Raw genomic sequence first — 71150 nt, forward strand, 5'->3', positions numbered from 1 at the left:
ATGAGTATAATAAAATGGTTATTTTTCACCACTAAGTTTTGGGATGATTTGTTACACTGCAATAGGAACCGGAGCAGTAACAAAAGGGGAAGAGCCACAGAAGAGGCTCTGGGTGCTGTGCTATTCTAGTTCTTGATGTGAGTGCCGGCTACACACGTGTGTTCAATTTGTAAAAATGTGTCCAGCTATACACTTACAATTTGTACATTTTTCTGTATGTATGTCATTTTTTAAAGCTTAGATTAAAAAAACCTGGGCATCTATAATATAAAGACAACTATCTACTATGTTTTCAGCAATGTTTAAAATCATGTGATTTCTGGCCAGGCATGGTGGCTTAGGCCTGTAATCCTAGCAGTCTGGGAGGCCGAGGCAGGTGGATCGCTCGAGGTCAGGAGTTCAAGACCAGCCTGAGCAAGATCGAGACCCCATCTCTACTAAAAATAGAAAGAAATTATCTGGCCAACTAAAAATATATATAGAAAAAATTAGTTGGGCATGGTGGTGCATGCCTGTAGTCCCAGCTACTCGGGAGGCTGAGGCAGGAGGAGTGCTTGAGCCCAGGAGTTTGAGGTTGCTGTGAGCTAGGCTGACGCCATGGCACTCACTCTAGCCCGGGCAACAGAGTGAGACTCTGTCTAAAAAAAAAAAAAAAAAAAAAAACAAAAACTCACGTGATTTCTGTTCTACTATTTTCCCCTTCTCACTACTGCACTTGACTAGTCTAAAAAAATAATAATAAAAAAATAAAATCACGTGATTTTCAAAATAGTACTTTATTAGATCTCACTGAACATAAAAGATACATGTTAAGAAGCTTCATTTGGCTGGGCATGGTGGCTCACGCCTGTAATCCTAGCACTCTGGGAGGCCGAGGCGGGTGGATCGCTTGAGGTCAGGAGTTAGAGACAAGCCTGAGTAAGAGCAAGACCCCGTCTCTACTAAAAATAGAAAAATTAGCCGGGCATGGTAGTGTGCTCCTTCCTGTAGTCCCAGCTACTCAGGAGCTTGAGGCAGGAGAATCGCTTGAGCCCAGGAGTTTGAGATTGCTGTGAGTTAGGCTGATGCCATGACACTCTAGCCCAGGTGACAGAGAGAGACTCCATCTCCAAAAAAAAAAGAAAAGAAAAGAAGCTTCATTTGAAAGTTTCTTATTTGATAACAAAAAACACAAGTTCACTGAACCCTTTGGGGAAACACTTGTTTTTCCTATCATGGTAAAAATGGTCAAAACAATCCCTATGAAACATTATGGTGACCAACTAAAATGTGTTCCTTTGTCAGCAAATACTGTTGGAAGGCATCTAGAAAGTGTTGCTGAAAATTTGAACAAACAATATTAGAATAAATGATGTAGTATAGGAAGTTTTCTGTGTAATTGGATAAAACATTTCTGAAATTTTCAGCTTTGTATTTGCTAGATTCTTTTGCAACAATGAAATCCACAAAGAACTACGTTTTTGTGGGCTACTAAAGGAAAGCTGTAAAGGAGAAGATATGAACAAAAATGACTGGTTTTAAAAAATATACCTTATAGAAAAACTGGAAATACAGATTTTTACACTATAAAGTGCTGCTCTGATAGGAAATTTTTCAAAAGTGGGGGTAGATTTCAAGATAAGTTTACTGAGAAAGTTGGCGAGCTATGATAGCAAAGTATTGAATCCTGAAATGTGCAAAGTGCTATAGGGGGCCGGGTGTGGTGGCTCACGCCTGTAATCCTAGCAGTCTGGGAGGCCGAGGTGGGTGGATCGCTCGAGGTCAGGAGTTCGAGACCAGCCTGAGCAAGAGTGAGACCCCGTCTCTACTAAAACTAGAAAGAAATTAGCTGGACAACTAAAAATAAAAAAAAAAAATTAGCCAGGCATGGTGGTGCGTGCCTGTAGTCCCAGCTACCTGGGAGGCTGAGGCAGGAGGATAGCTTGAACCCAGGAGCTTGAGGTTGCTGTGAGCAAGGCTGACGCCACGGCACTCTAGCCCAGGCAACAGAGTGAGACTCTGTCTCAAAAAAAAAAAAAGTGCCATAGGATTCATCAATCTGGTTAACGGTATAAAATCAAAACTTCTGATATACAGTAAAATCTTCACAATATTCCATTTTGTACCTCCTTGAAAGAGTTTTCAAACGAAAACATGCACTTTCCTTTCACATACAGTATGCGTTTCAAATTTACTGACCTTCTTGGGGTGTCCTGTGGTAGTCAGGGGACTTTAAAAAAATTATAATAAACACACCTAGCCCAGCTCTTCAAGATAAAGCTGATATTTTAACAATGAGTGAGAAAATAACTGCTTTGGAAAGAAACAGGGAGAAAACATTTGGAAAATGAATGTTTGTGTTTTCATTGTTATGTCATTCTGTGGCACAAAATGATGCAAATAGCATACCTAAAAAAACCTCTCCTATCTGCATGCTTAAAGACTTGGGAATGAAAATTCCTAACCTCTTTTAACATCTTTCAAATGGAGAGTTTTTGTGGGTTTTGAATACATTTGTTAAAAATACAAAAGTACAACTGCTGATTGCTTTGCAAGAACAAATGATTGCCATCAGCAAAGGTAAATGTTTACCAGAGGAATTCCATCAGAAAGCTTTGCATAACTGGCGGGTGGAATTGAAAAATGGGAATCATGACCTCAGTAAGCCCAGCCAATGAATTTTTTTTTTCCATTTGGAACTGCGTATCTTTGTAAGACATCTTCCTCATCTACGACAGACACTGAAACCTAGTGCTGCAATAAATTAAACTTAGGACCACACCTTCGCAGAGCTGTATTACGGTGTTGACCCAAGATTTTAAAAAAATGAAACACATGCAATCACATTCTCTTGTGTAAAAATTAATAATAACGTTTTAAAGAATATCCAAATAGTTTTTGTACTATAAGCATTATAAAAATATAAATTAGTTTAAAATATTTTTATTGATTTTTTTCTCATCGTTTAAAAATTTCATTTTTGTGTATGCTTTATAATACACATAGTCTATTGGTAGAGTAATATACACATGTCATTTTGAAATTACAAAATACTCAAATATTGAGAATACCTGCTGAAAACATTTATTATAGGAGTGTGAAATAAAAAAAGGCGCGAGATCATTGCTATAATAGTATCTACTATTTTTTTCTTTTTAGAGATGGGGTCTTGTTCTGTCACCCAGGCTGGAGTGCAGTGGTGGGATCACAGCGCACTATAACCTTGAACTCCTGGGTTCAAGGGATCCTCCTGCCTCAACCTCCCCAGGAGCTAGGAGTACAGTCATGCGCCATGCCCAGCTAATTGCTTTTATTTTTTGTAGAGACGGCATCTCGTCATGTTACCCAGGCTGGTCTTGAATTCCTGGGCTCAAGCAATCCTCCTGCCTCGGCCTCCCAAACTGCTGGGATTACAGGTGTGAGCCACAGCGTCTGGCCTGTTTTTAAGCATCATGAGTGTAATGCACTTAGCACAGTGCTTGGCACATAATAAGTCTTCAGTGAGTGTTGCTTTTACAATATCTTCTCTATATATGATATATATATAAACATCTCTATACACACACATACATACAAATAGATATAGATGTATTAGAGGCAGTGTAACATGATGGTTAAAAGCATGAACCTTGGAATAAGGCCAAGTTGGTTGGGTTCCCTGCCACTTACTAGCTGAGAGAACATGACCAATCAACTTCACTGGGCCTCAGTTTCTCATTAGTCTCCTCGAGTTGTTATAAAGCTTAAGGGAGACAATGCACCTTTTTGGCAATAGCTTTATTGAGATATAATTCCCATACCATATAATTCACCATTTGAGAGTGTACACTTCAGTGGTTTTTAGTATATTCACAAGGTTCTGCAACCATCACCACTAATTCCAGAACATTTTCAACACCCCCAAAGAAACCTGTCCCCATTGGCAAGAACTCTCCATTCTCCCCACCTCCCCCACACTCTTGCCTTGACAGCCACTAACCTACTTTCTGTCTTTAAGGTTCTTCTTCTGAGCATCTCACAAATGAAATCAGAAGAGACTTTTGTGTCTGGCTTCCCTCACTTAGCATAACGTTTCCCAGGTTCATCCCTGTTGTAGCAGGTGTTAGTATTTCATTCCTTTTTATGGCCACAGGATATTCCACTGTCTGATATACTATATTTTGTTTATCTGTTCATCCGTTGATAGACATTGCGGCTGTTTCCACCTTTAGGCTATTGTGCATAGTGTTGCTATGACCATTCACATACGATAGTGCGTACTTCATGTCTGGCACAAGGCCTGCCAGTTACCTGAGTGCTCAGTGAGCAGTAGGTAGCTGTTATCATTAGTACCACAGAGTGCTACATTGGATGGTTTGGGGCACAGGACGCCTGGATGTCACAAATGGAAGGCTGAAGGCACCAAGGACGACATTCACTTACCGCACAATTTCGCAGAGAGCTGTCCTCGCCCACTGTACCCAAATGTACAGTAAGGAGCATGACACCAAGGCAGGAGCACAGACCCTGCTCTGCCACTTTCAAGCCGTGTGACTCTGGCAGTTCCCTTAACCTCCCTCATCCTTGTGTGTGAATTGGATATAAATCCTGTCTTCTCTACGTACCTCACAGGCTTGCTGCCTGGGTCAAAGAGTTACTGAAAGATAAAAAAGCATTCTGAAAACCGCTAAGAGATCATGATTCCAACCCTTACGTATTACAGAAGCCAAATTCTCTTGAATAAAGGAACCACTTTGTCCTGCTCACTGTCCTCCCTCTCTCCCCAGATTGTTCACATTCTCTTCAAGATGACAGCGGGGCTTTCTCACCGCAGCCCCTGGTGCTAGCATCTCCTTCCTTGAAGCTCCTTAAGGGCCAAAGGTGAGCAGCCTGTTCCAGGGCAGAAGCCTGAATTCACATCAACAAAGGGCCTAGGATGCCTCTTTCCCCCCAGGTTGAAACCTGCGCGGCCTCTCTGTGTTTCTCATTCGCTAGTTGGTTAGAGCGCCCTCATGTGTCTCTACATGATAATACGTTAGGTCTTTTCCAGGATGTGGCATTCTCTTAATCGCAGGATCAATAAAGTGTGTAATGGAAATTTTTATCTCGTCACACTTCAGGGCCCATATTTGACCGCTGGACTCCATTTAAGTCGTTCCAGCTCGAGTCTTACGCACGTTTCCTGCTTCTACTCAGGCCTAAAGATTTCTTCCTGCTCCCTGCCCACCCCCTTTCTCCTCAGTCATTTTGAGAGGCCCTAATCTCGTGGCTCACAAATGTGTCAACTTGCTCCTACCAGCTTCTACTATTCTAAGCTTACTTAGCTATCAAAATAAGATTGTAACTTTTTTTTCTAATTGGGTACATCATGTTTTACTAAAGGCTTGGGGGGGGGGGCAAGTAATTCCAAAGCACCAGGATAAAAGTGTTTACTAAACATGACTTGTTCCACAGTCTAAGTAAAAGGTGTCCCGAATGAGGTCTCCTCCTGTAAAGCCTTGAATTTGGAAAGGGGAATATGGCAACCAGAGACAGTGATGTCCGGCAGTACACACACACACACACACACACACATCCCCCCCACACTCAAACACACTCTCTTGCACACACATTCACAGTCAGAGAGAAAGCAGCTTTCTCTCTCATTGAGAATCATGTGATGATACAAGCACAGGCCTTTGGAGGAAAGGAAACTTACATTCTATATCTGGAACCTCAAGAATGTTCCCTATTCTCTCAATGACCGAGGGTTAGGGAAGTCTGATGGACTTTACTTCCCATATTCCACATGTCTCCCTCTTGCCTGTTTTGTATCCATGGATTCTTCTGAATCCATAAGCCCCCCTGGCAAACTCCACTGAGAGCGGCGAAGGCTTTGGTTTCACCTGATAAGGAAAACCCCCATCTATTACTTGACACCGCAGCCACCTGAGACCCCCCACCCCTCAGGGAAGACCCACATCAGCATAATACTAACCTAACACCTGGCCCATCAGCTAATCTATTACCTGGCGCATCAACATAATACTAACCTATTATCTGACACATAAACTAACCTATTACCTGGCTGGCATTAGTCACCTGAGGCACCCCCCTCCCCCACCTTGGACCACCCCAACTTAATAAAAGTGGGAAAAATTGAGTAGAGAGGGCTTAGAATTTGGTGGCAAGACCCCTCTGAGCCTGCCGGCAAATAAACCTTGATAATCCGACTCTCCGTGTGCAGCTCGGTTTGTCCTCGGGACCACTCGTAACACTCGCTGTAACAACCCAAGGGGCATGTTCCCAGGACGGTGCATGTCAATTAAATTTTTGCAGATCAATTATGATTCCCAACTGACTTCCAGTAAGATTTCTGAGCTGCTCTCTCTGCATCCAGATTGATTTTTGACGTACACCTAACACTTCAGCTTTAAGTGTCTCTGCCTCGTGCCACCCTCTCCGTCAGTTAGTTAAACCTCATCTGGAAAATAAAGACCAATGAAACATTAAGATCTCTTCTAGTTCTAATAGTCCAGACTCTAGTATATTTACCGGTAAACAAACCTGTAAATATATTAGAGAGGCTGCTATTTGGAAAAGACACCAGGTATCACCATTTGCAATGCAAATACCCACCCTACATTCAGCTTCTTGGGAGGTCATTTCCAAGGGCTTCAGGGGTTTTTGCCCCACTCCCTTGGAGGGGTAGCAGATGTTTCAGGTGACTGGAATTTTAGTTTTAGGTGGTTTCTATTATCCTTTCTGCTCCCCAGTTCCTCTGCCCCACTCCCTGGTATCAAATTCCAGAGACCCTCTCTACTGAAGTAGAGATTGGTGCTGTGGTTCTGGGGACTAGTGTATGTAGCTGGTGACCTAGGGTAGAAAGCACTTGCAAAGTAAAGATGAAATGAGTTGCTACGGAGGCACCATGGCTTTGGTCTCTGGCAACAGAGTTAAGCAAGGGCACGTGCATCATGGGTCTGTGGCACTGGTCAGGCAGCTGCCTTTACAGTCTTTGAACCGGAACCAGAGATATTATTAATGCTGATAGGGAAGAAAATTGCCTGCTTAGTGGTGAGGAAAATTAAGAGTCCAAGCATTCCTCCATCCTGCATTCTGATTTAAAAAAAATACTGCTGTAGCTGTTTGCATATTCTGCAAGTATGCGTGTATGTGTGTGATTTGGTGTTTACAGATTTGGGGCTGCAAAGGGGAGTTTCCAGACAACGGAAGTAGCTGCTTGTCACTCAGGGTTCATTTTGAAAATGAAAGCCTGAAAGCTTGGGGCCCACTCTGGGCCTGGGTTTGGTGTCTGAGGAATCAGCAAAGGCCAGGAGGTGGCTTTGGCTAGGTGGCTCAGTGAGGAAACCACTTAATCACTATTTTCTTTTTTTCATGAATTAACCAAATCTATGAGTTGCTTTTGGCGTCCTGCAGACTCAGTCTGAAGCAGGGATGCACCCTCCCCCCAACAGACACATACACAATCACATTTTCTCAGGCTGCCAAACGAGAACAGGGTAACAAATATTAATATTAATATTAATATTTCTTGGGTACCTACTAGGCACACAAAGATTGTATGACATGGTTGTCTAAGAGTTTATAGTTTAACTGGCATGTCAGAGAAAGGGGAGAGAAATGTGACAAAAGACAGTCTATCCTGAGTGCCAAAGGAGACATAGAAACAGAAGAAACAGAAGGAAGGAGAGGGGTTGCTCTGGGCTGGGGCAATCAGAGGAGGCTTGCTAGACAAGGTGGCAACTGAAGCCAACCTTGACAGACAGGGAGGACTTCAGGTGCTGTGAGGGGCATTCCATGTAGAGGAGGGCAAGTTATAGATGTGCTCAGGTTATGACTAGTCCATCCATTTGGCTGGAACTTGGGGCCTGTGTGAGTGATTTGCACTTGATAAGCCTGGTTGAATGCCAGTCCCCTGTGCCAGAACAAAGACTACGGTGTCACACAGACCTGCTCTGCCACTTCCTGCTGAATGACCTTGAGCAAGTGGCCTAATCTCTCTGCAAACTGAGGATAGTAATGACACTTAGCTCCTAAGGTCATTGGGAGGATTAAAAGAGTTAACATATGTAAAACATCAAACACAGCATCTGGCACATAGTAAATGTTCAAAAATGAATCACAAATGCATAAGCTGTCATGAAGAAAAGCTCAAGATATTTAGGGCTGGTCCCAAATATGTGAGGGCCAAGGAGGAAAAGCCTCTGACACTTTCCATCACTGGTGTCACAGGTGGGCCCAGGGGAGTGGGCTGGCTTGGCCTGAACCCGCATCCCCCTTGGCCTAGACTGCTGGAACAGTCTCCTGGCTTCCTGTCTCTGCCTCTTCCTGAATCATCGTCCTAACACAACCTTAATCATGGCTGTGACCCTCCCTGGCTCAAGAACCTTCTATGGCTCCCTGTTGCCCACTGACTGAACTTCTTAACATGGTAGGGGGCAGGGGCAAGAACTAGCATTTACTGAGGGAAGGGAGGAGCAAAAAGGATAATGGTGTTAGGAGTAAAAAAGATATAATATCCTCCTTTTTAAAAAAGCCCCTAAGCTCTGAATTTGTAGATAGCAGGGCCCTCGGGGAGAGGGCAGGGATGCATATATGAAGAGGGCAGGGCGTTCCCGCTCTGGCTCAGGTTTAGAATCACCTGTAAGCTGTTACTTCAACCTGGGAAAGTTAACAAGGAGGGGAGAAGAGAGCGGAGAGCGGAATCGGGAGCCGGGGCAGCAGGGGAATACCCTTTCTCAGTTCCCTGGAATCCCGGGCAGCCCCGGGCACTGCGTGGAGGGTCAAGGCTGCACAAAGGGCAGGGCAGACAAGCCAGAGTCACATGGGGCGACCAAGCCGCCTCCGTGAATACTAGGCGCGGGACAAAGGCGGCTCCGGGACAAAGTGCAGGGAGACTCCTGAATAGATAAGAGGAAAGGACGAAGGAAGGGGGCGGGGAACCAGGGCCCTGGAGCTCAAGAATCGCGCTCTCGGTGGCCGGGGCTGGGAGCCCAGCTCAGCCCGCCGGGGAGGGGGCGCCCTAGAGCCTCTCCACCCCAGCAGCTGCTGGGATGCTGAGGACAACCCCGGCTTCAAGAGCAGCAGGCCGGCTCCCAGCCCGTCCCCGCGCCCGCCCCTCCGCTGCACTCGCGGTGCCGGAGGCGGGGCTGCCGGGCTCACCTGGCCGTTTGGGGCGGGGCCGCCCGCGACCTGGGGGAGCTGCGCTGGCCGCGATACCCCAGGTGCTGGAGCAGGGCTTGCCCTGGGGACTTGGCCGGGGCTCCCACCCTTCCACGCCCCCCGCCACTGCCCGCGCGGGGGCCCTCCCCTAGTTCTCTCTCTTCCTCCCTCCCTCCTCCTCCTCCTCTTCTCCTTTGCTCCCTCCCTCCGAACCCAATTGCTCAAGCCGCTTCCTTCCCCAACGCCAGCGCCAGTTCCTCTCCCGGTGGGGCCCGGGAAGGGCTGTGAACGCCAGACAGTAGCACGGCCGCGGCGCCAGCTGCAAGACCATGGCCCAGCCCCGAGGGGCCGCGAACCCGGCGCCCAAGACCTTGTCCCCGCCGACCGAGCAGAGCCTGCGGGGCGCCCCGCAGCCCCGCCCCTCGAGAGCGGACTCCGGCAGCCTGGGCAGGTACCGGGGCAACGCCGCCGCCGCCGCCTCCCGGGAGCCCTCCTTCCACGGCACGCTGATGCTCTCCGGAGCGGGCTCGGGGCGCCGGCGGGGAGCGCTGCGGGAGCTGCTGGGGCTGCAAGGGGCGGCTCCTGCCGGGTGGCTGTCGGGGGAGCGCGCCGAGGAGCAGTCCCCGGGCGGGCCCGGCGGGCCGAGCGGACCGGGCGGCAACGGGCTGTGCCTGGAGCCGCGGGAGCACGCGTGGATTCTGGCGGCCGCCGAGGGCCGCCTCGAGGTGCTGCAGGAGTTGCTGGAGGCTGATCCGGGGCTGCTGCTGCGGTGCGACCCGATCACCGGCTACACAGTGCTCCACTGGCTGGCCAAGCACGGGCGCCACGAAGAGCTCATTCGGGTACACGACTTCGCCCAGCGCCGGGGGCTGCGGCTCGACGTGAGCGTCCCAGGCAGCGGCGGCCTCACGCCCCTCCACCTGGCGGCTCTGCAGGGCCACGACATGGTCATCAAGGTGCTGGTGGGCGCCCTGGGTGCTGACCCCACGCGCCGCGACCACAGTGGCAACCGGCCCTGCCACTACCTGCCACCCGACGCGCCTCAGAGTCTGCGGGAGCTGTCGGGGGCCGAGGACTGGGAGACGGCGGGCGACAGCGAGCGCGAAAATGCCAACAACAACAGCAGCGGCGGCACCACGTGGACGCTCAGGCGGACCCCGAGCGCAGTGGGCGCGACGGCCGTGGGAACAAACACGCGAGCGGCGACGCTGTCTGCCAGGGAGAAGGACGCCGCGGGCAGCCGCGTGGTGCAAATTAAAGGCCTTTTCCGCCAGCTGTTCCCCTTCTTCCAGAACCGTTGAGGGCAACGGAGACTGGAGAGCTCGGAGGGGCCGCGATGCTGCGGCGAGGCCTCGGCTCTCGGTTATCCCGGGTTCCACCGAGGAGAGGCACCTCGGATGCAGCTTGGGCCTGCAAGGAGCGACCACGTCGGGGCCCGACTCAGGTACCTGTCCCAGGTCTCCTGCAACCACCGGCCACAAGGACTTGGGGACTAGAGAGCTCCACGGACCTAGCCGGCCTGGCGCCATTCCCAGAGCTGCTACAGGACTAAGGATTTAGGCGCAGGGAGCCTGGTCCTGCTTGGGAGATTGCAAGTTAAGCTTCCAGTAGCCATTCCTGGGCAGGCGGAAGCGCTGGGTTTATTAGGAAACATTCGCTGGAAGAATGACTAAACCAAGGATGCAGAGGAAACTCGTAAAACTCTGCCGGCCTCACTCGGCCATTGGCGGGTCTTGCAGGGCAGGTAGAGTCAGCCCCTGGCAGCCTGCTCCTGAGACTACCAGGCCTTACCGGTACCTTTTCTAATGTAGCACGGATGACTTCTTAAGTTTATTAAAGTGGAATATGTTTTCCATTCACGTGACAAAGTTGACCTTTTAGTGCCTTTTTGTTAATTAACCACAGAGGAAGAAGCTGCATATGTTTGCAGGGAAGAGGTCACCAACCCATGGCCATGAGCTAGGGATCCAGGGCAGGCTCTGGGCCTCATTCTGGTGCGCTTCTTTTTTTTTTTTTTTTTTTTTTTTTGAGACAGAGTCTCGCTTTCTTGCCTGGGCTAGAGTGAGTGCCCTGCTGTCAGCCTAGCTCACAGCAACCTCAAACTCCTGGGCTTAAGCGATCCTACTGCCTCAGCCTCCCAAGTAGCTGGGACTACAGGCATGTGCCACCATGCCCGGCTAATTTTTTCTATATATATTTTTTAGTTGGCCAGATAATTTCTTTCTATTTTTAGTAGAGACGGGGTCTCGTTCTTGCTCAGGCTGGTGTGGGCCTCATTCTGGAAGCAAATGGCCAGAGCTGTGCACTGAAGGAGCTACTGCCACCTTGGCTCTGAGGAGAGATACACAGCTCACCTGTCTCCAGAGCTCTTTGGCAGTTAGGTCTGGCCTTAGGCACCAGTCTCATCCTAGAGGAGTTGTCATGTGTCTGTGTGGGGGGGGGGGGGCCCAGGGATGGTAAAAGGGGAAAATCTCCAAATTTACATTTCTGATATTTCTTGGTGAATCATGTAACTTACCTTGACCTGTGCCCTCCAATAAGACACACCTGCTGACACTTTTTTCCAAGCTAGGGCTTTCCTCATCAGCATTTTTAAAATTAAGTTTAATACATAAGTTGTAGTTTGGAAAATTGCCCCCATTCAGAAATTGCATGAGTTAAGTAGAATACAGGAGGTTGACTCAGCCTGAAAGGAGGAAAAAGCTGTCGGTGGCTGGAGACCCATGCTGCCTTGGAGAACAGTGAGGGAACAGCACTGTATCCCTGGAGGCTTGGGTAGCCCTTGCAATGGACTGTATTCCCCAGCCCTCTCATCTCAATCCTTGTTATTTTTATTTATTTATTTATTTTGAGACAGTCTCACTCTGTTGCCTGGGCTAGAGTGCCGTGGCATCAGCCTAGCTCACAGCAACCTCCAACTCCTGGGCTCAAGCAATCCTCCTGCCTCAGCCTCCCGAGTAGCTGGGACTACAAGCATGTGCCACACACTCAGCTAATTTTTTCTATTTTTACTAAATATAGGGGTCTTGCTCTTTCTCAGGCTGGTCTCGAATTCCTTTTTTTTTTTTTTTTTTGAGACAAAAGTCTCACTCTGTTGCCCCAGGCTACAGTGCTGTGGCGTCAGCCTAGCTCACAGCAACCTCTAACTCCTGGGCTCAAGCTATGCTACTGCCTCAGCCTCCGAAGTAGCTGGGACTACAGGCATGCACCACCATGCCCAGCTAATTTTTCTATACATTTTTAGTTGTCCAGCTAATTTCTTTCTATTTTTTTTAGTAGAGCCTGGGTCTTGCTCTTGCTCAGGCTGGTCTCAAACTGCTGAGCTCAAACGATCCTCCTGCCTTGGCCTCCCAGACTGCTAGGATTATAGGTATGAGCCACCCGGTGCCCCGCCCTCATCTCAATCCTTGAATGCCAAGGAGAAAGAGTCATCACAGAATAGCCCAGAAATGCCACCCTGAGCCCCATCCATTAAGGTTTTCATCCCTGCCTGGTGGGCCTGTTTGTCCCCTCTGTGCTCAAAACTTTCCTACCTTCCCTTAATAACCCATTAGGGTCTTCTCATCCATGAAATGATCCAAACCCTGTTGCTGTTCTCAGCCTGTCCCATGTCTCTAGGAACTACACCTTAAACATATTTACACAGTGTAATATAGCACTTCCTTTCTCCCCTAAATGAACTTTTCTTTGATAATTGAAGAGGGGAGGGTAAGCAGTTTCCACATACTGGCATTAGGTATTGGCATCTGGCATTAACACCCCCCCACCCTTGTGCCCATTTTATAGATGCAAACTGGCTAACTGATGCAGGACCGTGGTTTCTGCTCCGCAACCTCCCCCCTGACGGCTGCCAAGGTGGGTTGGGCTTGGTGAAGGCTGTCAGGGAAGGGCCTTCCTGCCACATGGCTGAGTCTGCAGGCTTCTGGCTTGGAGAGAAGATTGGTGTGTGTTGAGCATTCAAAGGACACTTATAACAGTAGTCCCCTCTTTATAGGAAAAGTTTGAACCTAAGCATCTTAACTATGAGCAGATTTGGGGACCTGAGACAAGCATCCACCCTGCTCTTTCCAAAATGAAAACCAAGTCAGCTGGAAGATTTGAAAGCAGCTTTCTATAGTTTTTCCTGTAGTCAGCTATTCCTCCTCACAGATTTTTCGCATCATGTGATACTGCCTAGCCTACCTCCTCCATGTAAAATTGAGGTTTGGCTCCAGGGGACAAACTCCCATACTGAAAACTCTCCATGCCTAACATCAAGCCCTTGGCATTTCTGGTATGCTTTACAAGGCAAGACTGGTATGCTTACCCCAACAGAAAGAGCAAATTCCCTGAGAAATCTCTTTCCACGGGAGCAAAGCTGAGTTGAGCAGATGATGCAAAACTGCATTGTAGCGAGGGGGTCTGAGCAAGAAGAGGAGAGAGAAGCAGGGCTGTAACAGGTAAGCATGGGGGTGGAGGAAGGGCACTGAGGGCGCACAGAAGGCAGAGCCTGACCACAGGCGGAGAGGTGCAGGAAAGGTTTTGGGGCAGAAGGTAAGGCCTGATCTGAGGCTTGAGGGGTGAGTGAGAGTTGGCCAGTGGATGTAGCAAGTGCCAGGAACTGTAAGTCAGCCGGTTTGACAGGAGGGTAGGAGCTGGGAGTGGTTAATGACAAGACTAAAGATGTGGCTGGGGGGTCCAGATCACTAAGGGTCTCGCAGGCCATACTAAAAGGAACAGATTTTAGCCAAAAGGTAGTTGGAAAACATGGGAGGTTTCTAAGCTGAGGAGTAACATGATGAGATTTTGGAAAACCACTCTGGCATTCACATGGAGGATGGACGTGTCAGGGGAGAACACTGGAGGCAAATGCACCACGTAAGCAAAGCAGTTCTGGAGCAACGCTTCAAGAAAAGCCAGGCTTCAGACCAAGAGGTTCAGGGCTCCCTGCGAGGGCAGTGCCTTTCAAACTTTGCTTCTCTTCCAAAGCCTTTGTTCATGAAGCTTACCTAGAAGCCCCAAGTGTAAATCTGACAAATGTGGAGCTTCCCAGGTTGAAGCTGGGTTGAGACCTTCCCTCCCCACTCCTTACCTCTATTCCAGGCAGACAGTTGTACACAGTGGCCCTTGGAGCAAAATTCAAAACCACTGTTGGAGTGGAAAGTGTTCAGCCTGACCTGAGTTCAAATCCTGACTCCCGATTAGTGACCTTGGAGCAACTTGCTGGCTTCTGTGAGTTGCAGTTTCCCCATTAAATTTATTTATTCATTTACTATTCCCAGTTAAATGGGAACAATATAATCCCCCTTGTTGGGTTGTTCTGAAGATTCGAGATAATGTATGTGCAACATCGTGACACATCAGGAATAGGAAATAATAGCTGTTTGAAAGAATTGAAAGGGGTGCAGCAGGCTCTTGTGGTGAAACTGTATTATATGCCAAGGTAGTCCGGGAGGGATCTGGTGGTTTTACCTGCATTATGTCAGGTTTAAATGTGTTCACGTTTATTGAAAGTTATTTTCCATCTGTGCCAGAGGAGTGGCTGTTCCTCAAAGGAGATGTTGGCTCCTCTGCTGATGTTCTTGATGACCTATGTATTTTACTTTAGGCATAATGGGAACGAGCTAACTTACTTGTTCTCCACCCACTAAAAGCAACTTAGTGCCCAACAAATATGAAATATGTTAGATAGTGTTTCCAGATAAAGTCATAAACTGGAGTCAGAGCTAAACCTGAAATCCTCTGAAGAGAATAAAAGTATGCAAGCTCTTCATCTCCTAACCCTATTCATCTATAGAAATGCCCCATGCCGACCCCAGCCAACATGCCAGATACTCCACACCCAGTTCCCCGTCTTCCCTCCTTCCCTTCGTTGTAAGAGAGGAGCATGCCTGACCAAGCAAATCTTCCAAGATTTCACTCATGCTTTCAACCCCCTCTCCTCCCAGGGTCTACTGCCATCAACTGTCCCTCTCCTGTATCTTCAACAGTTCAGTGCAACAGACAATAAATTTATTGAGTCACTACTAGGAGTGTCACTTTGGGTGACAAGCAAGCTCAAGCCTCCCCCAGCCTTCTGGCCCAAGCTTGTGGGTCTCTCTCTTCTCTTCCATAGTCAAGCCCTTCCAAAGAGAGGGCCCCTCCCCTCACTGTCCCCATTTCCTTACCCCTTATTCACTCCTCAACTTTTTGCATTCTGGCTTCTGCCTCCATCATGCCAGAGCAATTGCTTCTAGGAAGTTCCCCATGATGTCTTCTTGTCTTAGTGCATTCCTGCTGCTACAACAAAATACCTTAGACTGGGTAATTTATAAAGAGCAGAAATTTATTCCTCACTGTTCTGGAGGCGTGGAAGTCTAAGAGCAAGGCACCAGCAGATTCAGTGTCTGGCAAGAGCCCATTCCTCATTTATGGCACCTTCTCTGTGTCCTCACATGATGGAAGAAATGGAGGAGCCAGGCAGCTCTCTGAAGCCTCTTTTATAAGGGCATTAATCCCATTCCTTAATCACTAAGTGAATTAATCACTTCCTAGAAGGCCCCACCTCTTAATACCATCACCGTGGGGCTAAGTTCCAACATATGAATTTTGGAGGCCTACATACATTCACACCTTAGTACCTCCCATCTGCCAAATCCAATTTGTTATTTTAGGTCACTTCTTGGCAGCACTGGACAATGTTGGCTACTTCCTTATGCATGAAACTGTCTTCTCTAGTCCCATGACCTACAGCTTTAATTGCCGGTATTTACCAGGATGAAATTTTGTAAACTTTTCACTCTACATTCTCTCCCAAAGTCCTTCCATCTCTCCCCACTCACCCTCCCTCACTCTGCTCTAGCTGCTCAGTCCTCCTTGCTGATCCTTCCAAGAGTCATGTTCTTCTGAACTCTGGGATTCCTGCATGCTATTCCCTGTCAAGAAACATTCTTCCCTCTCTTCCTTGCCCCACCCTTTCACGTGGCCCACTCCCACTCATCCTGCAGATGTCAGATTAAATGTTACCTCCATGGGGAAGTCTTCCCTGCCCCTCAGGCTAAGTTAGCATCCACCCACTCTACTCATTCATCTTCTTTATTGTCCAAATCACAATTGATAAGTTATTCATGCCGTTACTAGATTAATATCTCCCCTGCCCCTACTAGACTCAAATTCCATGAGGACGGGGACCAAGGCTGTCTTATTCACCATGAAATCCCTAGTTCTTGGTACATGGAAAATGCTCAGTAGTTGTTGATTGGCAATGGAATCTTAGATTTGACACCAAAAGCACAAGAAATGAAGAAATAGGTAAGTTGGACTTTGGCCAAGTGCAGTGGCTCACACCTGTAATCCTAGCACTCTGGAAGGCCGAGGTGGGAGGATCACTTGAAGGCAGGAGTTCGAGACCAGCCTGAGCAAAAGTGAGAGCAAAAGTGAGACCCTGTCTCTACTAAAAATAGAAATAGAAAAACTTAGCCAGACAACTAAAAAACAGAAAAAAATTAGCCAGGCATGGTGGCGCATGCCTGTAGTCCCAGCTACTCTGGAGGCTGAAGCAGGAGGATCGCTTCAGCTCAAGAGTTTGAGGTTGCTGTGAGCTAGGCTGATGCCACGGCACTCTAGCCTGGGCAACAGAGTGAGACTCTGTCTCAAAAAAAAAAAAAAAAAAAGAAAAGAAAAGAAAAAGATACTATCAGGAAAGTGAAAAGACAGCCCACAGAATGGACAAAGATACTTGCAAACATATATTAATATCTAATAACGGCCTGGTATCCAGAACATATAAAGAACTCCTGGCAGGGTGCAGTGTCTCACACCTGTAATTCCAGCACTTGGGGGTGGTGCAAAGCAGGAGGATTGCTTGAGGCCAGGAATTTGAGACCAGCCTGGGCAACATAGTGAGACCCCTCCTCTACAAAATGTTTTTAAAAATTAGCCAGGCCTGGTGGCGCATGTCTGTAGTCTTAGCTACTTGAAAGGCTAAGGCAGGAGGATCACTTGTGCCCAAGAGTTCAAGATTGCAGTGATCTATGATCACACCACTGCACTCTAGCCTGGGTGACAGAGCAAGACCCCATCTCTAAAAAATTATTTATTTATTTATTTATTTATTGAGACAGAATCTCACTCTGTTGCCCAGGCTAGAGTGCCATGGCGTCAGCCTAGCTCACAGCAACCTCAAACTCCTGGGCTCAAGCGATCCTCCTGCCTCAGCCTCCCGAGTAGCTGGGACTACAGGCATGTGCCACCATGGCCAGCTGATTTTTTCTACATATGTTTTTAGTTGGCCAGATAATTTCTTTCTATTTTTAGTAGAGACGGGGGTCTCACTCTTGCTCAGGCTGGTCTCAAACTCCTGAGCTCAAACAGTCCACCCACCTCGGCCTTCCAGAGTGCTAGGGTTACAGGCGTGAGCCGCCCCCAGATTTTTTTAATTTAAAAAATTTAAAAAGAAATCCTACAACTCATCAACAAAAATATAAACAACCAGATTTTAAAATGGACAAAGGACTTGAATAAACATTTCTCCAGGGAAGATATGCAAATGACCAATAAGCATACAAAAAGGTGCTGTTCAATCTCATTAGTCATTCAGGAAATGCAAATCAAAACCAGCATGAGGCCCGGGGTGGTGGCTCAGGCCTGTAATCCTAGCACTCTGGGAGGCCAAGGCGGGAGTTTGAAAACAGCCTGAGCAAGAGCCAGATCCCGTCTCTACTAAAAATAGAAAGAAATTAGCTGGACAACTAAAAATATATAGAAAAAATTAGCCAGGCATGGTGGCACATGCCTGTAGTCCCAGCTACTCAGGAGGCTGAGGCAGTAGGATCGCTTGAGCCCAGGAGCTTGAAGTTGCTATGAGCTAGACTGACGCCATGGCACTCACTCTAGCCTGGGCAACAAAGCAAGACTCTGTCTCAAAAATAAATAAATAAAAACAGAACAAGAGGTAAATGCCTCTTATACTCAAAAGCAGTGAGACCACACACAGTTATTGAGTTAATTAATGAAAGAAAAAATGTATCAGCTCATTTTCCTTGCACCGCCAGTACCCAGGACAAAAATATGAGCATTCATTTTGTGTACCATTTTTGGTCAGCCTATTTCATATTTAACAGTTGGCTCAGCCTCAAGGACAGAAAGAGACCTATATGACAGAGGTTTCTTCCCACAGCATTTTGTGTCCACTTCTCTTACAGCTCTAGTTACCCACCAAAGTTAGTTGTACATAGTGTGTAGGAGAGTCAGGCTGATGGCAGTGAGGAGTGGCAGCCTTCAGAAAGGGAAGGAAGCTGGAGGAAGTACATAAACAGACTGACAGTTGACAGAGGAACTAAAAGGACTAGAGAAATTAGGCCCCCTGGTGTGGAGGTAAGGAGTCTTCCAGGCGTTGGAGGCCCTGAGACATCCCTGTTAACTCAATGTGATAAAGAATGTTTACATTGGGGACCCGGGATCATTACAAACGGATTCAAGTATTTAGTATTGCAGTGGAAGAAGGCAGAGTAGTTTGTGATACATTCTAAAGAGTTAACAGTCTAAAAGCTTTGGTTCATAAGGGGAACTCTTCAGTAATCCAGAAACATACATTTTATGGAACATGGTCAATAAATGAGGTGCTCCTGGATTTAGAACACTTTAAAGACATGATTGTAATAGTTTTGTTTTTTTATAGGGAGTCTTCCGGTGAGGACCAGAAAACCTGCTAGACAAATTCTAAAAGAGCTGCAACACTTGTGATAGTCTTTTGATATGTCGGCTTGGCTAGGGTCTAGGTCCCAGTTATTCAGGCAAACACTAATCTAGGTGTTGTGCTCAAGGTATGTTGTAGATGTAATTGAAGCCCATAATTAGTTTACTCTAAGTAAGGAAGATTATCCTAGATAACCGGGGTTGGCCTAATTCGATTAGCTGAAAAACCTTAAAAGCAGGATTGAGCTTCCCTAGGAAAAGAAATTCCACCTGTGAACAGCAGCCTCAGGCTGTGCACAGCCCATGCCTGTGAAGTCCAGTCTACCTTTCCTATGGCCTGCCCTAGAAATTTCCAATATGCCTAGTCAGGACTCACAATCACAGAAGCCAGTTCCTTGCAATACATCTCTTCATATATATATTTCCTATGGGATCTGCTTATCTGGTTGAATCTAGACTGATTTAAAAAAAGCAACCATGTTACACCCCAATACAAGAGGCTTGCGATCAGATTCAAATGAATTCAAATAGAGCACACCTAGCACCCAGATCTTGGTTTCTAATACCATTCTCTTTGGTTCATTGCAAAAACAGATGAGTCTAGATCTGGGGCAATACTGGATTATAACACAAAGTATAAAATAAATATCCATAAGTTCATATTAATATAAAGAAATGATTGAATAAATAAATAAATAAATGGGAGAGAAGAGACAAACCTCCCATGCAGAAAAATTACAGATAATCGGGCGGGCATGGTGGCTCACGCCTGTAATCCTAATACCCTGGGAGCTTGAGGTGGGAGGATTGCTTGAGGCCAGGATTTGGAGACCAGCCTGAGCAGGAGCGAGACCCCATCGCTAAAAATAAAAATAAAAATAATGTTTACAAAATTACAAATAATTTATGTAAATAGTCATCTCTCAAAGAGGGACAGCATAAATCCCTCGATGATTTCTTAAACCCAAACCTGATAGGCCACTGCCCAATTTTGAATCTTTCATGTTTCTCTTGGCCTCAGGATAGAATTCCACATCTCTCCCAAGACCTAGGGGCTCCTTGTGATCTGGCCCCCGCTTACCTCTCCAGCCTCTCCCCTCATCACTACTTCCTTTCCTCTCAGCATCCTCTCCCCCACCCCTAATGCAGTAAGTCCCCTTTCTACACTCCTGCCACACAGTGACTTTCAGTTCCTCCCAGCTTTATCTTGACGGCGCCACTGTTTCCTTTGAACCCACCACACTCCACCCTGCAGCCCCACCCCCCAAACCTAGCTCCTCTTCTGCCTCCGGGCTCCACTTGCTCTTCCTCGGCCCCTCCCATCGTCCCATGCTCAGGTGCCCAAACAGCTAGTGCCTTCCTCAGCACAGCGCTCAGCACTGGGCTGTAACTGTCTGCGCTCTCCTCTGCCCGCCATAGGCTGTGAGCCTGTGAGCACGTGGGCCGGTCCATGTGGCTCACTGCCGCAGCCCAGCACCCAGCACCCAGAACTTTGTGTCTGCGTTGTATGTGGCCTGTAATGGGTGCTTGTGGAATGAACAAGTGGGAGTCGGAGGCAGCTGACCTTGAATTTAGATCTGCCAGCTTTCTGACGAAATAATAGTTGGGTTTTTTTTGTAGCTCATTTGCCTTCTGTTCCCATGCCCTTTTCCCTTTGGGGGGGCCATGTGAGATGTACATTAGAGAGTAACAAATGTGGCATTATGGGTTCATGACTTTAGAGCTTAGAGATTAAGTCCAATTTCCTCATTTCAAATTGAAGAAAACTGAAGTCCCAAAAGCTGATGTGGTTTGTTAGTGGCAGGCTAGCTGTGGCTGTACAACTTGGACTAAGCCTCAGATCTCTCGACTCCAGTGCTCTTTCCCCTATCCTATACCATGCTGTGATGGATTAAAGATGACCACGAATTCTTTGATACCCTTCCCATTGAGAGGTAGGCTCTATATCTCCTTCCCTTGAGTCTGGATGGGTTCAGTAACTGCTTAGACCAATAAAATACAGGAGAAGAGAAAACCTGGGCTGGGCAGGACTAGCTACCTAATTTGCAGAGCCCAAACTGAAAATGTGGGACCCTTTTTTAAAAATTATTTTTATTATTATTATTTTGGAGACAGAGTCTCCCTCTGTCACCCAGGCTAGAGTGCAGTGGCATCATCATAGCTCACTGCAACCTCAAACTCCTGGGCTCAAGCCATCCTCCTGCCTCAGCCTCCCAAGTAGCTGGGACTACAGGCATCTGCTACCATGCTCAGCTAATTTTTTCCTATTTTGTAGAGATGGAGTCTCCCTCTTGCTCAGGATGGTCTTGAACTCCTGAGTTCAAGCGATCCTCCTGCCTCAGCCTCCTAGAGTGCTAGGATTACAGGTGTGAGCCACTGTGCCCAGCCTAAAAAATTATTAAAAATTTCAATATGGCAACAGCAGAGCATCTAACTTTGCACAGGGCCCTGTGCAACCGCAGCACTAATGGTGCCAGTTTCAGGGCCCAGGTCTTAAGAGACTGGCAGCTTCCAGTTCTTCTCTCTTGGAACACTCAATCAATCCAGATGCCATGTATGCAGTCAAATACCCTGAGATCACCATGCTGTGAGAAGGCCATGCCACATAGGGAGGCCATGGAGGATGAGATGCCAATTAAAGAGAGAGAGAGAGTGAAGGCCAAGGAACAACAAGCCCCCCAGCATGTGGGTGAAGAAGACATCTTGGAAGTGGATCCTTCAGTCCCTGCTGTCCCCACTGGACCAGAAACAAACCAACCAGCCAAGGCCTTCCTAAGTTCCTGACCCACAAAATGATGATGGAAACAAAATGTTTGATTTAGGTCACTAAGTTTTGGGATAGTTTGTTACACAACAATAGATAACAGAACAAATACTGTCTCTAGTACTCTTCAAAATGCCAATGAAATACTATCTTTTTTTTTTTTTTGGAGACAGAGTCTCACTCTGTTGCCCAGGCTAGAGTGAGTGCCGTGGCGTCAGCCTAGCTCACAGCAACCTCAAACTCCTGAGCTCAAAGGATCCTCCTGTCTCAGCCTCCCGAGTAGCTGGGACTACAGGCATGTGCCACCATGCCCGGCTAATTTTTTCTATATGTATTTTTAGCTGTCTATATAATTTCTTTCTATTTTTAGTAGAGATGGGGTCTCGCTCTTGCTCAGGCTGGTCTCCAACTCCTGAGCTCAAACGATCCACCCACCTCGGCCTCCCAGAGTGCTAGGATTACAGGCGTGAGCCATCGCGCCCGGCCAATACTATCTTTTAAAGCACAAAGCTTTTGTTCATGTAAAGTGTTATCATCCTGAGATTCCCAAATTACATACTAAATATATGTGTATGCATATTACAAACATATATGAATGTCACTTTGGTCATTAAAATATATAAATATGCACCTCACACTAGGAACATATACTCTTTTGGTATCAGCCCTAATCAGACTTTTTTATTTAAAATATGTAAGTTCAGAATACTTCCCTTGGCCCTTGTGAATACTTCTCTAGCATTGCAGTTATAACACTATGATAGTCCGGGCGCGGTGGCTCAAGCCTGTAATCCTAGCACTCTGGGATGCTGAGGCGGGAGGATTGCTTGAGCTCAGGAGTTTGAGACCAGCCTGAGCAAGAGTGAGATCCCGTCTCTACTAAAAATAGAAAGAAATTAGCCAGGCGTGGTGGTGCACTCCTGTAGTCCCACCAGATACTCAGGAGGCTGAGGCAGGAGGATCACTTCAGCCCAAGAGTTTGAGGTTGCTGTGAGCCAGGCTGACGCCACGGCACTCTAGCCCAGGCAACAGAGCGAGACTCTGTCTCAAAAAAAAATTGTTAAGTATCATAGATGAATATGACTCTTAAGTGTTCCTATTAGGAGATGAACATCCTCATCTTCTTCTTGGGACCCTTTACTATTTCCTAAGAATAGCACTTGGCTCCAGACTTCTACTTCCTCAATAAATTAGGGAGTCTTATGGCAATTTATTTATTATCCATCCACTTTCAGTTTTCAGTTTGAGCTTGCTTATTTACGCCACTGTGAGCTTTCTGTTAACTGCCTGTTGAAACAGAAACTGTCTACTCCTCCCCAATCCTGTCCAAAGAAAAAAAGGAGGAAGGAGAAGAGAAAGAAGGAAGGGGAAAAAACAGGAAAAAGAAAGGAAGAAGAAAAAATATCAGTTACAGGTTTACACCAGAAACTCTTACAGATGAATTGCTGCCATTTATTAATAGGCCAGGCACCTTTGACACATCACCTCATTGAAGGCACAAGTCTATAGCACAGTATAAGCTCCTATTTTATGAATGCTCAGGAAGGTTAAGTAACTCCCTTAAAGTTGCCCAGCTAGTGAGAGGTATTGATGTAAACCCAGGCCTGGCCAGCTTCAAAGCTCCGTGAGTCACTCCATTTCACTCTGTGGCCCCCATGCATTAACCGAAGCACATACAAGACCAGACCTCCTACAAATGGGACATTTTGTCTATCAATCTATGGGGAAGCAACCCATATAGACACAAGTTAAAGCAAGTGTTTATGATGTAGACATTATCAGTGGAGTTCAACAACTTTTGCTCTCCCACTAGCATGCCTTTTTGAGCACCATACTTGCAAATGCATACTTAATCAATTTCACTCCAGATTTAGGTGTTTGATTTGTTATTTTATTTTTAAATAAACATTTTGTTTTAGAATAGTTTTAGATTCACAGAAAAGTTGCAAGAATATTACAGAGTTCTCATATACCATGTTTTCCCTATGGTTAATTAGTTTTATTAATTTTTTAGAATATGAAGGCGTGGGGTTTGTGAGGAGGGCTGCTCAGTTGCCTTGTTTGTTTTTGTTGAGACAGAGTCTCACTCGCCTCCCTGGGTAGAACGCAGTGGCTCCATTGTCGCTGCACCCTCTGACTCCCCGGGTCTAAGTGATCCTTCTGCCACAGCCTCCAGGTTAGCTGGGACCACAGGCAAGTGCTGCAATACCTGGCTGGGGTTTTTTTTGTTTGTTTTTTTTGTCTTTTTGAGAGCTCGTTTGGAGGTTCTAGCAGGGGAGCGCAGCTACTCGTATTCCCTTGACCGAAGAGCGGTCCTCCTCTATCGGGGAAGGTCGTCCTCTTCCACCGAGCGCGCAGCTTCGGGAGGGACGCACATGGAGCGGTGAGGGAGGAAGGGGACACCCGCCTAGCCAGCCAGATCAGCCGAATCAACCCTGGCGATCAACGGGGTGACAGATGTCGCAGCCAGATCGCCCTCACATCCTCTTGTCTTTTTGGTAGAGACGGAGTCTCACTCTTGCTCAGGCTGGTCTCAAACTCCTGCACTCAAGCAATCCGCCCGCCTCGGCCTCCCAGAGTGCTAGGATTACAGGCGTGAGCCACCGCGCCCAACCAAACTATGGTTAATTTTTTAATGCTTTGAATCGTAACCGTAATAATGAATTAATAACAATAGAAAAAGTGACCTCTGCTCTGGGCTGTTTGGAACCCATCAAAATATGTGTCCCAGAGAACACTCAGAGACAGATGCCAGGCCATAAGGCATAAGGCATTCCCAAACTTCCTCTGGAACTAGTGGCTCCTGATAAGAACGTGGGAGTCGCGGTGAGTCTCTGGAGAGAGGTAACATTTGATTCCAGCTTGGACTCCTAGCTGGCCTGCAGCCCAAACCCAAGAATTTGGTCTTAGGTCAAAAGGGTATGCATGTCTTTTTTAAATCCCACAGCTCCTAAATTTGTCTAATTTGTTTCAGGATTATCCCTTATATATATGATATGCCATCTTTCCCACGTTTCCATATCCTTGGAAGCCTCTGAAAATATCCACAGAAAAGCAAACTTAAAAATCAGCACAAAGGACTGTATAAAGCACTGAGAGAACAGAAGCGAACAGACGGAGTCAACAGCGCACAGAGGTAAGGGATTTCTTCAGACAACGCCAGGGCTAGTGCTTGGTCTCTCTCTCTCCAAGGGAGCTCGGAGTAGATGCTCTTGGGGATGTCTGCTCAGCCCACCCACAGGGCAGTCAAGATTCTGCATGACCCTGCCCTGTCAGCCATAGTTACTGACTCCCGACTGATACATGACCCAAGTTGGACCGACTGGGCTCTCCTTCTCATTCATGATCTTGCTGTTGGGATTCAGCAATTCCCATCCACTTCCACTGGTTGCCCGAACTGAGGACAGAGAGGAGGCCATGTTTGGCCTTGTGTACAGAGAAGCAGAGGAAGCAGGTCCGCCAAGAGGAACAAATTGAAGTACACATGCAGAAAGAAGCTGAGTAGAGTATGAGACCCAGAGACGGAAAGCAGCCTGTCCGGCTTCTCAAATGGCTTTCAAGGCCCTGGTTCTGGTTCTTCTGGAAGCCTGATTGCCCACTTCCCTTGGGTTCCATGAGACACCTTTGAAGGCTTGTGGTAAGTTCCCCCTCTTTTGCTTTTAAAAAAAAAGTAGTGAGTGGCTATACTCTAACCCTGAAGTTAAGTTTAATTTTCCTGTTCTTTTTTTTTTTTTTTTTTTAAAAGACAGGGTCTCACTCTGTCATCCAGGCTGGAGTACGGTGTTGCGATCATAGCTCGTTGTAATTGCAAATTCCTGGGCTCAAGCAATCCCTCCCGCCTCAGCCTCCTGAGTAACTAGGGCTACAGACTCGAGCCACCATGATCAGCTAATTTTTAATTTTTTTATAGAGGTGGGGTCTTGCAATGTTGCCCAGGGTGGTCTCAGACTCCTGGCCTTGGCCTCTAAATTTTCCTAATCTTAAAAAACGTTTTTTTTTCTGATTATAAATACATCCTCATTGTGGATATTTTAATTAGCTTTTTACTCATTATAAAACACATTTTTGGCCAGGCATGGTGGCTCACACCTGTAATCCTAGCACTCTGGGAGGCTCAGGCGGGTAGATCATTTGAGCTCAGGAATTTGAGACCAGCCTGAGCAAGAGTGAAAGCCCATCTCTACTAAAAAAAAAAAAAAATAGAAATTATATGGACAACTAAAAAAATATATAGAAAAATTAGCTGGGCATGGTGGCGCATGCCTGTAGTTCCAGCTACTTGGGAGGCTGGGACAGGAGGATCGCTTGAGCCCAGGACTTTGAGGTTGCTGTGAGCCAGGCTGACGCCACGGTACTCTAGCCTGGGCAACAGAGTGACACTCTGTCTCAAAAAAACAAACAAACAAACAAACACATTTTCGTTATGTGTATACATCCTGAGAAGCATAAAAATGCAAACTAAATCACCTGTAATGAAATGCACATATATACTGGACAAAAGATATGTACAAAAATGTTCATAGTAGCACTATTCATAAAATCCCCAAACAGGAAATTATCTACGTGCCTATCAACAGGAAAATGGGGAAATAAATTATGGTGTATTCACATACTAGAACATTACACAGAATGGTCTACAATTGCGTGTAACAACATGGATCAATCTCACGTGATGGTAAGCAAAAGAAGCAAGACACAAAGGTGCAAAGTTCATTATTCCATTTATATAGAATGCAAAAGCAGGCAAAACTAATCTGTGCTGTTAGATGCTAGGACAGTGGTTATGCTTGAGGGTGATGGCGACTGAAAGTGGGCCCAGGGAAGGGCTTCTAGGATGCTGATCATGTTCTGTTTCTTTTATTTATTTATTTATTTATTTATTTTGAGACAGAGTCTCACTCTGGTGCCCAGGCTAGAGTGAGTCCCGTGGCGTCAGCCTGGCTCACAGCAACCTCAAACTCCTGGGCTCAAGCGATCCTCCTGCCTCAGCCTCCTGATTAGCTGGGACTACAGGCACTTGCCCCCAAGCTCGGCTAATTTTTCTATTTTTTTTCCCTTCCAGTGAAGATATCAGAAAATTTTTGTATTTTTAGTAGAGACAGGGTCTTGCTCTTGCTCAGGCTGGTCTCGAACTCTGGAACTCAAGGGATCCTCCTGCCTCAGCCTCCCAGAGCTAGGATTACAGGCGTGAGCCATAGCACCTGGCCCATGTTCTGTTTTTTGATCTGGGTAGTGTTGACACCAGTAGATTCACCCTGTGAAAATTCATCAAGCTATATATGCTTATAAGTGTACTTTTCTGTATGTATTAATATATTTCAATATAAATTGTTAAAAAATAGCCTATAATCCCAGTATTGATAGTAGTGGGGTTTTTGTGGGGTGTTGGGGCAATTGACTTTTAAACTCTTTCTTTGCTTCCTCCAGAAAATGGCTCTGGTCTGATCTATGCTGCAGGTGTTTGCTTTTTTGATTTTTTTTTTTTTATCATTTCCCTCACTGCTACTGTTGGATGTGCCTATCTTTGTCTTTACGAGACATCTCCAAACCATTTGTATTATCAGCTATGCCAGAATTTAATTTATTCGAATTGATCAAGAGAACAGTGTCCTTTAGGGTCAGGGCTGTAAGCGAAGTCCAGGCCTATTGCTTCTGCCACAGTCCCCTCCAACAGCTTTGGACCTGCAGCCCCAAGTGGCCTTGTCAAGTGCAGAGGCTGGCCCATCTCCTCCGTGTGGAGGAAGAGATGTTCCTACAGAGGGTGAGAAGCGATGACTGGCTCCCCAACCTGCAGCCCCAGAGAACAGTATCATTCCCACCTCCCAGTATAACTGAGTGTCACGATCTGCCCCTGTCTGATGCTCTAGATCCCTTCTCTAGTGCCTTAAACTGCTGCTACCTACCAACTGTGCATATGTGAGCTTATACACATACACACACACACACACACACACACACACACACAGACGCGTTCCCTTCTTGTGAACCTGGGTGAGGTGTTCTTCCTTGACTCCTCAGGCAAGAGTTACTGCTCCTTCACTCCCTGTATACACACGCGTTAAGGCACATGTTTTGTACTGCTGTTGCTCTCTCGCAAGTCCATTTCCCCCTCCATCCATTCACTCACTCATTTGCTCATTCGACAAATGTATTTACTGAGTACCTCCTCTGTGCCAGATGCCGTTAGGTGAGAGCAAACCGCAGTGAGCAGGACATACTCTTCTGAGTCTATGCTTGTAGCTCACAGTCTAGTGAGGGAGGCAGGTGTCAATTAACTGACCACACATATATGTATCTTTACAGTTACAATTGTGAAGGAAACCAACAGGGTGATTTAAGAGGTGCTAAGCAGAAGGACCTAACTGGATTGGAGGAAGAGGGGGTAGGAAGTCAGGGCAGGTCTCCCTGTGGAGGTGACAAGTAGGTTAAGACCTGAAGGATGAATGAGATTAACCAAGTGAAGAGGGAGAATATTCCAGGTCGAGGGAATAGCACATGGTGCTTTGAGGGACACAGAGAGTAGCGGGGCTGGGTCCAGTTTAGTGAGTGAAGAGCGGGTAAGAGCCACCCACCACTGTGCTCCTTTTGGAGCATTTTAAGGAGTGAGATTTATCCCAAGAATAGTGTGAAGCAAGTGGAGGTAGGGGGAGTGGTGTGTTGAACAGATTTGTATCTCAAAAAGCTCACTGTGGCTGGCTGCAGTGCTACTAGACCAGGGTTTCTCTACCTCAGCGCTATTGACATTTTGGGCCAGATAATTCTGTTGTGGGGGACAGTCCTGTACACTGTAGGATATTTAGAAACATCTCTGGCTTCTACCAACTAGCTGCCAGTGGCACCTCCCCTCCAAGTTGCTGCAACCAAAAAATGTCTTCAGACGTTGCCAAATGTCCCCTGGGGGCAAAATCACCCCTGATGGTCTGACCATGCCAGACCATTTGCTTAGTTCAGCCTGATGAGTTTTCTTGGATGAATGTCTGCCACTTTTCCCTCCCTCCATTCCCAGAGACACACCTACAGGGTGTGCACAGGCACATACGCATGGGCAGCCTTGGCTGTGACTCCCCTGCAGGTCCTATTTGCCTCTGGTTCCAATGCTTTGCATGGGTAGGGGCTTGGTGTTTGTTGGATGAACACTCCTGAATATATTAATAACACCATCAGGGAAGGGTAAATGGTTAATATTTTGCCCTGTTCTAAGAATTTACAAAACCTACTCCCTGTTCAATTTGCTTCTCATTCCCATTCCTGCTAAGAGCACCTACCTGGCATGTTACAAGCACTCAAAAAACTGTTAATTCCTATTAGCAGGAATGAGAGTTATAGAACCTTTTTCTCATTTGTAAAATGGGGGAACATGTGGTGGAATTGATCATTTACAGACATTATCATTCAATCCTTACATACCCTGAGGTATGATTCTGGATATAAGTCTCTTAAGAGAGCAAGTTCTCACAGCTGGTTCAGTGATAGGGCTGGGATTCAACACTAGGCCTAATTTTGAGGCCCTGAAGGGTTACTCTACCCCTCCAAATTATAATCCTGGTGTTGGAAGGGAACTGGCATCTATCTAGCAGCTGCCTTAGAGCACCAACTGCATGGCGGCTCTGCCTGACTTTGCCCAAGTTGTCTGCCATCAGGACCTCCCTCTCCCAGCCACCTTGTGTGCTGTTGAGGGAACTGACAGCAAAACTTTCACTTTGTTCACTCCCCACTCCTCTTCTCCTTTTCCTACAGCCAGGCATGGAGCCAAGTGCTTTAGTGCATTATTGCATTTCATCCTCATTACCCTCTGAGAGAGGACACTTCGGCTTACAGCTGGTGAATGGCAAAGAGCAGGATTTGAATCCAGACTGCAGTCTGGTCATCCGCAGACTGCAAACTCAACCACCATGCTGTTGCTGCCGCCTGTCCGTAGGTCACAAAGGGATGGGAAGTATCTATCACCACATGGTTGACTTCGGGGCTTTCAAAAGCTGACATCTTATGCTTCACTTCTTGAAGGTAAATGTACTATTTTGGTAGCTTTTTTTTTTAAGCCAGTCAAATTTAGCAGTGGGAGGTTGTATACCTACTTTAGTGACACTAATGTAGTAAGTTCTGATAACCCACTATCATCGGACCAGCCAGTAACTTTCTTTAAATCTTAAAACATACCGTAAGCTCCCATTTCTCCCTTCAGGATGCACCGACCTAGTCCACCTTTGCAGATGAGGAAACAAGTACTGGCAATTGCACAAGCTGGTGAAGGGCCACTGGATCCAGAACTGGCATTCAACTCCCAGGCTCAAAAGAAACCATTATATGCAGCCAAACCTGTGTCCATGTCATCTTCCCTTTCTCTGAATTCTAACCCTACCTATCCAAGGTCTTTAGAGAAAGCTGGTTGTGCCATTAGTATGACGTTGGCCTCGCCAATGTCACTTAACCTCCCAGGGCTCAGTTGGGCTGTCCCAACCTACGCTGAAGAATGAGGTTGAACCATTTCTAGTGCTCTGAAATGGTTAGAAACTTCCATCATGTGACTATTAATTTTATCAAGTCCCTCTGGTTTGAATAAGATTTTTACATATGTTACCATTTACCAACTGTTCTTTACAGTAGCAGCTGTCTTTGAATATGAAGGCAACAATGATACAGTAAGAGAAAATATTTGAAGTCTAGGAGCTTACAAAGAGATAGGTTCCAAAGATCCAGTGGAAGCCCCCGGGTTCCTGGATTGCTCGGTACACTGAAGCCCACTCTTCAAACTTCTGGTAAACACGGCGCTCTTAAGGATTGCTGTCATCTGAACCTCCTAGTGTGGTTACAGGCAGGGACCCCTTTGCTGTGCAATCCCACCACTTGCTGTATGCTATACACAGCACGCCACATCTGCCACTTGCCTTCTCAGCCATGTCCAGTTAGCACAGGCCCCCTACGACTGGGTAGCGAGTTACCACCAAACCCCTTCAATCATAATTCCATGGGAATCCTAATTCCACAGAAAAGGTCTGCTATGGTTTGTATATTGGCCTATTAGCTCTTATCACCTACCATACCACATAAACTATTTATCAACCAACTCTTAAGGTGCCCAATAATTTGCTAAATGCATCTCCTCTAAATATCAAGTTGCTAACGGTTCTTTGAAAAATGTTAAACATAGATTGAAATTCCCATTGTGCAGGTCCACTCAGCTGCAGCTCCTCAGGAAGTCAGGCAATGCCAACAATTAACCTAAATCTTTTAAGCAAAAGTGAATCCTCCTGAATCCAGATCAGCAGCAGGCAATCTTTTTCTGTAAAAAGCCAAGTAGTAAATGTTCTAGGCTTTGCAGACCACATAGTCTCTGCGCATCAGGGTGAAAATAGCCCATACATAATATGTAAATGACTGGGCATGACTGTGTACCAATAAAATTTTATATGGACACTAGAATTTGAATTTCAACTTGCAGGTGTCATAAAATATTTCTGATTTCTTTCAATCATCTAAAATGCAGAAACCATTTAGTTAGCCGGCTGTGTAAAGACGGGCAGCAGACCCAGTTTGCCAACCCCTGGTTTAGATAATTCCTACTCTTGAGAACTGGTATCATAGAATAGCACATGCAGATGCTATTTAAGGAAGAATGTGCCACTCTCAGGTACCAGGATGACACATATGCATCCCCCATAACAGAACGGGCAAAAGCCACCAGCCACAGGGAGCTATTCAGATTTAATTACAATTAAATGAAAATTTACATTAAACACACTTCAAGTACTTGGTAGCCAGAGAATATTTCTATCATTGCAGATAGTTCTACTGGACAGTGTAGTGTTAGGTCTAGCAGGGGGCAGGGGAATTCAGTACTTCACAAACCAGAATACAACAGCAATTAAAATAAAAGGTCTCACATATTTATTACTGAACCAGCTTATTAGTACAGAGCATATAAACAAAGAGAAAAATCACTTTTCCCAATGAAATGCGTCTGTCCGGATATTAGTGACATTTCCAACATGATTTGGTAAGATGATAGCGACCTTGATACAGCATAAATATGTGTGCCATTATATCATGGGCAATCTTTATAGACCCAGCTTGGTTCTTCTCCAGTGTCTCCTCTTGGAATTGTACCTACACAGAAGGAAAGCGCAAGTTATAACAAAGGCAGTCTGACTACAATTTAGCTGTTCCCATTCACCATAAACTTTGCCTTTTATGTACTACAAAACACAAAGGGTCCCATTTTTCCTTCCTTTAACAGGTTTGCACCTCTTTCTGGAGAGTGAAAAAAAATGACTTGCTACATATGTTTATAAACTAGTCAAGCCAAATTTTAACCTCTCAAAATGATTCAAGGCTAAGGTTCTTAATTGGGATCAGTAATAAGGTAGATCTCTCCCCAAGTGTACCTTCACCCACTTGATTCAACAGACCCACAGCAGATATATATATCTGAACTCCCTCCTAATGACTCATACACACATAAAAGCTCCTGCATCATCTTTATATAAAGAACACCCTGGCCGGGCGTGGTGGCTCACGCCTGTAATCCTAGCACTCTGGGAGGCCGAGGCGGGTGGATCGCTCAAGATCAGGAGTTCGAGACCAGCCTGAGCAAGAGCAAGACCCCCGTCTCTACTAAAAATAGAAAGAAATTATCTGGCCAACTAAAATATATATAGAAAAAATTAGCCGGGCATGGTGGCGCATGCCTGTAGTCCCACTTACTCGGGAGGCTGAGGCAGGATTGCTTAAGCCCAGGAGTTTGAGGTTGCTGTGAGCTAGGCTGACGCCACGGCACTCACTCTAGCCAGGGCAACAAAGCGATACTCTGTCTCAAAAAAAAAAAAAAAAAAAAAAAAACCACCCCATTCATGTCTACCCAAGAGCAACAGTGATTTGCAGAACTAAAGCAATCTCAGAATTGTCCATGTCCATCTGTTATGGTTTTACCCCCATAAAGGCAAAACCAAAACGATTAACACAGCTTTTCTTTCAGCAGGATTAATGGCAGTACTTCCACAAAATGAAGCACTGTAATTGCAACCTGCTTTCAATACACTTTGAAAGTGGTAAGATAGCTGAGACAACAGAAAAATCATTCTATTGTGCAAATTCTCTAGGTCAAGAGAATATAATCCTAAATACAAAATACCTTCCCAGCTCTGGGAGATGGGACTAATACCACTTCAACTAGTGACTCAATGCTCTTTTCTCAATATTTTATGATGGGAAGACCATAAGTTTTAAAATCTAATGGCCAGGCGTGGTGGCTCACGCCTGTAATCCTAGCACTCTGGGAGGCCAAGGCGGGAGGATCGCTCGAGGTCAGGAGTTTGAGACCAGCCTGAGCAAGAGCAAGACCCCGTCTCTACTAAAAATAGAAAGAAATTAGCTGGACAACTAGAAATATATAGAAAAAATTAGCCGGGCATGGTGGCGCATGCCTGTAGCCCCAGCTACTCGGGAGGCTGAGGCAGGAGGATGGCTTGAGCCCAGGAGTTTGAGGTTGCTGTGAGCTAGGCTGACGCCACGGCACTCTAGCCGGGCGACAGAGCGAGACTCTGTCTCCAATAAATAAATAAATAAATAAAATCTAGTTGTGCCTGTACAGTTAGATATCCCCTAAATATGTTAATATGCACAAATGATCTTACATTGCTGAGCTTCAGTGTCTTCATCGTTCAAGAGGGACCCATTTGCTGGGCTCACCCTACAATATCAGCTTATTTGGGAGAGCCAAGAAACTAGGCATTTCATTTTAAACAAACCCAAGTCCTGAAAGTTGTTTAACACATTGGACTATTGCTGGCTACAGGACCTTGGGCAAATTGCACTTATTTTTGATGCTTATTTTTCTTCCCCTCAAGATCCAACTCTAAGGCCCACCTGGTCCAAAGAACAGTGGGCTAAAAGGCATGCAGGAGACCTGAGTTTTAGGTCTGTCTTCCTTTGCCTGGACCTAGCCAGCATGATGTTGGAGGTCCTCTATTGCTATTCCAGTAATGTCTTTCTTCTGAAACGATCAACTCAACTACTTCTGCAGTAGAGGGCAGTTTCCCAATCAGCAAAGGTAAATGCTTCAAAAATGGAGTCTTCCCCACCAGGATGTGTAAGACAGCCTTCCACCTTATGCTCTAGTTGACTGAAGACAACCAAGAAATTAACACATATCAGAAAAACTGTCTGCCCCTAAGCCCAATTGTGGTCTGGGTACAATGCAGAAACCAAGTACTGCAAAAAAGCGATTTCAGAATGGTATTAAAAGATGGACTGCATGTAATTTTCAACTGCATATTTATGCTCAGAATGTAACCTCAAATTTAACAAAAACCAAGCAGGACAATGGTGTTCTTACCTGATTTTATTGCCAGTCTTCATACGAATCCATTGGGGAATGGGACGATTTTGCTTCTGCTTTTTGGCTAGAAACCTCTTGATTCTGAAAGTCTTGTGAGAAGACTGGGAAGAAAATGCAATCAATTTAGACAGTGATACTAGAGCCTGCCCAATGATTCAAACTCAAGAACTCTCTCAATCCAACATCCAAGTGCTAATGTACTCCAAAAAAATCTCTCAATGCTAAACTGTCGCAGTGTATGATCCTCACAACTTCTCTGAAGGCAGACAGCATAGTTTCCATTGTTCAAATAAAAGTAAGAATCAGGAGGTAAGTAACCCACCCAAAATCATAGTATTAATGTGCACAGCTGGGCCGGGCGCGGTGGCTCACGCCTGTAATCCTAGCTCTCTGGGAGGCCGAGGTGGGCGGATCGTTTGAGCTCAGGAGTTCGAGACCAGCCTGAGCAAGAGCGAGACCCCATCTCTACTAAAAATAGAAAGAAATTATATGGACAGCTAAAAATATATATAGAAAAAATTAGCCGGGCATGGTGGTGCATGCCTGTAGTCCCAGCTACTCGGGAGGCTGAGACAGGAGGATCGCTTGAGCCCAGGAGTTTGAGGTTGCTGTGAGCTAGGCTGACGCCACGGCACTCACTCTAGCCCGGGCAACAGAGTGAGACTCTGTCTCAAAAAAAAAAAAAAAAAAAAATGTGCACAGCTGGGATTCAAACCTAGGCTCTCTCTGCTCCACAGCCAGGGGCACCTTCCAGTCTACCCTGCTGTCATCCAAGGATTCAAATGACCACATTGGGAATGGCTAGGGCTGGGAACCTGGCTTCCTGGAAAGAACACAGCTTTGGGTCAAACAGAACCACCCATCACTTGCAAGTTAACGAGTCTCAGTGCCCTACTTTGTAAAATAGGGGTACTCACTTTTCAAGTGTCACTGCCAGGGTAATTTAATTATGACTTATGCAAAGCCCTTGACCTTCAGTAGATCTAACCCACTCACCACTTTGGTGTGAATCTTAACTGCAATAAACTACAAAACAGCAGATACTGATCCCCTCCATACCTAGAAGCCAATCAACGTTTTAATTTCTCTGTAAACTGTTACAGGAAAAACCCGCGACAGGGACAGGTCCGCTGTTGGCATTTACTGAGAATGCCCGAATGACATAGGGTCACACAACACCCCCAGTTCCAGGCGCCTCCACGGGGTGCCGCTCAAGTCTGTGTACAGACGGTTTCTCAACAAAAGCCCTGTAACCTAATAACGTCGTACGCTCACTCCCCTGCACCAAGTTAAAAACTTTCCGAAAACCAGTAGCCCACATTCCCCTCTGATGCCAGGCACGGGCAGGCGTACTCAGGCCACGATTTCTGGGGTGGCCTCCCAACCTCTCTCCCTGTGCCAGAATCACACTTAGCTCAATGCGAAGGGAAGCGGGAATCTCTGTCCTCTTCGGCGGCAGCCCAGAGAACAAAGCACCCCCTGGAACCCGCGACGCCAGCGCAGTCCGCCCCTCCCCGGCGCTCCCTTGCTCAACTAGCTTCCCACCAGGCCCGCGGACTACATCGGTGGCAAAACTCGACCTTCTCTTTAAGAAAGCCCTTAACGGGCTCCTGCCCCTCGACGCTCAACGCGGCCCCAGCGATCCGGCGGCGGGCTCGGGGCTCTGGAAGCCACCCCGGAGCCGATGGCAGCAGATGGACTTACCATGGTGAGGGAGAGTCAACGGGACGGAGCACAAGCGCAGACGAAGAGAGGGAAAGGGGCTAAGAAGCCGGAAACACGCGTTTAGAAGGCGCCGCCGGGGGTGGAGCTTAGGAGGTGACACCGTGCGCGGCCATTGTTTCCTAGCTCCTCCCCCCTCCCCCGCGTGCGCACGGGAGGCCCTGGGGGAAGCACGCTTGTTAGTGCCAAGGGGAATTCTCTTTGTTGCTTTTCCGTTAAGTGGGTTTCGCCAGGATCCCATCAGTGTGCTGGGGCACCCCGTTTCGTGGGTGAGGCAGACAGCTCGTGATTACTGCTAACTTCCCCTCCCGAAAGTTGCGGGAGCAGAATGGGCGGGACTAACCCCAAGGGAGGGCGGGGAGGTGTCCGTCACGTCCGGGCGCCTGGGACTGGGAATGCCTGGCCCGGGTGGGCGGGCAGAGAGCAATCGGCATCTTCCCTGAGAAGAGTAATGTCGACCTGCCTGGGAAGTGTGGGAAGGAAGGGACGGTGTTGTCGGAGGAAGCTAAAGAAGTCGGCGGGGGCAGGACCTACGGACGGCTTTGGGGTTTTAGACTGGGCAAGAGGTTGCCAATCATGGTTTTAAGCTGAGAAAGTCAGAGGCAGAAGCTTTTCCTTAGCTGCTAGAAAGTCCATGCTGACACTGTAGCCCACCTTTGGCAAGATGTACAAGAATTAATAGCATGCATTTGGGATGCTGGCGTTCCCCGTTTTCATCTCCCCATTTAAAAACGAAAACCTCTAGGTATATTTGCAGTCTCCTCAAGCATTTTTGCACCAATGGATTAAGGTAAGGGTTTTTAACCTGGAGTCCACAAGCGTCCATGTATAGAATTCAGAGGGTCCATGAACTTGGATGGGAAAATAAAACTTTATTTTCACCAAACTGAGATTCAACGCTTTCATTTACGAATGTAGGCAACAGACCACAGTGGCGTTAGCAATCGATACCTGTGATTTGGTCACCAGTAGAAATCATAGATGGTTTCATAGTACATTACAGTTGATGCAAATGTCTCTAAATATCATTTACACAGTCATCACTCCCTTTAAATGACATTAGTTATTAGGCCACAAATAGAACTGTGTTAAGAAGCCCATATGTTACTATAGCACATATTTCCTTTAAAAATATTTTGGGCCAGAGGCGACTTTGGGCACGAGGGCAGGACTGGGAAGCGGCACTAAAGCGATTTTACGGAGAGCGGGGAGGGCTCCCAGCAGATCCCGGGAGGAGGCGCGGCTGTCCCCAAGTCCCCGTGACAACTCCCCGCCCTCCTGGGGCTCACACCTCTGTCGGAGCCCCTGACACAAACAATGAGACCGCCTCGTTCCAGAGAGGGATACAAGCTGGAAGGGCAATTTAAAAAGAGTAAAGGGCCAAAGCGTGGGCACAGGGCAGATGGGCAGGCCCAAAGGGTCTCTCTGAGGAGGCGGCTTTTGAGCCCAAACCTAGAGGATAAGAGGGAGCTGGTCCAAAAAGGTCCCCAGGAAAGGTGTTCCAGAAGGAATGGCAAGTACAAAGGCCGTGCCTGGAGGGGCTGGCTAGAGCAAGAGGGTGAGTGAGCAAAGGGTGGTGAGAGGAAGGAGATTGAAGAGATGGGGGAGGGCTTTGTAGGCCAGGGTAAGGAGTTTGGACTCTTCTACCCAACCGTAGGTAGGTAGGGGAATGGGAGGCCACTGCAAAAATTCAAGCAGGGGAGTGACACGATCTAAATTGGTTTTAAGACATCATTCTTCCTGGAATGAGCATGAATTGTAATGGGGTGGTTAGAGGGTGGAGAAAGAGCAGCTGGTTAGGAGGCTATTGCATTTGTCCAGGCAAGAGATAATAGTGCCTGGGGCTACAGTGGTGGCTAGTGGAGATGGAGAAGGTGAAGGATTGAGTCTGAACACTTTCATGACATCCTTATGAAGTCTGGCTTATTGCCCATGGAAAGGGGACCAGAAAGTTTGAAGGAGTATTTCCCAACTTGTTTTGCCCACACCCAGAATGAAAAAATACATTTTATATCACAACCCAATACACATATGCATACATTTAAGGAGATATTTAACAAAACAATTCTGCAGGTAATGTATTTTCTATTTTATTCCATTTTTTAATGCTGTCTGAGACTTGATCCACTAATAAGTGTTGATCCACAATTGAAAACAGTGAGTCGAAGACCAAGCCCCACTAGGAAATATAGCCAGAATTCCAGCCCAGTTCTGTGTGACCCCACAGTCCCATGGTCTTCTTACTACAGTGCCTCTCAACATATAATCTCCACCCTCCCATCCCCCCAGAATTTACCTTTAAGGAAGCAACTCAGCAGTGGCCCAGAGCTCTGCAATGTTATTTATAGTAGTAAAAAAGTGGAAAGCACCAAAACCCAACTACAGAAGAATAGCTAAGTAAATCATGGCCCAGCACACAAGGAATGTCTTGCAGTAGTTGGTAATACCAGCATTAAAGCCTGGAAATATGGGGTAATGCCAATAACAACACATTAAGTGAAAAAAGCCCTATGCAGGCCGGGCGAGGTGGCTCACGCCTGTAATCCTAGCACTCTGGGAGGCCAAGGCGGGTGGATCACTCGAGGTCAGGAGTTCAAGACCAGCCTGAGCAAGAGTGAGACCCCGTCTCTACTAAAAATAGAAAGAAATTATATGGACAACTAAAATATATATATACAAAAAATTAGCCGGGCATGGTGGTGCATGCCTGTAGTCCCAGCTACTCGGGAGGCTGAGACAGGAGGATCCCTTGAGCCCAGGAGTTTGAGGTTGCTGTGAGCGAGGCTGACGCCACGGCACTCACTCTAGCCCGGGCAACAGAGTGAGACTCTGTCTCAAAAAAAAAAAAAAAAAAAAAAAGCCCTATGCAACATAGTCTGTATGTCATGATTACAATTGTATCAAAATACAGCTATGTATCGACTACGAGAGAATATAAAAATAAGTTTGGTTGATGAGATTTTTTTTCCCATCTTCAAAATTATACTTTATAGTTGTTGTTAATTTGTTATTCCAGTTAAAGAGTTAGTGTGTCTGATTTCTCCTAGACAACCTAGTTTAGGTCTGCCTGCCTCTGTATCTTTGGCAAAGCATCACATACATGCTTCACGGAGTTGTCATGAGGATCATGTGTTATACCTTCTCATAGCACCCTGCACCTTTTCTTTATAGCACTTGAGGCACAGTAATGTATTGAAAGCCTAATTTGTGTGTGGTACCATGTGAAGTATATGTGGTCTTTGTCTCCCACCAGTCACAGAGCCCCTAAAACTCTTGGAGTTTCCTGCATGTTAGGAATGTCTTTTGTATTCATTTTGTGCCCCTTTTGATCACACTTGAGTTTATGTTAATGAGGTGACTTAGATGAAGATGCCTGATTAGAGAATTGGAACTTTGAGCCCAACCCACCCACTAATCTCTGGGAAGGGGGAGGAGGGACTGGAGATTAACCTCTATAAAAACTCAAACGGCAAGATTTGAGGGGCTTCCAGGTTGCTGAGCTCCTACAGTGTGGCACACTTGCCCCCACCCCCCACCCCACCAAGAGGGCATGGAAGCTCTGTGCTCCTTCCCCCATACCTCTCCCTATGTACCTCTTCATCTGTATCCTTTATAATAAACCAATAAATGTAAAAATAAAAATATTTTGGGCAGGGGGCAGTGGCTCACGCCTGTAATCCTAGCACTCTGGGAGGCCAAGGTGGGAGGGTTGCTTGAACTCAGGAGTTCGAGACCAGCCTGAGCAAGAGGGAGACCATGTCTGTACCAAAAATCGAAAAAATTAGCCAGGTGTGGTGGCATGCGCCTGTAGTTCCGGCTACTCAAGGAGGCTGAGGCAGGAGGATGGCTTAAGCCCAGGAGTTGGAGGTTGCAGTGAGCTATGATGACGTCACTGCACTCTAGCTGGGGTGAAAGAGCGAGACTCTGTCTCAAAAACAAAACAAAACAAAACCTGGTAACTATATTGTACTGTAATTGGTTTTCTTTGTAATCTTATTTACTTTGTTTTATGCATTGAAAAACATTCTGAAAATAAGTCCATAGGCTTCATCAGACTGCCAAAGGGTTCCATGCCACAAAGATGATTAAGAATTCCTGGATTGAGGCTAGTCCAAGTGCAGTGGTGTTTACAACTAATTGATCACAACCACTTACAGATTTCCTTTGTTCCTTCTCCACTCCCACTGCTTCACTTGACTAGCCTTAAAAAAATGAAAAATAAATAAAAAAGAATTCCTGGATTGAATTATAGTGACAGTTGAACAAACTAGGTAGGAGGCTGTGGAAATAGTCTGGAAAAGAAATGATGGCCAAAAGTAAGGTAGCACCATGAGGTTGAATAAGAAGAAATAAAGTCAAAAGATGACTATGAGACAAAATTAACAGGACTTGGTCCCAGGTTTCTGCCTTCGGCAGCTGAATGGTGATGCCTTAGGTCTAAAGAGGGACTACAGAAGACAAAGGAAACTTGAGACCCAATTTAATAGTTACAGTTTTCTTCCTTCCTTCCTTTTGTTTTGTTTTCTTTCTTCATTCCTTTCTCTTTTATTGTTTTTTGTGCTTTTTTTTTTTTTAGAAATTGAGTCTTGCTCTGTCGCCCAGGCTGGAGTACAGTGGCACAATCATAGCTCATTGCAACCTCAAACTCCTCGGATCAAATGATCCTCCCACCTCAGCCTTCAGAGTAGCTGGGCCTACAGGCACAAGCCACCATGCCTAGCTAATTTTTTTTAAAAATTTTCATAGATGGGAGGCTAGGGGTGGGTAAACTCACAACTAATGGATGTGGAGCGCACTGTATGGGGGATGGGCACGCTTGTAGCCCTGGATTGGGCAAGGCAAAGGCATTATATGTAACCAAAATGTTTGTACCCCATAATATTCTGAAATAAGAAAATAAAATAAAGCCATGTATATTAAAGATAAAAAAAAGTTTTCATAGATGGGGTCTTGCTATGTTGCCTAGGCTGGCCTCAAACTCCTGCGCTCAAGCAGTCTTCCTGCTTCAGCTTCCCAAAGTGCTGGGATTACAGGTATTAGCTACTGCACCCAGTGAATAATGACAGTTTTTTAATTGCTAGAGTTTTATTATGTTAATCTCATCCATATTTTTATTTATTATTATTTTTTTTTGAGACACAGTCTTGCTCTGTTGCCTGGGCTAGAGTGCCGTGGCGTCAGCCTAGCTCACAGAAACCTCAAACTCCTGGGCTCAAACAATCCTCCTGCCTCAGCCTCCCAAGTAGCTGGGACTACAGGCAAGCTCCAGCATGCTGGCTATTTTTTTTTTTTCTATTTTCAGTTGCCCAGCTAGTTTCTTTCTATTTTTAGTAGAGATGGGGGTCTCGTTCTTGCTGAGGCTGGTCTCAAACTCCTGACTTCAAGTGATCCTCCCACCCTGGCCTCCCAGAGTGTTAGGATTACAGGCGTGAGCCACTGCGCCAGGCCCCATCCATATTTTTTTTTTTTTTGAGACAGAGTCTCACTTTGTTGCCCGGGCCAGAATGAGTGCCATGGCGTCAGCCTAGCTCACAGCAACCTCAAACTCCTGGGCTTAAGCAATCCTTCTGCCTCAGCCTCCCGAGTAGCTGGGACTACAAGCATGCACCACCATGCCCGGCTAACATTTTCTATATATTTTTAGTTGTCCAGCTAATTTCTTTCTATTTTTAGTAGAGATGGGGTCTCACTCTTGCTCAGGCTGGTCTCGAACTCCTGACCTTGAGCGATCCTCCCGCCTCGGCCTCCCAGAATGCTAGGATTACAGGCGTGAGCCATTGTGCCTGGCCCTTGGACCTCTTTTCTTTTCTATATACATTCCTCTGGTGATCTCATCCAATATCATGGCTTTAAATACTCTCTTGGTTGATGACACTCAAACATACATCTGTAACCTGGACCTCTCTCTGAGCTCTTACTATCTTCTTGACACTCCACTTGGATGTCTAATAGATGCCTTGAACTGAGTATGTCCCAAAGAGACCTCCTGATCTTTTCACCCCCAGTGGGTCACTCATAGTCTTTCTCGTCTCAGCAAATGGCACTTCCATTCTTCCTGTTGTTGCGACCAAAACTTACCTTCCACTCTTCTCTTTCTCTCACACCCTACATCCAGTCTATCAGTACATCCAGTCAGCTTGCCTGTGAAATTTATCCAGAATCTGACAACTTATCACCTCTAGTCTGGTCTGAGCCACCCTCTCTCACCTAGGTTATTTTACGGCTCTTCACTGGTCTTCCTGCTTCTGCCCTTGCTTCCCTTCCGCAGCCAGAGCAACCCTTTCAAAATCTACGTCAGATCATGTCATTCCTCTGCTCAGTACCCTCCAATGGCTCCACATCCTTCTCCTAATAAAAGTATTTACAGTGGTCTGAAAGGCCATTATAACGGGGCATTGGACCCTATTACTTCTCTGACACAGCCTCCTACTTCTCTCCCCCTCACTCACTTTGTTGAAGCCACACTGACCTCAAATTTGCCACAGTTCTCACAGCCTTGGTACTAAGTGTTCTCTCTGCCTGGAACTCCATTTCCCCACGTGTCCCATGGCTTCTTTACTCACCTCCAAGTCAAGGCTCAAATGTCACCACTTTACTGAGACCACCCCGTGAACACTCTATCCTGCTTCCTTCCCTGCTTTGTTTTTCTTGATGACACTTATCACCTTTTAACATGCTATATAATTTACATATTTATTATCTAACTCCTCACTATAATTAAGCTCAATGAGGGCAGAGATTTAAAAACACTTTTATGTTGAAATAATAAGGGATTCACAAGAAGTTGTAAAAAAATGGACAGAAAGGTCCTGTGCACCCTTCACCCAGACTTCCCAGTGTTAGCATCTTGCATAATTATAGTACAATGTCACAATCAGGAAATTCACCTTAGGCCGGGCGCAGTGGCTCACGCCTGTAATCCTAGCACTCTGGGTGGCCAGGCAGGCGGATCGCTCGAGGTGAGGAGTTCGAGACCAGCCTGAGCAAGAGTGAGACCCCCGTCTCTACTAAAAATAGAAAGAAATTAGTTGGACAACTAAAAATATACAGAAAAAATTATCCGGGCATGGTGGCGCATGCCTGTAGTCCCAGCTACTTGGGAGGCTGAGGCAGGAGGATTGCGCTGGGCCCAGGAGTCTGAGGCTGCTGTGAGCTAGGCTGACGTCACGGCACTCTAACCAGGGTGACAGAGCAGGACTCTGGCTCAAAAAAATAAAAATAAAAAAAATAATAAAAAGTAAAAAGGAAATTCACCTTAGCATAGTCCACAGAGCTTATTCAGATTTCACCAGTTATACATGCACTAATTCGGGGTGCGTGTGTGTGCAGTTCCATACAAGTTTATCATACATGTAGCTTTGTGTAACTTCCACCACGATAAAAATAAAGAAGCGTACTATTACCACAAGGCTCCATGAGGGCAGAGATTTTTTGGTCAGATTTGTTTGCTCTTATACCCCCAGCACCAAGAACCGAACCTGACACAGAGTAGGTCCTCAGTATCTGTTGAATTGAAAAGGCAGTAGAGAATCGTGGTGACAGCATAGACTCTAAAGCCAGGACAGAGTTTGAGTGGCGGCTGTGCAACATAGCTCTGTGATCTTGGGCACACAACTTAGCCTGTCTGAGCTGTAGTACCCTCGGCTGTAAAATGGGAATAATTAACAGTATTTACCTTACAGCGCTGTGGAGAGGATTCAGAGTCACTGGTAAGACATGTTAAATGCACAGTAAGTTATGAATTAACACATGCTGGCACATAATAACCATTGAGGCCAGTAAGCAGCAGCCACCATTACTTTCATTCCCTTGTACTGCAAAAGGGCATATTGTGTTAGGAACCATAAGAAATGGTACATAAGAATGTTGAAGGGGAAATGACTTCCAGCTCAGGGGAGGAGGCAGCATTTGAATTCAGCCTTAAAAGGTGACTGGTGGTGGTATGGGCTGTACTGTATTCCCACAAAATTCATATGCTGAAGGCCTAACCTCCAGTACCTCAGGACGTGACTGTATTTGAAGATGGTGCCCTTAAAGAAGTGAGAGTTTAAAATGAGACTTGTTAGGGTGGGCCCTAGTCCAATCTGACTGGTGTCCTTATAAGAAGAGGTGATTAGACACAGAAGGGCACACCAGGGATGCTCGAGCACAAAGGAAAGATCATGAGAGGACACAGCGAGGAGCAGCCTTCTGCAAGCCAAGGAGAGAGGCCTCAGAGAAGCAAAACCTGCCAACACCTTGATCTCAGCCTTCTAGCCTCCAGAAGTGTGAGAAAATAAATTTCTGTTGTTTAAGCCACCCAGTCCGTGGATTGTTATGGCAGCCTGAGCAAACCGTTAATATTACTGGTGTGATCAGGACATAGGGAGGTGGGGAGAAGGGTGTTCCAATTAGAAAAAACAGCATGATATAAGAGTACAAGGAGGCCAGGCGTAGTGGCTCACACCTGTAATCCTAGCACTCTGGGAGGCCAAGGGAGGAGGATCACTTGAGCTCAGGAGTTCAAGACCAGCCTGAGCAAGAGTGAGACCCACCTCTACTAAAAATAGAAAATTAGCCGGGTGTGGTGTCACATGCCTGTAATCCCAGCAGGAGAATCACTTGAGCCCAGGAGTTTAAGGTTGCTGTGAGCTAGGCTGATGACACGGCACTGTAGCTAGGGTGACAGAGACTCCGTCTCAAAAATAAATAAATAAGAAGAATACAAGGGCTTCTAGTCACAAGATTTCATCTGCTTGGGGGAAATCCTGAAGGAAGAAAAGGAGGGGGCAGAGAAGGGGAGTGATGCAAGGCTTTCCAGGAAAAGGGAACTATACAGTAGGCTCTTAATATCCGCGGGTTTAACCAACCACAGATTCAACCAACCTTGGATCAAAAATATTTGGAAAAAAAATCAATACAACAATAAAAAAATAAAAAATCAATATATGCAACAGGAGTCAAAGCTATATAAAAAAAACAATATAGGCTGGGTGCAGTGGGTCAGGCCTGTAATGCTAGCACTCTGGGAGGCTGAGGCGGGAGGATCGCTGGAGCTCAGGAGTTCAAGACCAGCCTGAGCAAGAGCGAGATCCCGTTTCTACAAAAAACAGAAAAAAAATATCGGTGGTACGTACCTGTAATCCCAGCTACTGGAGAGGCTGAGGCAGGAGGATCACCTGAGCCCAGGAATTTGAAGTTGCAGTGAGCTATGATGATGCCACTGCATTGTAGCTGGGGTGACAGAGTGAGACTCTGTCTCAAAAAAAAAAAAATACAGAAATATTTACGTAGCATTTACATTGTATCAGGTATTGTAAGTAACCTAGAGATGATTTATAGTATACAGGAGGATGTGTGTAGGTTATAAGCAAATGCTGTTTGTTTATTTATTTATTTATTTATTAGTGACACGTTCTCTCTCTGTTGAGAGTATAGAGGCATGATTATAGCTCACTGCAACCTTAAACTGCTGGGCTCAAGCGATCCTCCCTCCTCAGCCTCCCAAGTAGCTGGGACTACAGGCGCTCACCACCACGCCCAGGTAATTTCTAATTTTTCTGTAGAGAGGCGGGTCTTGCTATGTTGCTCAAGCTGGTCTTGAACTCCTGGCTGCAAGCGATCCTTCCACGCTGGCCTTCCAAAGTGCTAAGATTACAGGCATGAGCCACTGTGCCCAGCCTACTATGCCATTTTATACAAGGGACTTGAACATCCATGGATTTTGGTATCTGCAGGGGTCCTGGAACCAATCCCCCACAAATACCAAGGGACAGCTGTGTTTGCAAAAGTATAGAGGCCAAGAACAGGTATCCAGGGCCTCCCAGAGCCAACCCAGAAGTCAGAGCTTTATCTTGGGGGCTGACAATTTGCAGACTTCTTTTTTTTTTTTTTTTTTTTGAGACAGAGTCTCACTTTGTTGCCCAGGCTAGAGTGAGTGCCGTGGCGTCAGCCTAGCTCACAGCAACCTCAGACTCCTGGGCTCAAGCGATCCTCCTGCCTCAGCCTCCCAAGTAGCTGGGACTACAGGCATGTGCCACTATGCCCGGCTAATTTTTTTCTATATATATATATTTAGTTGTCCATATAATTTCTTTCTATTTTTAGTAGAGACGGGGTCTCGCTCTTGCTCAGGCTGGTCTCGAACTCCTGACCTTGAGCAATCCACCCGCCTCGGCCTCCCAGAGTGCTAGGATTACAGGCGTGAGCCACCGCGCCCGGCCATGCAGACTTCTTTAGCAGAATTATTCTTTGTTTTAAAAAGGCGTTTTATATAGAAACCTATCTTTGGACTAGGCGAGGTGGCTCACACCTGTAATCCTAGCACTGTGGGAGGCCAAGGCGGGGAGGATTGCTTGAGCTCAGGAGTTCGAGACCAGCCTGAGCAAGAGCAAGACCATGTCTCTACTAAAAGTAGAAAAAATAAACCGGGTGTGGTGGTACACTTTTGTAGTCCTACCAGATACTCAGGAGGATCGCTTGAGCCCAGGAGTTTGAGGTTGCTGTGAGCTACGCTGATGCCACGGCACTCTAGCCCGGGCAACAGAGTGAGACTCCCGCTCGACAAAAAAAAAAAAAAAAAAAAAAAGAGAGAGAGAAACCTATCCTTGACTCTTTTTCTTAAACCCTTAATCCAATCTGTTAGCAAATCCTGTCAGCTTTCTCTTCAAAATATATCTAGAATCCAGTGCTCCTCCTGTCCCCACCCTGGTTCATCTCTCACTTGGATTATTGCAAAAGTCTCCAAGCTCTTTTCCCTTCTGACCCTGACCCTCTGCAGACTATTTTTTTTTTTTTTTTTTTTTTTTTTTTTTTTGAGACAGAGTCTCACTCTGTTGCCCAGGCTAGAGTGAGTGCCGTGGCGTCTGCCTAGCTCACAGCAACCTCAAACTCCTGAGCTCAAGCGATCCTCCTGTCTCAGCCTCCCGAGTAGCTGGGACTACAGGCATGCGCCACTATGCCCGGCTAATTTTTTCTATATATATTTTTTAGCTATCCATATAATTTCTTTCTATTTTTTAGTAGAGGTGGGGTCTCGCTCTTGCTCAGGCTGGTCTCGAACTCCTGAGCTCAAACGATCCGCCCACCTCGGCCTCCCAGAGTGCTAGGATTACAGGCGTGAGCCACCACGCCCGGCCCCTCTGCAGACTATTAACACAGCAGCCAGTGATCCTGTTAAAACCTAAGTCAGATCATGTCACTCTACTTAGTGGCTCTTAATGGCTCATCATTTCATTCCAGTAAAGATCCAAGTCCTGGGGGAGGTGGAGGCAGAGAAAAAACATTAAAAAAAAACTTAAATCCAAGTCCTTACAAGAGGCATACACACTCAGACTCTCCCCTCACCCGCCCCCTGACTTCATCTCCAACTACTCTCGCCTTCAATTATTCTGCTTTGGTCACACTGGCCAGTTCCCATGTCAGGGCCTTTGCACCTGCTGTTCCCTCTACCTGGAAGCTCTTTGTGGCAATACCTCCAGGGCTTTCTGGCCTCCTGCATTGTTCTCTTTAGGCCTTCATTCAAATGTCGCCTTCTCAATGAGGCTTTCCCTAACCACCCTATCTATCTAAAATTGCAAGCCCTACCCAGCACTCCCTATCCCCTACTGCTGCTTTATTTTTCTCCATAGTATTTATCTGAGATAACATCTATTTTATTTATTTATTGTCTTTCTCCCTAGAATGTAAATCCCACGAGGACATGGATTATGTGTTTTGTTCACTGCTGTATTCCCTGAGCCTAGAACAGTACCTCACACATAGGTGCTCAGTAAATATTTGGTGAATGAATGAACAAATGCTAATACATCAAACACAAAAATCGAAGGACAGGCTTCACAGAGCAGTTTACATCTTCATTGTTTGGCATGGACACTTCTTATTTGAGGAACCTCTGAAGCACTTCTGCCCAGCCAAGAGGGTTCCTCAGGGTGTATTTTCAAAATTACTGCTGAGGGCCAGGCACGGTGGCTCACACCTGTAATCCTAGCACTCTGGGAGGCCATGGCAGGAGGATCACTTGAGGTCAGGAGTTCGAGACCAGCCTCAGCAAGTACGAGACCCCGTCTCTACTAAAAATAGAAAGAAATTAGCTGGATAACTAAAAAATATATAGAAAAAAATTAGCCGGGCATGGTGGCACATGCCTGTAGTCCCAGCTACTCAGGGAGCTGAGGCAGAAATATCGCTTGAGCCCAGGAGTTTGAGGTAGCAATGAGCTACAATGATGCCACTGTACTCTACTCAGGGTGCCAGAGAGACACTGTCTCAAAAAAACAAAAAATCATCATTTTTTGAAGTGTATACTTTAGTGGTTTTTAATATATTCACAAGGTTGTGCAACCATCACCACTATCTAATTTCAGAATATTTTTCACTCCCAAAATAAATCTGTACCCACTAGCAGTTATTTCCCATCTACTAATCTATAATACTGTCTCTGTGGATTTGCCTATTCTGGACATTCCATATAAATGGAATCACATATTAATAAAATGTGGCCTTTTGTTTCTACCTTCTTTCACGTAGCATAATGTTTTCAAGTTTCATTCATGTTGCAGTATGTATCAGCATGTCATTTCTTTTTTCTTTTTTTTGAAGACAGAGTCTTGCTCTGTTGCCCCGGCTAGAGTGCAGTGGCGTCATCATAGCTCACTGCAACCTCAAACTCCTAGGCTCAAGCTATCTTCCTACCTCAGCCTCCCGAGTAGCTGGGACTAAAGCGTGTGCCACCATGCCTGGTTAATTTTTTTTCTATTTTTAGTAGAAATAGGGTCTCACTCTTGTTCAGGCTGGTCTAGAACTCCTGACCTCAAACGATCCTCCCACCTCAGCCTCCCAGAGTGCTAGGATTACAAGCGTGAGTCACTGTGCCTGGCTTATGTAATTTCCTTTTATGACAGAGTAACACTCCACTGTATGGACATATCATCTTATTTATCCATTCATCAGTTGTTAGACATTTGGGTTGTTTCTGCTTTTTGGCTATAGGGAATAATGCTGCTATAAACATTGGTGTATAATATGTGTTTGAGTACCTGATTACATTTCTCTTGGGTACATACCTAGAAATGGAATTGCTGAGTCATATAGTAACTCTACATTTAACTTGAGGAACTGCTGGACTGCTTTCCACAGTGGCTGCACCATTTTATATCCCCACCAGCAAGGTATGAGGGCTCCAATTTCTCCACATCCTTGCTAATGCTTGTTATTTTCCATTAAAAATACTTAGAGCCATCCTAGAGGGTACCCATCCTTTCAAGAACCTACTCCAGTCAGGTTTTCACCCAGCACTCAAACAAACTATTCTTTTTAAGGTCACCAATAACCTCCATGTTGTTAAATACTAAATTAATCTCTAATCTGATCTTATTTGACAAATTAACATTACCTTAGTTGACTCTGTCTTGGGATACTAGCCTTAGTTTACTCCTTCTTGGGATACTTTCTTTACTTGGCCTCCAGGACAGCACACTTGGTTGTTTTTTTTCCCCATCTCTTTGCTCCTTCAGAATCTTTTTCTGGTTCTCCTTTATCTCACTTCTAATGCTTGAGTGCCCCAGAGCTCAGTTATTAGATCTCTTCCCTTCAATCTGTACTTACTCCCTTGATGATCTCAGTCAGTCTCATGGCTTTACATGTTCAAAACTGAGCTCCTCATAGCCCCCTCTGCCAGCAAACACACAGACACACACACACCTGTTTTTCTTGAAGATTTCCCCACCTCAATGACAACTCCATCCTTCTAGTTGCTTAAGTAATCTTTAACTCTTTTCTCACACACCACATCTGACCAGTCAGCAAATTCCGTTGACTCTACCTACAAAGTATGTCCAGAATTTGATCACTTCTGACAACCTCCACTACTACCACCTTGCTCCAAGCCATCATCAGCTCTCTACTAGATTACTACAGTAGCCTAACCTCTCTCCCTCTTTCTACCCTTTCCCCAGCTTTGATCTGTTCTCAACTCAGTAGCCAGAGTGATTCTTTTATTTTAAAATATTAAGTCATGGGCCGGGCACGGTGGCTCACGCCTGTAATCCTAGCACTCTGCGAGGCCGAGGTGGGCGGATCATTTGAGCTCAGGAGTTCGAGACCAGCCTGAGCAAGAGCCAGACCCCATCTCTACTAAAAATAGAAAGAAATTATATGGACAGCTAAAAATATATATAGAAAAAATAAGCCGGGCATGGTGGTGCATGCCTGTAGTCCCAGCTACTCCGGAGGCTGAGGCAGTAGGATCTCTTGAGCTCAGGAGTTTGAGGTTGCTGTGAGCTAGGCTGACGCCACGGCACTCACTCTAGCTTGGGCAACAAAGTGAGACTCTGTCTCAAAAAAAAAAAAATATATTAAGTCACAACTCAGCTCGTATACAATTGGGAATAAAAGTGTTAGTCCTAACTATTCCCCATAGGATCTTTCCCCCATTAGGTTAGCTCTCTGACTTGATTCCATCCTCTTCTACTCTCCTCCTTGCTCACTCCACTCCAGCCACAGGTCTCTTTGCCATTCCCAGAACAGGCCAGCCATGCTTCCACCAAGGCCTTTCATGTGCTTTTCCTTCTGGAAGGCTCTTCCCCCAGGTATCCATAGGGCTAGTTCCCTTATTTCCTTCTCAAGTATTTACTCAAAAGTTGCCTTCTCATTGAGGCCTTTCAACCGTGCCCCACCCCCCCGCCCTGCCAATGAACATCATATTCCCCTTCCCTGACTTTTTTCTCCTAAGCACATGTCATTTTCTAACAATATATATTTTGCTTGTTTTATTTCTCTCTCTACTTGAATGTAAACTCTACGAAGGCAGGAATTTTGTGTTTTGTTCACTGAAGTAAACCCAAAGCCTAGAACATGAATGGCACATGGTAGGTGCTCAAAAAATACTTAGTGAATGAATGAATGAATGAATGATGGCAGTTTGAACAAGGACAGTGGGGGGATGGAGAGGAGGGAGCTGGATTGGACAAACAGAATATAATGATTGGCTGTGAGGGTGAGGATGAAGTTAAATATGACCGCCAGTGCTGAGTGGATAGATGATTAACTTCCTCCACAAACAGCACTAAGGGTGGAAAGAACATGAGTTTAGTTTGTGACCCAAAATACTTGTGGGTCATCTGGGGCAGATGTCCAGGAGGCAGCTGGATCTGAGATTGGGCTGGTGGTCAGGGCTGGAAAACAGAGGATGGCCTTAAAGTCTGAAAATATAAATATTATATTAATATGTATAATAGCAATGAACAAGTTGTTATGCATTTACCCATGTCTCCATAGTAGGAGCTTAATATTTGGTGAACAAATAAATGAGTTCTTATCTGAGATTTCTAAGGATACATAATCCTATGTATGTAGCTGTCAACATATACTAAGAATTCACCAAGTGTAGCCAGGCACGGTGGCACATGCCTGTAGTCCCAGCAACTTGGGAGGCTGAGGCAGGAGGATTGCTTAAGCCCAGGAGTTCAAGGCTGTAGTGTGCTGTGATCATGCATTTGAATAGCCACTGCATTCCAGCCTGGGCAACAGAGAGACCCTGTCTCCCCCCCCCCCCAAAAAAAGAATTCTCCAAGTTTAAGCCTATCTTTGCTACCTTGCCTTCCCTAATAATGATGTAACTAGTATAATAAATTTTTGTGGTATAAAGGATAGTCCAGAGACAGTAAAAGTTCTGGGTAGCCCCCATGAAAATACATAACATATAGAGCTCTTTATACCAACAAAAGGTTACAAAACTCCTTTAATTAACCTTTCCCCTGTGGAATTAAAGATAATATCTGTGAATACCATAGCAAGTTTAGATCTTAATTTTTAAATCAGAACTTAATTACTGCCTCAGGACTACCTTGTGTCTACATGCTGGCAAGGGGGTCTGGTTCCTGATTTAGAAGGTGTTAAAGCCTCATGAATGCCCAAGCCATGGCTTTTTCACTGCCCTTACCCTTTTAATTTCTCCTGCCTACTTCCCTTAGCATCACTACTCTCCACAAGAGCAGCTTAACTCCCCATGGCTGTAAGAATCATGAGAAAGGGACCGTGTTGTGTTCACTATCACAGTGTCAGTGCAAACACGTAGGAGGTGCTCAATAAATGTTCAGATAGCCAGTATCTGAGTTGTCTCCATCCTGTCTTTATTTCCAAAGAAATCAAACCTGTGTCTGAAGAAAAGGAGGCAAAAATTGAATGAGCTCTTGTTTTTCTATTGTCTATAGCAGTTTCTATTTATTAAGAATGGCCAGGCGCGGTGCTCACACCTGTAATCCTAGCACTCTGGGAGGCTGAGGCAGGCGAATCCTTTGAGCTCAGGAGTGCGAGACCTCGTCTCTACTAAAAATAGAAAGAAATTATATGGACAGCTAAAAAAATATATATAGAAAAAATTAGCCGGGCATGGTGGCACAAGCCTGTAGTCCCAGCTACTCGGGAGGCTGAGGCGGAAGGATTGTTTAAGCCCAGGAGTTTGAGGTTGCTGTGAGCTAGGCTGACGCCACGGCACTCTAACCTGGGCAACAGAGACTCTTGTCTCAAAACAACAACAACAACAACAACAACAAATGTTATTTATTAAGAATATGAAATTATGATTTATGAAGTGGTCCTCACCCCGCTCCCCCAACATGAGAAAGGAGAGTGAGGGAGTAAACTAGAGAAAGAAAGGTGGCACTGTGGAGTTTATCACTTCCAGATGGATAAAAAAAATTGCTTGGCAGAAGGGAAGTCCCTCCTATGGTTTCACCAGTTAATCTGGTTTAGGGATTTTCTGCAGCAACTTGGCAGTTTAGCAGTAGGAGGCTCCCACACCATCCTGTGCTACTCCAGCCCTTCTCACATTGTGCATTGTACTCTGATTATTTCTATTTGTCTCTTGCCACCACTGGACCATGAGTTCCTCAAGGACATTTGAGTCCTTGGCCCCAGGGCCTGGCACAGTCAGCAATTAGTAAATATTTGCTAAATGAATAAATGAGTAGAAGAAATTTAAGAGGGTAGGGTGTGGAAGTGTGGTTTACCCAGAATGAGACTAGTCAGGCAAGTAGAACAAGAGGGAGGTGCTGACGTAAAAACAGCCTTGAGGTAGCTGGCAACAAGCTGGGCAAGTAGCCAAGTGATGCCAACTCATGGTTCAGGAGCTTTGCTTCTCCTAAGGCCAACTCCTCTTACATCTACCTGGGCTTCCTTTCTTTTTTTAAGAGACAAGGTCTCACTCTGTTGCCTGGGCTGGCATGAGCATAGCTCACTGCAACCTCAAACTCCTGGGCTCGAGCAATCCTCCCACCTCAGCCTCCCAAGTAGCTGGGATTACAGGTGTGCACCACCATGCCTAGCTAATTTTTAAATTTTTTGTAGAGATGGTGTCTCACTATGTTGCTCAGGCTTGTCTCAAACTCCTGGCCTCAAGTGATTCTCCTGCCTCAGCCTCCCAAAGTGCTGGGATTACAGGTATGAGCCACTGTGCCCAGCCCTTGGCTTCCATTTTTACCTGTGTTTGCAGGAAACCTACACTATTGGCTCTATCTTCCCTTGGGTATTCGTCCTCTCTCTTAGAGCTTTCCTTTTGGCTTCTAAATATATTTGATTTCTCATATTTAAAATAATCTTTCATCAACACCGTTTATCTATCTCCATTTTTTTCCATGGGCATACAAGGGATCTTCAAAAAGTTCATGGAAAATATGTATTATGAAAAAACTATGCATGGATTTCCATTTTCTTTGTACCAAAATAAACTCATACTAACTTGTTATAACATGTGTGAACAGGATCTGGCACTAAAAAGGATAAGACATCAGTTTTTTTGAAAAAAGCCCCTATCAGAGCAATGTGAATTCTGCTACAATTGAAGCAAGGACAAACATCAAATTTATGGTTGAAGCTTAGGTGGAAGAATGGCGAAATCACTGATGCTTTACAAAAAGTTTATGGGGACAATGCCCCAAATAAATCAGCAGTTTACAAATGGCTAACTCATTTTAAGAAGGGACAAAATGATGTTGATGATGAAGCCCGTGGTGGTAGACCACCCACATCAATTTTGGAGGAAAAAATTAACCTTGTTTGTGCCCTAATTAAAGAGGACCAATGATTAACAACAGAAACAATAGCCACCACCAGACATCTCAACTGGTTCAGCTTACACAATTCTGACTTAAAAATTAAAGTTGAGCAAACTTTCCACTCAATGGGTGCCAATACTGTTGTGCCCAGATCAGCTGCAGACAAGAGTAGAACTTTCAATGGAAATTTTAAACAAGTAGGATTGAGATCCTGAGGCATTTCTTCAAAGAATTTTAACAGATGAAATGTGGATTTACCAATATGATCATGAAGACAAAGCACAATCAAAGCAATGGCTACCCAGAGGTGGAAGTGGTCCAGTCCAAGCAAAAGTGGATTCGTCAAGAGCAAAGGTCCTGGCAAGTTTTTTGGGATGCTCAAGGCATTCTGCTTGTTGACTTTCTGGAAGGCCAAAGAATAACATCTGCTTCTTATGAGAGTTTTGAGAAAGTTAGCCAAACCTTTAGCAGAAAAGTACCCGTGAAAGCTTCACCAGAGAGTCCTTCACCACGACAATGCTTCTGCTCATTCCTCTTATCAAACAAGGGCAATTTTTGTGTGAGTTTTGATGGGAAGTCATTAGGAATCTACTTTACAGTCCTGATTTGGCTCCTTCTGACTTCTTTTTGTTTTCTAATCTTAAAAAAAAAAAAATCTGGGGCCGGGCATGGTGGCTCACACCTGTAATCCTAGCACTCTGGGAGGCCGAGGTGGGAGGATAGCTCGAGGTCAGGAGTTCAAGACCAGCCTGAGCAAGAGTGAGACCCTGCCTCTACTAAAAATAGAAAGAAATTAGCTGGGCAACTAAAAATATATAGAAAATGTTAGCCTGGCATGGTGGCACATGCCTGTAGTCCCAGCTACTTGGGAGGCTGAGGCAGGAAGATTGCTTGAGCCCAGGAGTTTGAGGTTGGCTGTGAGCTAGGCTGACGCCACGGCACTCACTCTAGACTGGGCAACAAAGCGAGACTTGTCTCAAAAAAAAAAAAAAAATCCGTAAAGGACACCCACTTTTCTTAATAGTGTAAAAAAGACTGCACTGACATGGTTAAATTCCTCAGTTCTTTAGGGATAAACCAAATGGCTGATGTCATTATTTACAAAAGTGTCTTGACCTTGATGAAGCTTATGTTGAGAAATAAAGTTTTTATTTTATCTTTTAATTTCACTTGTCCACAAACTTTTTGAAGTCCCTTCGTACTTCCTTAAAAAGTTGTATATGCTGTTTCCATTCTCAACTCAACCTGGCTTCTATGCCCTGTAATTCTAGGTCACCAATGATTTGTAAGTCACTGAATCCTATGACCTTTTGTAGGCATCATACTTGACCTTTCAGCAGCATCCAACCCTGCTGGCCACTTCCTCTCTTTCTTGTAACACTTTTCTCTTAGATTAAGTAACACCAGAGTCTTCTGGTTTTTCTTTTACTCTCTGCCTACTCCTTCTTTTTGTATGTATGTTTCCTTACCTGTACAGTAACATTAGAGTTCTTCAAGGCCAGGTCCTAGGTCTGCTTCCGTTCTTTCTTACCTTCACTCTCTCCCTCTAAATGACAGAATACATGCACATTGCTTCAATGGCCATCTAAAAATAGATGAATTCCAAATCTGTATCTCCAGCCCAAATCTCATCTTCGAGCTTCAAGACCCATTTATCCAACTGGCCCCATCTTCATTTCCCACCTGCCATTCACCCCTCATTGTAACATGGTTTCTGCCCTACCAGTTCACTGATGACTTTATTAATGCCAAATAACACTTCAATTTCTTGTTTTCCTAAATCTCTCTGTGGCATGGGACACTTTCTACCATTCTCCTTTCCTGAAATTTTCCCTTCCCTAATCTTAGTACTCTCTCCCAGTTGAGGACCATTTTCTTTTAGTCATCTTTGGTGGCCCTTCTTCTACCTGCCTTTTGGGCTACTGGTTTCTAAAAGCTAATGAAACATAAAGCAGTGACTTATTAAGTAAAGGCAAACTGAGGCCATGTTAGGAGGGGTTTGCAGGATGGAAATCAAGCAAATGCTCAAGTCCAAACATTTTGGTTCTTATGGAACAAGGGTGGTGAACCATGATTTGATTCTCTCCCTGGTGGACAAAACAAAGGCATAACACTAGTGAAGGCAGAAATTAATATCATTCATCCCCTTTCAAAATTCCCATGAGGTTAATTCAGTGTCATTGGTTTAATTTCTCTAGGCTGGGTGTGGTGGCTCATGCCATAATCCCAGCACTTCGGGAGGCTGAGGTGGGAGGATCCCTTGAGGCCAGGAGTTTTGATACCAGCCTGGGCAACACAGTGAGACCCTGTATCTTAAAAAAAAAGAAAAAGTTTAATTTCTCAAAACTAATAGAATAGCTATTTAGTAAAGTTAATAAACATACTTAGCTTCATACTTGAATGCTGTTGATATTTATTAACATCAATACCAAACAAACGGAGACTAAAAGTTGCTATTTAACAGGAGCAGACTTCGGTGCAGTTTCCTGGAGAGGGTATGCACTCAGATCATGAGACCTAAGATAAAACAAAGACTGGATTGTCAAGAACCAAACAAGGGCTATATTATACCTACTGATATAAAAACTGCTAAAGGCAAAATGAGATGTTTAAAAATATTCTTTATGCTAAGTTAATGTAAGCCAACAGAAAATTAAAACTAATCCTAAAACTTTAGGACATCAGATATAGATGTAACATGACTATTTAAATTTTTGCATCAACGAAAATTTGTTATATCCTTCACTGTACTTGTACTACAATGACATGCTTGTTGCTTCTATACTACACAAAGTCAACAGTTATCACCAACAATATACTATAACTAGATCTGAACAAGACTTAAAAGTGACTCTGCTCCACCCAAATTAAGAAAATTCAATCCAGGATTAACAACATATTTTGATTTTAGAACCAGCTCTTATTTTTTTCTCATGTCATACATATTTGTCACTTAACATTTCTCTCCTGCAAATTTTTTTCCTTTAAAAATTCAGCTGCATCTCTCCTGCAAATTGTAATGCACGTCCTCGCCATCATCTTTTTCTGACATGTTAAAATTAATTTTTAGAAATTTCAAAAACAATGAAATTGTACTTCCAATTCTAAACCTGCGATCAGATTCCTGCTTTGACGCAAAACATACTCCTCTGCAGTGTACCCCACCAGCGCAGCGACTCTCTTTCTTTCTTTCTATTCCTTTGCCCTGAAGGCACTTCTGGATTGCTTAACACTTGCTCTTTGGCTGCCTAGACAGTCAGGACACCTAAGGCCATTTGGACTTATCACTCCTCTCCTCCTTCTTTTCTATGGCTAATACCACTTTCCTGCTTTTTTTCTACTGCTGAATCTCCAGACTTGGTGCTGTCATCAGGGGGACAGAGTCGATTTCGGCTTCGAGCTCCTGGTTGGTAAAGCTGCATTGCTGGGCGATCCTAAAGTAAAATGAAATATGTTAACGTGACAACGCTGCTACCGAGCTTTTTATATGGGATTTTCAGAGTCACATGTTATGTATTAACATTTACCAAAAACAAGTCATATAAGACCAAAAATGTGAGGGCATAGTACATGACAACTGCCCACTTTCTCTCCCCTACCTTCAAAGAAAAACAACCATTTTGTAGGTATTATTTTAGGGTAAATTTTTGAGAAATCTGCCTTATTAACCATCTCAAGTTGAACTAATCAACCTTTTTTTTTTTTTTTTTTAACTTAGAAACCCCAGCTATTGCCTATCTGTCCTCCCCATCAGTAAGTTGACTTTAAGATGCACCACCACATAAGAAAACGTTTAGGGCCGGGCGCAGTGCCTCATGCCTGTAATCCTAGCACTCTGGGAGGCCAAGGCGGGAGGATCACTCAAGGTTGGGAGTTCGAGACCAGCCTGAAGAGTGAGACCCCCGTCTCTACTAAAAATAGAAAGAAATTAGCTGGACAACTAGAAATATAAAGAAAAAATTAGCCGGGCATTAGCCGCGCAAGCCTATGGTCCCAGCTACTCGGGAGGCGGAGGCAGGAGGATTGCTTGAGCCCAGGAGTTTGAGGTGGCTCCACGGCACTCTAGCCTGGGCAACAGAGCGAGACTGTCTCAAAAAAAAAAAAAAAAAAAAAAGAAAGAAAGAAAAAGAAAATGTTTAGGAGTAAAACCAACAATAATAGAGAATGAAAACTCTTAAGTGGAGATTTCCCTGAAATTATGACATCAGACTCCAGGTAACTTGCCACAAACATAACCTGTTTTTTAATTCAGGTACAATGTAACAAACACTTCAGCAACTGGCATTTTAGATCTCAGATTCCTAAGTAAGCCACAATAAAGTTATCATGTACCTCTCAGTTCAAGTAATGTGCTTGGTTTATGACAATAAAATCATGGAAACCGTAAATGTATAGGCTTTTTTTTAGAATTCAACAAAAAATTACATGAGCCTTTCCTACTTTCTCCCTGATTTATGAAAGTTAGCCCTAAAACATTACTTGAAATTGAATAATTACAGCAAAATATTTAGATTAAAAGAGAACTTAAGGAGATATTTCAAGCAAATACAATTTGTGGACCTTGTTTAGATCCTATAAAAACAGCAAGTGGAAAAATCTGAACACTGAGTAGAGAAGATGTTAAGAAATTATTAGGTTTTTTTTTTGGTGTGAAAATGCTACTAGGGTCATATTAAGAAAAAGAGTCTTCATCTCAAATGTTGACATCTTTAAGGAAGAAATTATGTCTAGGACTTGCTTGAAAATAATCCAGTAAGGGTAGGGATGGAATAGAGCAGAAAGAAGGTTGGCGCGAGCTGATAATTGTTGAAGCTGGGTGATGGGGACAAGGGGGTTTGTCATACTATTCTCTATTCTCTCTACTTTTGTATATGTTTGAAATTTCTGCAATAAGTTAATAAAAGTACCCAGCAAGACTGAAAAAAAAAAAAGATTGCAGACAGTTAAAGTTCCCCTTTCAAAATCCTACAATAAACAATGAGCTAGCCTTTTCCTTTACACTTGCAGGAAAAAGAAAAACATCCTCATGAAAATAGACAAGTTTAACAAAAAGCAGCACCTTGTTTCTTATGCGATCTCTCTTAACCACTTCCTCTTTCTTTTCCGTTTTTTCTGAGCTGCCTAATGATTCCGTACTTTCATTCTTCTTTCCTTTATCCCGAAGTGCTTCTTTCTCTTTTTTCATTTCTTCTTCTTTTCTTTTAAAAGCCTTCTCTTTCTCATAACGCTCCTTCTGCCTACGGCGTTCTTCTTCTTGCCGCTTCAGCCTCTCCCTTTCTCGAAGTATGCGCTCCTGATCTCGTTCATAATCCCGATCTCTCTCCCTGTAGTCTCTGCCACTGTCATCTTCAGGTCTGCATGAAAAACAAATCTGAGATAGAACCCTCAAAGATCCTGTAATCACAAATGCAGGAACACTGTGATTCTGACTTGGCCACTGCAGTGAGGATATACTTTTAGAGCAGAGTGAAAAATACTAGTGTTTTAAAAAGCAACAAAAACTAAAAACCATTCACCGACATTAAGATACTAGAATATTTGAAACCCTTCCTCCTCATCCCTCTTCCCTGCATTAAACCGTTTATCTTAATTCAGGTACAAGTCCAGAACACAGCAGCAAAACTAGCATCTAGAAATCAAATATATCAAAGAGCCCTCGACTACTGACCTCTTTGGCTTCTCATCTTTAAATTCACTATCAGATCGCTTGGGCAATGTACAACTTTGCCCACTGGCTCTTTCATCATTCAGATCCTCTTTGTCAAATTTCTTAGGTTTTTCTCTTTTGTCCAACTCTTTTTCTTCTCCTTTTTCTGGCTTCTTCAGTAGCTTTAAAGAAAATATGTTTATTTTTATTTTGAAGGGTGGGACACTGTCTTCTCATTGTGTCAAAGAAAACGATATGCTAAATACTTAAAATTTAGACTACAGAAGCCCCCATCTCTGCAGATACTCTTAAACTTTCAGGTGAACTACTAGTGCACAAGAGTAGTAATTTACTAAAAGGATGATATTAATGTGAAAGTGTTATCCACCGAAATGAAGTGGTTTAATCACTTTGTGGCAATGGGATCAAGACTCCTTTGGCTTTCAATAGGTCAACCTTTAAGTGAACCAATGCACACTTCCAAGTATGCTTCTGTACCAAATCGGCATGTCAGTGTAACTTTTTTTTTTTTTTTTTTTGAGACAGAGTCTCGCTCTGTTGCCCAGGCTAGAGTGAGTGCCGTGGCGTCAGCCTAGCTCACAGCAACCTCAAACTCCTGAGCTCAAGGGATCCTACTGCCTCAGCCTCCCGAGTAGCTGGGACTACAGGCATGCACCACCATGCCCGGCTAATTTTTTCTATATATATTTTTAGCTGTCCATATAATTTCTTTCTATTTTTAGTAGAGATGGGGTCTCGCTCTTGCTCAGGCTGGTCTCGAACTCCTGATCTTGAGCAATCCACCCGCCTCGGCCTCCCAGAGTGCTAGGATTACAGGCGTGAGCCACCGCGCCCGGCCTGTCAGTGTAACTTGATGGGAAATATCCCACAAGTTTAAAATTCTAGGCAGATCATTACTGTTGGATTGTTTTTTTATGTAGTACTTGGAATGACAAACACCTTCGTCACCAAAGGAGAGATCCATTGCAGGAATAATTGTGCCTTGAACCTGAGAATAACATACTTATAATGGTAGAATGAATATCAAGAATTATTTGGCATTTGATTTAAAAATCTAAATGCCTTATACAGCAGAATGGTGAAGTTCCGTCTCTATTGAGCAGGAACTCTGTACTCAATGCCATACATATTTATGTATGTCCAAAAGTGCCATTGTTTCTCACATCATTGCTATAAATCTCTCTAGAATACCCCCAAGTGTTGGAGAGTCAGAGAGATTCTTAGGCAAAATAGAAGAATTTCAAGTCTCAGAGTGAAGTTATTATACAAGGTTCATCTCAGGGTGAAGGCATCATAAAAGTCACCAAGCAAAAGGCAAAGCACCAAAAGACTCGAGCATGAAGTATGTCAGCCACTGCAAATGGAAAATCCAAACTGGACACTGAGAAGGCACCAGTGTGAAGTAAGGATACCATGTGCAGGTTTCATTGGAAGTGTTCTTATTTCTCTAATGAACGTCTTCATTAGAAGCCAAGATGTTCATTACTCTAGTAAAAACATTAATGAATGTCTCTAGCATGGCTGGCTCTACCTTCTGCCTTACTGATTGTTAAGAATAGCAAGTCAAGTCACTTGTGGCATGGCGGACAGAGAGATTGCTTGAAGGAATTAAGATGAAAAATTCCCTTCCCTCCCCAATCCCCTTACCACCAATAATAAGCCCTGTAAAGACTCAGGAAACCCTAGCTACATAAACTGCTGGGTTTTTAGGAGATTAAAAGGAAACCCTGCCACCATCTCTGTGAGATTTTCTCTGACTTTCTGAAGTTCACTGGAGCAAGGGGTGCCCAAGCCATGCCCACAGAAAGGAAGCAGCAAGGTTGAGATCTTTCTATAGGTTTTCCACTTCCTACATGCAATACATTAATCAGAATCTGCTGCTCACGGATTCCCAGCTTGATTCAAGAAGATAACATGGGAGTCACATGAGAGAGAAAAGCACATAATGCAGGATATATATTCCTAGTCCTCCCACAAGGAAGCCAGTTATGAGAGTCATATAAGATGAGAAAGAGCTATACAGGCATGGTTGTCCTCTGGCTGTATGTCATTGAAGCTTCTGGGTACACACACAGCAGAGCATCAGGAAGTCATCTGAGATTCCTTTAAAGTAGGAATTTAAAACAACTCAGCTTTTAAGAAGACCCAAGTCAGTCTGAAGGGGTTTCAATAGGTAACACTACTACCACCACCACCAAAAGGACTTATTAACTAAGACCTGTGTGTGTGACATGATACTAGGTGCTCTGTATCATGTACTTGTTCCTTACATTTTTCTGATTCACAGCTTGTAACAGAAACCTGTGTACCTGAAGACAGTGGAAAACAAACAGATGAGGCAACTTCATGTATCAATTATGAAGGAAAAGCTGAATAAAACCCATAATTCATGCCAGCCAGCCCTAAGCCCTCATTTACTATGAATTGAGAGAACAGTAATCTAAAAATCGAACATTTTCAATGATAAAAAAAAAAAACACAGATCCGCATTGAAGAAATAACATAAACTACTTAATACCTTTAAATGATCTTAAATTTAAAAAATAATAGGATTATAGGAAAGATTTTTAATAGCTCACTTCCCCCCCAAAAGGACAAAAACAAAACAAAAAACTTATTTACACTAACACAAGATGCATGCATATTTAAAGAGGCAGACACAATTATCAGCAACATGCAGTCAGTTTCAGTTATTTTCATACCTTAATCTTTGGTTCATCCTTTAATTTATTGTCCCTTTCTGGAACTCTGTCTACCTTCTTTAGCTTTTCTATATCTTTCCTTTTTCGTTTCTCTTCTTCTTTCCACTTTCTCCTCTCTTCTTCTCTTTGTCTTTTTCTTTCTATTTCTCGCCTCCTTCTTTCTTCTCTCTTTTCTTCTCTCATTCTCTAGAAAGAAACACCAATACAAGACTTCAAATAAGATAATCATCACCACAATTCTTATCAATTCCAAAGACATGGTGGGCACCCACTAAACTGGATCATCTTTCCTTCCTACTTTCTACAAAGTGGTATTCTACCTCCTTAACCCCCACCCCACCCAGAAAATGACAGAGAATGAAGACCAGGACCTGCTAATATCAAAGTCTATTGCTGCCTTGCTATATTTCCAGATACTTTCAGAATATGAAGAGAGTGTCTCTGGGACAAGCTAAGGATTCTCCAGGTTTGCAGAGTGAACCCCTGGTCCAACAACCAGAGTGAAGGAGAGGGACAGAGAGTGAGACCAATGGGCCAAATCTTTAAAGAATAATGGTGAAAATGCAGCTATTTCTCCTATAGAACCCCAATACTCTTAAAATGTTTATAAAATATGAACCAATGAAATTAAAATAGCGAGAGAACTATAAAAACAAAAGATTTACCTGCTTGTTTTTCAGGAAGCTCAAAAGTGGGGTTGTCTTTTTAGCTACATAAATGTAAACAGATTATTAATATAATATTTATCAACCCCTAGAGAGGATTCCATCTTCTGACATTCCCTGCCACCCACCCAAGGTGGGAAAACTATACCCCTTAAACAGAAAGCTCACAACTGGATCATCAGAAAGAAGTTTAACAGTATTCCCATTTCAACAATAGAGGTTGAAAATGCTTTTTTAAAAGTGAAGAAATTCAAATTGAAACAATAAAGCCATTTTTTAAAAGAATAATTCCCAGTTGGTGAGAATTAAGTACAAAGGACGTTCTCTTGTTTTACTGACATGAGTATAAATGTGTTCAACTGTAAAGAAATTGAGAGAAGGGGCAAAGAATAATATATAATCCTTTTGACTGCATAATTCTACTTCTGGGAATTCATTCTAAGGAAGTTACCAGAAATGGGCTTATACTATGTATCCATGACAATGCTATTAGCCTTGTAGCCATCTTTGTGAACACATACTTCCTTAGGATAAACTCCTAGGAATGGAAATGCTGGATCAAAGACTGCTCATGTTTAGAGCTACTGATAGAGTAGTGACAGCCCATTACTTAGAACCAATACCCAAGCTAGACTTTCTCAAGAGGTTTTCAATTTTGCAGTAACTAATTTCAGTTTTTGATATTTCCGAGTCAAAATTTTTTTAGGAATATGAACTTATCACTAGGAAATACCAATTGATCTTCAAAGGCTTACCATTGTCTAAATGTCCCTTATTAGTCTTCAAACTTTTTATATTTATAATACAGTTGTGTGACATTAAATAGGTCAGAGAAGTTTTTCTATCTTATCAATGCATTCTCATAATCCTGTGTGGCAGGTATTATCACCTGCATTTTATAGTAGAAGCAGTCTCAGAGCTGCTAGTGACTTCCCCAAGGTCACACAGCTAGCAAGTGATAAAAGTGGGAGGCAGACTTAGGAATTGTGATGAAAAAGCTGTTGCCCTAATTCCTTCTGCCCACTTACCTATTAATTCTCTATTTTTTGCTTCTATTTCCTCTAGCAGTGTCTCTGGAGTAGATGTCATTTTCTCATTATCTGTGGCATAACTTTCCAAAAACTTTCTATATTCTGGATCTAAATAATCATTTAAGAAAACAGAAAATATAGCAGACTTTAAACAAAAAAGGAGATATCATCTAGGATACTTATCTATCAAAGATGATTTTCTACTTCATGGAAGACTGATTTAAAAAAAAAAGTATGCCCACAAGATAGACTATTTAGGGCTTAATTGGTCACTTACACTCAGAGCTCCTATTAACCGTACTCACTAAGGGAGTCTGGTGTAACAGGAGATCAGGAAAATGAGACAGTACACCTTCTAACGGAACTGCCAAGGGTGTTGCATAGTTTGCTTTTAAAAGTCACTGCTCCTACTAATCCAGAGTCATACTTATGGGAGCTATGGAATCTTGAGAATATTATGTATAGCATTTAAGCAATTCCTCTATGGGTATACCTTGTTTTATTTTATTTATTTATTTATTTATTTATTTTTTGAGACAGAGTCTCGCTCTGTTGCCCAGGCTAGAGTGAGTGCCGTGGCGTCAGCCTAGCTCACAGCAACCTCAAACTCCTGGGCTTAAACGATCCTACTGCCTCAGCCTCCCGAGTATCTGGAACTACAGGCATGCACCACCATGCCCGGCTAATTTTTTCTATATATATATTTTAGTTGGCCAGATAATTTCTTTCTATTTTTAGTAGAGACGGGGTCTCGCTCTTGCTCAGGCTGGTCTCGAACTCCTGAGCTCAAACGATCCGCCCACCTCGGCCTCCCAGAGTGCTAGGATTACAGGCGTGAGCCACCGTGCCCGGCCACCTTGTTTTAAATAAACTCCAACATATGAAAATCAGGTGTTCCAAAATGATAAATTGGGGGGAAGTCCTATACTTGGCACTGGAAGTGATAATAATTCCTGGAGCTCTCTCCTAGACACCTCTGACATCAGAAAAGGCAACATGTCTGAGCCATATTCGTTGCTTCTATATACTGTTGACCATTGTCACTTAATCTAGACTTTCAGATCTAAATCTGTGAGTGGCTGGTGCGGTGGCTCACGCCTGTAATCCTAGCACTCTGGGAGGCCGAGGCGGGCAGATCGTTTGAGCTCAGGAGTTCCAGACCAGCCTGAGCAAGAGCGAGATCCTGTATCTACTAAAAATAGAAAGAAATTAGTTGGACAACTAAAAATATATATGGAAAAAATTAGCCGGGCATGGTGGTACATGCCTGTAGTCCCAGCTACTTGGGAAACTGAGGTAGGAGGATTGCTTGAGCCCAGGAGTTTGAGGTTGCTGTGAGATAGGCTGACACCACGGCACCCTAGCCCGGGCAACAGAGTGAGACTCTGTCTCAAAATAAATTAATAAATACATAAATCTGTGCTGTAACTAATAACCAGCTGTGTATTATCGAGTTTTTACTGTTTTCTTTATAAAATACCTATAATAACAAATGATGGAAATTAGATGACTCTAAAATGTCAATCTGATACAAAATACAGAAGCTAAGGCCTTATCCAACATAACAAGAGTTATGTAACAGGGCTGGGCGAGGTGGCTCACGCCTGTAATCCTAGCACTCTGGGAGGCCAAGGCAGGAGGATTGTTCGAGGTCAGGAGTTTGAGACCACCCTGAGCAAGAGCGAGACCCTGTCTCTACTAAAAATAGAAAGAAGTTTGCTGGACAACTAAAAATATATAGAAAAAATTAGCTGGGCATGGTGGCACATGCCTGTAGTCCCAGCTACTTGGGAGGCTGAGGCAGGAGGATCGCTTGAGCCCAGGAGTTGGAGGTTGCTGTGAGCTAGGCTGATGCCACGGCACTCTAGCCTGGGCAAGAGTGAGACCTTGTCTCAAAAAAAAAAAAATAGTTATGTAACAGTTATCCAACATTAACAGCATAACGTTACAGAGATCTCAAAATCTGGAGCTGGTTTACTTTAAATGGCAATTATTCTAGTTTTTCAGTTCCTGTATTTCTGTTCAACTTAATTACTATTAATATTTGTGTAGTTAACTGCACAGTCAGGCCTAGAAAATAGGACTGACCACTTCAGCTACTTTGTATGAAGTTACTTGGGTATGGAAATTTTTCCATCATAGTTCTAACCTTCTTCTTTAAAAATATAATGGAAACCAAAAGTCAAATAATTATAAAAATGGTGAAAGGCCTCAAGGAGCAGTTACTATACTTTGAAACATCTGATTTTTTTCATTTGCTGCTCAATAATCAACACTGTATTGTTCAGTGGTGGAGGAATGAAATGCCACTAGCTGAAGAAAGGAGAAACTCTCCAGGAAACTCACCTCCATTCTAACAATTAAGCAAAGCTTCCATCGGCGACTAACATTTCTCATTAACTTTATTATATGTTTTCTAATTTAAAATATGGGGGTCTAATAACCTCTCACAAAGGTGTTTTTTAAAAAACTCCATGGCAATAGCATTATATAACTAGAACCATACTGTACCATCATCGATAGTCCCGACTTTGGTATCTCTTTTCTTAATCTTCTTTTTTGCAGCTTTTTGAAAAGGTGCAAATTCTACTATAGCAGGATATTCCTGACCTGTTCAAAAAAAAAAAAAATACCACACTTGCTATAACAAAGGAAATGTCAAAAGTGAATAGAAGGGAATCAACTCACTGCTTTCTAGGCCTCCTCTGATGGCAGTCATCTGAAGAGAGTCTCCCAAAGGGCATAAAGCACACTGGCACAACCATAATCAACATACTATGAAAGGAGCCCAAAATTCATACTGATAACATAACAAAAAGATATGGCATGGAAGTAAGTATTGTTTAAATTCAACTTTTAAAATGTGATACTGTTCATGCTTTAAAAAGGGCTTGTTAAAAAGGGTAAAAAGTGATATTGCAGTATGTGAAAAAAGACCCTACAAACTAAATTTCATTTAAAAAATAATTATAAATGTCTAGAATAGTCAAATCTATAGAAACAGAAAGTCAATTAGTGGCTGTACAGAGTTGGGGGTTGTAGTGGTGTGAAGAATAAGGAATGACAACTAATGGGTGGGGTTTCTCACTGGGGTGATGAACATGTTCTAAACTTAGATTGTCGTCATGGTTGCGCAATTCTGTGAATATACTATAAACCACTGAAATGCACTTTAAAGGGGTAAATTTTTAAGGTATGTGAATTACTGAAAGCTGTTAAGAAAAGCCTAGCTATGTGAGATGATGGATGTGTTAATCAGCTTGATTGTGGTAATTATTTCACGATGTAGACATATATCAAATTATCACACTGTACAATTTAAATATATGTACAGTTTTATTTGTCAATTATACCTCAAATAAGCTGAGGGGAAAAAACCCTATTATCACACACACACACACACAAAAATACACCAAGACATTAAAAGCATGGCAACAAAAGTAAAAATAGAGGGGGTAGATCTCATGTTAAGCGTTCTTACCACAGTAAAAGAAAAAAGAAAAAATTGGCTGGGCACGGTGGTTCACACCTATAATCCTAGCACCTTGGGAGGCTGAAGCAGAAGGATGGCTTGAGGCCAGGAGTTTGAGACCAGCCTGAGCACCATAGGAAAACCCCTACAAAAAATTGAAAATCCGAGTCCAGGCCCAGCACTTTGGGAGGCCGAAGTAGGAGGATGGCTTGAGGCCAAGAGTTTGAGAACAGCCTAGGCAACATAGTAAGACCTCGTCTCTTCAAAAAACAGAAAAATCAGCCAGGCTTGGTGGTGCCCACCTGTATTCCCAGGTACTTGGGAGGTTGAAGCAGGAGGCCCGCTTAAGCCTAACTCAGGAGTTTGAGACTGCACTTAGCTATGATGACACCACTGCACTGTAGCCGGGACAGCAGAGTGAGACCCTGTCTCAAAAAAACCAACCCCTACCCCCCGAAAATAACAAGTATTGGTAAGGATGTGGAGAAACCGGAGCATTCATGTATTCTTGACGGCAATGTAAAATGGTGTAGGTGCTATGGAAAACAGTATGGCAGTTCCTCAAAAAACTAAAAATAGAATTATCATATAACCCCAGAAATTCCACTTCTGGGTACATACCCAAAAGAAGCGAAAGCAGAAACTTGAACGTGTATTTGTACACTCATGTTCACAGCAGTATTATTCACAGTAGACAAGAGTGGAAGCAACCCAAGTGTCCTTTGACAGATGAATGGATAAACAAAATGTGGTATATATACAATGGAATATTAGTCAGCCTTGAAAATGAAGGAAATTCTGATACATGCTACAACATGGGTGAACCTTGAGGACATTATGCTAAGTGAAATAAACCAGTCACAAAAAGACACTATATGATTCCACTATATGAGCTACCTAGAATAGTCAAACTCATAGAGGCAGAATGTATAAAGGTGGTTGCCAGGGGTAGGAGAGAACTGGAAATATGGAGTTGTTTAATGTGTGTAAAGTTTCAGTTTACAAGATGCAAAAGTTATGAAGATTGCTTGTACAACAATGTGAATACACTTTAACACTACTAAACACTTAAAATGGTTAAGATGGTAAATTTTACATTATGTATATTTTACTGCAATTTAAAAAACAAACAAAAAAAGGAACGAGGTAATGATACGTGCTATAACATGGAAGAACTCTGAAAACTGCTAAATAAAAGCAGCCAATCACAAAAGGCCACATATTTTACAATTCCATTTATATGAAATGTCCAGCAGAGGGAAATCCAGATACAGAAGAAAGTAGATCAGTGGTTGCCAAGGGCCATGGGGAAGGGAGAACAGGAGACAACTACTAATGGATATGGGTTTCTTTTTGGAGTGATGAAACATTCTGGAATCAGCAGTGATGGTTGTACAACTCTGTGAATATACTAAAAACCACTGAATCTCACACTTTTTAGAGGGTAAATTGTATGCCATGTGAGTTATAGTTCAATAAGAAAACCCCAAGTTTGGAATTGAATGTGAAAAAAAAAAAAGAAAAAGAAAGAAAAAAGAAAAAAAACCCCAAGTGACTACTAGAAACAAAAATAACACCAAATCCCTGCCATAAGACAATGTCATACAGGCTATAAAATCCTATCCTTAGATCACTGGCATAAGCCAGAATAAAATAGCTAGACCTGACAAAAAGGTAACACAAAGCAGTCATGGTTGAAACATGATTTTGGGAGTCCTAGCAAATGCAGAATGAGATTAACTTCAAAACTGTGACATAGAAGGAACAGATAAACCAGACTGAAGCAGAGGGAAAGACAGGCTAGAAAAACAGAAGTGAGGCCAGATTATGGAGGACCCTGACTACCAGGCTAAGAAGTTTGGACTTTTTCTTCACAACTATTAAATTATTATTTTCAAAAAGATTAAGTTTATGGCACTATAATAGATTGAATTATACAAAAATAAAAAATTCTATCAGTTTAGAGACAGTGGTTGTCTAAGCATTAGGTGATGAGGACATAAAGTATCAAAGTATTAGTAAGTGTGGGTGAACAAGACATTAAAAAACAATAAACTGACAAGTTTCATCACTTGTTTTAAATGTAAGGAATAAAAAAAGGAAAAAACAAAACACAACTCAGACTTCCAGGCTAAGTAACTAGGAAATCATTGCTATCCATCTACTGAAATAAAAAAGTTGGAGTGGAGACCGGGTGCATGCTTGGAGTGGCTCATGCCTGTAATCCCAGTATTTTGGAGGCCAAGGTGGGAGGATGGCTTGAGGCCAGGAGTTCGAGACCAGCCTGGGCAACATAGCAAGACCCCGTATCTAAAAAAAAAAAAAAAATTAGCTGTGTGTGGTGACATGCACCTATAGTCCTAGCTACTTGGGAGGCTGAGGCAGGAAGATGGCTTGAGCCCAGGAGTTCAAGGCTGCAGTGAGTTATGATCATGCATCATGCCACTGCATGCCAGCCTGGGCAACAGCATGAGACACTGTGTCAAAAAAAAAAAAAAAAAGTTTAGAGTGAAGAAAGAGCTGGTTTGGGGAGATGAATGAAACTTGGACAAATAGTGGCAATTCTTCAATTTTTACTGACATATTCCTTGACAAATATTTTTTATCAACTTTGAAGTAATACTAAAAAAACCAAAACTAAACATGAAGACATACCACTCACCTATCGATGCAAAGCCAAAAGAAAAGTGGTAAATGGCAGCTTAGACAGTCTCTGGCTAAGTGCTGCAAGCAGCAGATAATAAATTAAAAGAAATTATGGCAGAAATTTGTCTTCCCTATAGAATGGACCCTCCTGGATACAAAATGAAAGATCATCAAATTCAATCTTTTAATTATACACAACTTTGTGAGAATGTTAAACAGTATTCCAACTGAAAACCGTTGGCTACAAGGATTTGAATTAAATAAATAAATGTTGGTCCCTGAAGCAAGATGAAAAGTAAATATTTAAAACTTGTCAAACAAGTTTAGAGAGTAATTTATCAGCACTGCTGCTGAAATTAAACAGTCAAAATAGCACGTCTAATCCAGGGCAAAAAATTTGTCACATGAGAAGAGTGGCAATTTAATTTAGTTGATCAAACTAAAGAAATAACAATAAAAATACCCAAGGGCTGTGAAAAGTCGCATGTCTATTTACAAGACTGTAGTAGGCTTATCAAATGTGTAAAACTCTTTAAATGATGCACATTTTATCACCCAGGAAACTCTGCGATGTGTATATTGTCTTAAACATACAAATGACAGAGAAACTCCCCTTCTAGTTCAGTTACAAGGACTCACCTTTATTGTCAAGGAATACATAACCATCAAAGCGATCCCTGAACAAAATAATGTCCTCTTGGTTTTTAAAGTTGATGTATGCTCTGGCATACATATGAGGATACAGACTGCAGAGAGGAAAGCAATTATGTAAATGTGCTTGCAGGTGTCTGGCTGAATTACAAGTATGCATATATTAAAGAGACAGGCTCAAAAATCAAATGGAAAACATTAGTAGGATAAAAAGAATGGAAAAAACCTTTTACCCCTCCTCCCTCTTTTTTTTTTTACCTAGTATCATTAGAAAAAAACTCAAAATAATCATGTTCAGGCATAGGTTGAAGATGTTCCTGAAGCTGCTCCTTGGTCAAAGTGGGAGGTAATCTTCGAATTACCACCTTAAGAAATGAATAAGGAAAATAAAATTAGTACAAATCAATTTTCTGTCAGACCTCAAAGAATCACAGTTCCTAAAGAAAGGTGGGCTTTAAAATACGAGATCACTTATAAAAACCCAGGAGAAAACATTCTTCTGCAGCCCAATGCTCAGAATTAGTCAAACATAATAGTTAAAGTGGTTTTTAAAAACTCTTTGGAATGAGAACTGCCTGGAGCAAGGAAAATCTCAAGTTTTGCTCTTAAGCCCGCAGTTTATCAGGTTTGCCTATCATTTTCTATGCCTATCATTTTCTATCACCTATTTTTCAACAGATGTAGTG

General features: G+C 44.0%; 3 protein-coding genes and 2 non-coding genes across 6 annotated transcripts in view; 1 reads left to right on the top strand and 4 right to left on the bottom strand.

Moving 5' to 3' along the window:
- Nucleotides 1–9452: 9452 nt before the first annotated feature.
- Nucleotides 9453–10605, top strand: SOWAHD (sosondowah ankyrin repeat domain family member D). Its single transcript, XM_069464054.1, has one exon. The coding sequence runs from the start codon at nucleotides 9453–9455 to the stop codon at nucleotides 10422–10424; it is 972 nt and encodes a 323-aa protein (XP_069320155.1). The 3' UTR covers nucleotides 10425–10605.
- Nucleotides 10606–18759: 8154 nt separating this feature from the next.
- LOC138379319 (U7 small nuclear RNA) lies at nucleotides 18760–18821 on the bottom strand. The gene has a single exon (XR_011232088.1). It is a non-coding gene; the product is annotated as a U7 small nuclear RNA (small nuclear RNA).
- A 12449-nt stretch (nucleotides 18822–31270) lies between these two features.
- On the bottom strand, nucleotides 31271–35634 carry RPL39 (ribosomal protein L39). The gene is made up of 3 exons (XM_069463754.1): nucleotides 35580–35634; nucleotides 33873–33976; nucleotides 31271–31645 (listed from the first exon to the last, which is right to left on the bottom strand). Exons 1-3 carry the CDS (start codon nucleotides 35580–35582, stop codon nucleotides 31597–31599), a joined length of 156 nt encoding a protein of 51 aa, XP_069319855.1. The 5' UTR covers nucleotides 35583–35634; the 3' UTR covers nucleotides 31271–31596.
- Nucleotides 32437–32568, bottom strand: LOC138379336 (small nucleolar RNA SNORA69). The gene has a single exon (XR_011232103.1). It is a non-coding gene; the product is annotated as a small nucleolar RNA SNORA69 (small nucleolar RNA).
- A 20726-nt stretch (nucleotides 35635–56360) lies between the features above and the next one.
- Nucleotides 56361–71150, bottom strand: part of UPF3B (UPF3B regulator of nonsense mediated mRNA decay) — a 15581-nt gene continuing 791 nt past the window's right edge. The window contains exons 2-11 of one of the 2 annotated variants that reach the window (XM_069463380.1): nucleotides 70723–70829; nucleotides 70453–70559; nucleotides 66207–66305; nucleotides 63693–63803; nucleotides 62665–62708; nucleotides 62000–62185; nucleotides 61568–61606; nucleotides 59298–59458; nucleotides 58689–58983; nucleotides 56361–57063 (exon numbers count right to left, since the gene is read on the bottom strand). In XM_069463380.1, coding sequence (XP_069319481.1) covers nucleotides 56914–57063; nucleotides 58689–58983; nucleotides 59298–59458; nucleotides 61568–61606; nucleotides 62000–62185; nucleotides 62665–62708; nucleotides 63693–63803; nucleotides 66207–66305; nucleotides 70453–70559; nucleotides 70723–70829 — 1299 coding nt within the window. In that variant the 3' untranslated portion in view covers nucleotides 56361–56913. The remainder of the gene's footprint in view (nucleotides 57064–58688; nucleotides 58984–59297; nucleotides 59459–61567; nucleotides 61607–61999; nucleotides 62186–62664; nucleotides 62709–63692; nucleotides 63804–66206; nucleotides 66306–70452; nucleotides 70560–70722; nucleotides 70830–71150) is intronic. The other variant, XM_069463381.1, reaches the window with a different exon arrangement.

Source organism: Eulemur rufifrons, chromosome 30 (genome assembly GCF_041146395.1).
Source record: "Eulemur rufifrons isolate Redbay chromosome 30, OSU_ERuf_1, whole genome shotgun sequence".
Taxonomy (NCBI): domain Eukaryota; kingdom Metazoa; phylum Chordata; class Mammalia; order Primates; family Lemuridae; genus Eulemur; species Eulemur rufifrons.

Coding starts and splice junctions, on each gene's coding strand:
- SOWAHD (XM_069464054.1), top strand. CDS start 9,453: ATGGCCCAGCCCCGAGGGGCCGCGAACCCGGCGCCCAAGACCTTGTCC.
- RPL39 (XM_069463754.1), bottom strand. Junction 31,646..33,872: donor AAGACTGGCAATAAAATCAG/GTAAGAACACCA, acceptor CCTTCTGTGTAG/GTACAATTCCAAGAGGAGAC.